The sequence below is a fragment of the Anolis carolinensis genome, chromosome 1 (genome assembly GCF_035594765.1).
Source record: "Anolis carolinensis isolate JA03-04 chromosome 1, rAnoCar3.1.pri, whole genome shotgun sequence".
NCBI lineage: Eukaryota > Metazoa > Chordata > Lepidosauria > Squamata > Dactyloidae > Anolis > Anolis carolinensis.
Window position 1 is genome coordinate 60,928,451 of NC_085841.1, and position 72,089 is coordinate 61,000,539.

The following is a 72,089-nucleotide window of genomic DNA, read 5'->3' on the forward strand; positions in this document are numbered from 1 at the left end:
TCTTCCAACATTTTTGGGTTAAATGTTTTCCTTTTCCTTTGAGCAGAAACATTTTTTTCAGATTATGTTTTTTATTTGTGATTTAATTTAATTTTTTTCTCCTTCTCCATATGGAGCATAGTTAAATTAAAGAGGGGGAACACACTTGAAAGAAGAAAGACTTGGAAAGAGTTTAGCTTTTTTCCAAGAGTCTGGTACAGCTGTTAATTTGTGGAAAACCTCAGTGGAAAGTAAGCAAGATGGCAGCATCATTTTACATGAGAATTCGGAAATGGCCCAAGTCCAGCTATTGGCTGACTCTATGACTTGGGTTTCAGTGCCAAAACTTCAAGTACCGTCATGTCGTTTTTATAGATAATGTTGATGCAGCTGTGGGGCGACTCTGATGTTCTTCTTTAATGTGGAATTTTTGCTGTTCACTCAAAGCGAAGCCTCATTGATTCGTGATGTTTGTCTTTGCTCAATAGATTATGGTGAATACGTCTGAGAAAAACTGAAAATAGGCTTTCTTTTTCTTGTTTATAGAAACATGTCCTATCCAAACCTCAAAAAGTCATGAACTCTGTCAAAGATTTAAGCTGAATTTCTACTTGGTGGCCTGGGGAAATTCACAGCATGACATTAGCATGCACTTTAAAAAACTGCACCCAGTTTTTGGCCTGTGTGCACAGCCACATTACTTCTTTACTTAATAAAGCTATGTCCAAACCAAACACATGGAAAAAAGAATAACAAAGAGCTCATCTACACTACTTAAAAAAAAAAAGACTCACCATGCATTGACCATTGGTTGTGCTCACAATGCCGAATAACTTCTGGTGAGTACCCATTTTTGTTGTTTTTGGGGGGACAAAGTTGGGAAATGCTATGGAGTTTTCTGGAAACTCTGGAATACTCCAGGTCTTCAGATTAGTCTGGAAAGTGGAATCAGGTAGATTTGGCCTGATACACTATTCAGATAGATGCACTCAGCAGTGCAGAGCAGGGGAGTGAACAGTGCTCACAACACTGCTAACACTTCTCCTAGCCAGTGGCGGAGCTCCATCTAAACCAGTGGTTCTCAACCTGGGATCCCCGGGTGTTTTTGGTCTTCAACTCCCAGAAATCCTAACAGCTGGTAAATTGGCTGGGATTTTTGGGAGTTGTAGGCCCAAAACATCTGGGGACCCCAAGTTGAGAACCAGTGATCTAGACTCATGGCCATCATAGGTGTCCCTGCTGATTTCAGAATGGGACACCTGAACAACCAGCAAAGAAAGAGGGGAAATTGCTCCCTAAACATGCTGGATCCAGGGCTGTCTGAAACAGATTTACACTAGGCTAAACTGCCTGTTGGAGATGAGCACAAAAACAATGTCTCTGAGGACTGGGAACTTTGTAAAATCCTATGTAATTACCAAGTAGGTTTAGTCAACTAATTGATGGCATTAATCAAAGACCTTTAATTAATTAAAAAGTACTTGCAAACTCATGGAAAGTAACTTCTTAGAAGAAACCCATTTGCAATGGATGAAAGGCATCTTCTAAGAAGATGCTGTGATCTATATGCATCATTTAAGTTGGGCAAGAGAACATTTTGTCCTTATGTTTTTGAGCTACAACTCTCTTGATCCTTAGTTAGAGCAATGAGTGGTTGCCAACAAGATCTAAAAGGCTACATATTCCTTATCCTTGACCTGAAAACAATGATTTTTGTTTTACTTATACCCAAATTTCAATCAACCAGCTAAAGTTCACATGATTAATTAGCTGCAGTTTTTCTTTTTCTTTTTTTAAAAAATAAATTTTTATTGAAAACATTTATCGAAGAATGTGAATCACAAAGACAATTACCTATGGGGGATGTGATGAGTGCCAGAGGGGTAAGATGGGGAAACAAGGAAAGGTAGACAGCAAGTAGCGGTTGACATAAACACGGGCATATAATAAAAAAAAGAAAAAAAGAAAAAAAAAGAAAAGAAAAACACAACATAATTACATACATATATTATCGATAACTAAAACTGATTTCCATCTATTGTGTATTGCTTTGTATAACATTCCCTTGGTACATATAGTACCCTTATATCTACTTTCTTACTTAACCACTATAATATTTCTTCTTCCTTTAAGGCTTAATCTGAGACAGTTGTTTGGCCCCACACCCTTATCTAATATATCGTTATATTATCATTTTACATTTTACATTTTTAAGATAATTTTTGTTTCCCAATCTGTTTGGTTTTTTGGCTTGCCTTGGGTATTTGATAATAAATATGTTAGTTTATCCATATTGATAATTTCCAAAATTTTATTGAACCATATTTTTATGTCTGGTCTATTTTTTCCCTTCCACTCTTTAGCGTATGTCATTCTTGCAGCCATTACCAAATAGTTAAATAAGATTTCTTTGTTTTTATCTTCTTCTATGTCACACACAGGCCTGTAGCGAGGGGGGGGGGGTTAGGGGTTCAACCCCCCCCCCCCCCCGAAATTTTTCAAGTTATAAAAATAATCTCGTTTACTCATGAATTTTAACTGGTTAACCAAATCCCCATGCTAAGTCTATGAGATGCAAAACATTAAGAGTCCCTCCAGGCACTATCTCAAGCAGATATTGATAGGTTTGTAGCAAGGAGGGGTATGTGCTAGGGGTTCAACCCCCCCCCCCCGAAATTTTCAAAACCCCTCCCGAAATTTTTTTCTGGCTACGGCCCTGGTCACACATACCTAGAAGAAAAAAATTGGGCTTCAAATGAATCTTGATTAATAACATTTTTTGTATTCTTTGATGTATTTCTTTCCAAAATTCCCTACCCTTTTCACATGTCTACCAACAGTGGAAATAGGTATCTTCCTTTTCACCACATTTCTAGAATTTGTTGGAGGTCATTTTATAATATTTTGATAATTTTTGAGGGGTCAAAAACCATCTATAAAAAGTTTTTAACCAATTTTCCTTGAGGTCAGCAGAATATGTAATGTTTAATCTGTGGTTGCAGGCTTTCTCCCATTTTTAAATTCTTATTAGTTTCCCTATATTTTCTGCCCATTTAACCATGCATTCTTAGATAAATTCCTGTTTGGTTGCCCACTCTAGTAATTTAAAAAAAATAAATTTTAGTTATAATTTTGGTTTCTGACTGCATTATTTTATCCCAAAATGTTTCCTTGTCTTCAAATCCTACCTTCTTATCTGTATTGAAGTAGTCCTTTATTTGTATGTATTGGAACCATCCTATGTTTTTGAATTCTTGGTTTATATTTTCCTGTGTTTTTAATTTGTAGATTCCTTTTTCCTTAATCAAGATATCTTTATATTTTGGCCATTTCGTCCCCCCCCCCCCCCCCCCGTTTCTCTTCTATGACAGGCTTCTAAGAGAGATACCCATAGCGGAGTTCTTATAAATAATTTTCCTTTATGTTTTTCCCTTATTTTTATTAATGAGGAGCGGATAAAATGATCTCCGAAATTCTTTTCTACACTCCTTTTCTCATACCACGTATAGGTGTGCCATCCTGCTTTAAGGTCGACCCCCGCTAATGTCAACATTTTAGTTTTTTGGAGCATTGTCCAGTTTCGAGCCCACATTAGGCAGCAGGCTTCATGTAAGCTGTAGTTTTTCTGATGCAAAAATATCTATTAGTATCATTATTGGCATCCACTTCAAATTCTTTACAAGTTTCAGCACCAGTGTGAAAATAATGTTTTATTTTTAGTGTTTGTGCAAAGGTGCCAGGAAGCAATTGCACAAACATCTGCAACTTCTTAAGTTTAATTTTTTCTTTTCAGCTGATCATAATTATGTAAAATGAACCACTAAAGGAAAAGGAGATGAAGAGAAGGACATGATTCCTAGTGTGAAAGCTTTGACACATGCAAACATTTTCCTTCCTTGTGAAATGGCTAAAAATACATGGAAATGGTTATCTGGGAAGAGGAGGAGAAAATAGAAGAGATGAACACACAGAGACTGGAAACTCATAGGAAAAAGAGTTGGAATTGAAAGGTTTGACGTGAAACTCTTGAAGGTCCAACCCCTACATCACCACTCAGCTTAGGAGAGATAGGAATATATCTGCTTAAGCTCTAGTAACTAGTAACTAGACTCACATTGGATGTGTAGATCATATGGAAGTGCTGTGATCTACCTATGACAATAACCTTTAAAGCCCTATGTGGCTCACATTCAGTTTCTCATACAGTGGCACAGTGGGTTAAACCACTGAGCTGCTAAATTTGCTGACTGAAAGGTTGCCAGTTTGAATCTGGGGAGCGGGGTAAGCTCCAGCTGTTAGCCCCAGCTTCTGCCAACCTAGCAATTTGGAAATATGCATATTTGAGTAGATCAATGGGTACTGCTCCAGCGGGAAGGTAACGACACTTCATGCAGTCATGCCGGCCATATGACCTTGGAGGCATCTACAGACAACGCTGGCTCTTCAGCTTAGAAATGGAGATGAGCACAAACCCCCAGAGTCCAACACGACTAGATTTAATGTCAGGGGAAAACCTTTACCTTTACCTCAGTTTATTCTAAGGGCTGTACCCTCCCCTATGAGGCTACCTATGTTTTGGGAAAAAACCCTGCAATGTAGTAAGATGTTGATATGGGAACATCTGCTATGGTCAGTGCATTCTGCGTAATTCTATTTAACTGTTACTGGAGCAGTGAGAGACTGGGTCACAGGGGATTAGAACAATTATGAAATTAGATGTTTTTACATTCCCCCCTCTCACTGTTTACTTGCCCTATGATATCAAGCTAAGCAGTGGCACAGCTTCCCATCTTTTGCACAATTACTGCTTTACCTAGGGGGGAAAAATCAAGCAAATTTCAAAATAATATGTCTTGAAAATATTCCTAGATGGTGATTTCAAAAATGAGCTCTGTGCATTCAGACTGGTAGATAACCCTTAGCGGCAGCAGTCCAAAGATATGTAGATATTTCACAGTTCCCTCTTTTACAAGGTCTACTTTTATGGTGTGGGTTTGTGTGTACATGTTGTGGAATGAAAAAGAGTTTTAAAAAAGCAATAAAACACAGGATGGTTGGTTACAAATAAAAGAGCGCAGTGCCTGGATCCCTAAATAACTCTCATGAATGGTAGATGACAACTATACAGTAAAACGTTTTGCTGGAGATGCCCTTCTTTTAAAGCCAATGATCTGGCTACCAGAATAATTTGGGCTATGGTAGCTAATATGTGGTGGTGGTGATGATGATGATGATGATGATGATGATGATGATGATGATGATGATGATGATGAAAGTAATGAATGGCTTCAGATTGAATTCTCAGATTTTGTTCATGTTGTTTAACCTGTTGTTTTATTACTGAATTTTGTATTATATTACAATTGGTTGTATACAGCTGTCATAACCCAAACAGGGCAATGTAGATATGTTTTAAACCACACTTATTAATTTGTATTTATTTGAATGCATTAAAAATTTTACACACATATACGCACTTTGATTGATTGATAACCTGTCCCTGAATTTACACATTAATGTGACTTCTTACTTTCCAATACTGTAAGATCCTGTGTCAATTTACCAATAATAATAAGATGAATGTAAAAGAACAAGAATTGTTCAAAATGATGATTCAAGCAGGACAAGCTATCATCATCATCATCATCATCATCATCATCATCATGATAATATTGCGCCCATCTCCAAGCTCAGTAATGTACAATAAAATACAACAACATAAAATACATTCCAATTATGATAGAATTGCATAAAAAGATATAAAATCGTAACACACTTGACAACAACCTAACCAATAGCCAATGGCTGACAAAATGGTGTGTTCAATATTAGAGGCAAGGGAATACATGATACTTGTGCAATATATTGCGACACTAATAAGATGGGCCAGTGGTAAAGTGCAGCAGCTGAGTTTAGGTGAAGGTAGGGACTCCGTCAGTTGTGCTGACCCAGTTGAAAGCACATTGAAATAGATTGGGGATAGAAAAACAAAAAAGGACTATAGAAAACTGGAATAACTATATTTATATAATCCTTTTTTAAAATAAGGAGTCCCTGGTGGCGCAATGGGTTACATCCTTGTGCCGGCAGGACTGCTGAGTAAAAAGTCAGTGGTTCGAATCCGGTGAGGGGGTGAGCTCCTATCTGTCAGCTTCAGTTTCCCATGTGGGGACATGAAAGAAGCCTTCCACAGAATGGTAAAACACCTGTGCGTCCCCAGGAAAATGTCCTTGAAGGCAGCCAATTCTCTCACACCAGAAGCGACTTGCCATTTCTCAAGTCGCTCCTGACACACTCACAAAAAAACAAACAAACTATATTTATGATCAAGTCCAATCCAAAATCATATGTTATTTGGGAGAATACACAGGAGGATAAAACTGAAGAAATTAAAAATAAATTGAAGACATTTATAGAATGGATAGAAAGAGGCAAAGCCAATGTAAATATTGTACAGAAACTGAGGAAATTGTGCACATGGTTAAATATAAAGATATACGGTAAATATGTGTTCAGAGGGAAGGGTGATGCGGGGTATGGTTAAGGGGTGTTAACAAAAAAAGGTCATTAAAGAAAAGGAAGTATAAAAAGAGAAGATGCAGACAAAAGAAATGTTACATGAAAACAAAGTGTGTATAAGTATGAGCACTAACGGAAACTAAGTGTAATGCTGAAACAATACAGATCTAATTTTAAAAATTCACCAAAACCTTGGGCTTGTTTGTTACACTGCTAGCCTAATGCAATGTTATGTACATTATGGTTTCTTTTTCCATATTGTGCAATATTTTGCTTAAAGGTTCAGATAGAACATGAAACTTGAGTGACCAGAGATTTCTGAGTAAGTTTGCATGCAGTTGATGATTTGGTGGGGAGAGTAAAAGTGGGAGATACCATGAGGTGGGGTGAGGACAGTGAGAACCAGGGTTGGAGTTTGAGGAACATTAAGGATTTGAGTGGGAGTGGACTGAATATTCAATTAAATTAAAATAGTATAGTTATTAAAATGCAAGTAATCATAGTTAGTAAACTAAAATTACAGGAAAAGGAAAATATATGTACCATGTACTATGTTATATCTTTTTGAGGTCAGGGGAGCTTCCACAATGAACTTCATATGTTCTTTTCCTACAGGAAGAATCTCATTAGGTATAGAAAAATGACTGAGATCATGCAATAGTCATAAATCACAATTTTAATCCATAAATGCTGGATTTAATCACAGGAATGCTGGACCTGTGCTGTGACATGTGTAGGTAGACTCCCATATTACATTGCATACAGATGTAATTATAAATTAATCATTTCTTTGTGTGACTCTGGGGGAATGCCCCTATGTTGTGTCCCTATTCCCATTGCTTTATTAATCCCACCATTAGACTAAAGTTTGTATCCCGTTGAATCAGCAGCAGATTTTGGGAATACATTCAAAACTGAGTTTATAAAGTTCATATTCCGTATGCAGAGCTTAGTAGTGCTGTTGACCATTAACTGTTATTGGCACTGTGTGCAGTTGAACAGAGCACTGGATCAAAACGACAATCCTATCTGCTTTTCAGTGTATTATGTCATCCTCTATGGAACAGATTGTACAATGTACTCATATCCTTTCCAATAGTTCTCCATGGGAATAACCTAATCTTTAATGTTGCACATCTGTTGGTGTGACTGCATGAAGCTCACAAACTTGAATCCTGTTTTTGGTTCTCATACCTCAGTACTACTTGTTTTTGTATTTTAAGATGCTTTGGGTAATAAAACATTGAAAGAGAAACATCTCCCCACTCTTGTTATTAGTCAGTGATAAGTTCAAAACACATGAGTGATGGAGTCATCAAAGTGTGTACAATGGCTGTGTGAATAGCAAGCTGAAATTTTAATAACTGAAGAGATCTGGCTCTTCAGAGTATGGCAGAAATCTCAGGTTGGGCAATGGTGGCACTCCCCTGGCTGTTGTTTGTTATCAGTTCCTTGGTCCTTTGCATTGTCTTGTCCCATCCCTTTGGAAGTGGTTCGTGCCTGGCTGGTCATTGGTAATGTATTATTTGGACAGGCCTAGCTGACATTGTCCATCATGCCTCAGATAGCTCCACTTGAAAAGAATCTTAAGTGAGTAAGCAGGATGAGAGACAACCCAGAATTTAGAAACATTACATTTTGGGTTTCTTTGAGAGTTGTAGTCAGAAAAAGTAACTTTCCTATATCTGGTCAACAAAGGCCACACGCTCAAGTATACACCATACTTGCAAATGTGTTGCTCTGAAGGTGTTTTGCAATGTTTATTGGAGAGGGCAAGCTGAAACAGTGAGGTGTTGGAGGACATAACTATGTATGCCATATTTGGAATACCCTGAAGTTGCTTAAGCTAGCCTGCTCTCCACAGGTATGTCACTGATGTTAAAGAAACTAAGCAGGGTCAGCCATGGTTAGAACTTGGACAGTATACCTCCAGTGAATGGCAGGTACTGTAGGTTATATTCCAGAGGAAGAAACGGGCAAAACCACCTCTGAGGGCTCATCCAGACAGGGCCCAAAATATGCGAGCTCTCGTGCTTTTACCAGAGGTGTCGAAATGACGCTTTTGGTGAAAGAAGAATAATTTGTAACTAAGCAGGGGAACCCTGCTTTGTCACAAATTATTTAGATACTGATTTTCCTGAAAGATCCTATTGGAGTCTAATGGAGTATGGGCTCTGTGGGGACTGACTCCTGGGTAGTCCTGGGACTACTGAGGGGTCAGTCCACACAACCCAATTCTCTTCTTCAGGCCCCTTGAGCCCAGATAAGTGAAGAGGAAACCTCCCTCCCCAACCCCCCTAAAATCTTTAAAATAAAATAAAAACTTTCTGGGTCACCATGATGCCTCTCTGGAAACTTCCTGGCACATACCAATGTCGCACTAGGAGCCTCCCCCCCTTCCTAGCACATTATTATGCACCAAGAAGTGTCCAGAGACGCATAATGTTAGGTCTTTATTTTTTGGGGGGAGCGTGGGGTGGATTTGGATTGTCCCCATTCCATTGTGGTAGTTATTGCACTGCAATGGGGATAAACGATGGGAAAGCCCTCTTATTTTGGGCACCCATGCAGACAGCAACGTGGGCGAAAACAGGTTACTTTAACCCATTTTCACCTGCAATAAATTGCTGTCTGGAAGTGCCCTGAGTATTTCTTGCCTAAGAAAACCCCATGAAATTCATGTAGTCACCATATGGCAACAAGTAACTTGAAGGCACATACTCCCATAATAGATAACTGCTTGCCAGATCAAATTTTATACATGAAATGTGACGGTAGAGAGAAGGCATTATCTGCTCCTTACTTCAGACAGGAAAATACCCAAAAGTCATCCTGTGAGCTAGGCTTAAATATGGCCACATCTTATCTCTAAACATGAACTGTTAATCTATAGGACATGAATTATTGGAAGATACCTCCTAGAATTACTGCAAAGGCAAGCAACATACAAACATTCTCTTTATGTGTTTGCTTTTTTAATCATGCCAGAAGCGACTTGAGAACATACTGCAAGTCATTTCTCGTGTGAGAGAATTGGCTGTCTACAGAGATGTTCCCCAGGGGACCAGATGTGTTACCATCCTGCTGGGAGGCTTCTCTCATGTCCCCACAAACTAGAGCTGACAGATGGGAGCTCACTCTGCCTTGCGGATTTGCACCAGCAACCTTCAGATCAGCAACCTGACCTTCAGTTCAGCAGTCCAGCTGCTGGTTTCTGGAAATCTAATAATAAAAAATAAAGTAACAAAAATAACCCCACATTCTTTGGGGGTAGAGGCACATGACGACAGTAAAAATGAGAAACTGTAAATAAATACTATTTTCCTGCTTCCCTAGGAATCTCTAGGACATCCAGCCTGACACTATGGTCAAACTTTGGCAGACGATGACCATACCATTGCACTGAAAGACCTAGAAATTCCTAGAGATAACTTTTAAATCAAATCCATGAATAATCAAACCTGCAAAAGTCAAACCTGCACATAATAATAGTAGTAGTAGTAGTAGTAGTAGTAGTAGTAATGATAAATTTGTTTTGAGAAAATGAAACGCAAATGCTTAACTAGAGTTAACTTGTCTCTTTTATGAAGTAAATATGAATGCAGGTCTGAATAATCATCTGGCACATTGGTAAGTCAGGGCTGCAGGATTCTAGCCATCAGCAATGAAGCAAGCACATTTTCCAAAATCCTTCTTTAAACCATTGGAATTGGAAAGACACCAAACCAAAAACAGCCCTGCCCCAAGATATTCCTTTCACAGAGCGCCTGTTAAAGCTGTTGGGAAACTGGATCTTTTGGAAAGAAATTGCCTTTTCTTCCTTCAGTGGTTTTATTCCCCCTTGAAGGCTGCAGTAGAGGAAGGAGTGAATTATTTCCTGAGGCAGCTGCTGTGAAACATCGGGTATTTTATTCTATACAGCTTATAAAACAAACAAATCAAGGCGAAAAGGGAGCAGGTTTTTCGGAATTATTGAGCATTGAATCACACTTGGGATTTCTTCCTTCCTTTGTTGACATCTGCCAGAATTGCCCATCTCCTCTATCAGTTTCAGTGGGTCTCCTCCTTGCCAATTCTCACAATCCTCCTCCTCCTTGACCTCCTCTTTCGTTCTAAAGCCAGACAAAATAAACCTGGATATTAGGCCTCCAGGAGGTCTGGAGAAAGGAGATAAATTGGAAGAAAATCTGTAGCCTTCCAAGGAAGGATGGAACTGTTAGATAAAAAAATATATAGAAAGAAAATACACAGCAAAATAGAAAGCAGGTCTACACCATGAATCTAGTAGAACTCAAAATAATGTTTCCAGATTGCTTCTTTTTATGCTTGTCAAGCTTTGCTTGTGTGGTTCATGATGCCACGGGTGGAAAGATTCTTCAGTCAGTTCTGTTTCTCTGTGACAGCCTTCAATAGTTCAAATGAAAATAGGGACTTTTGTGTTAATTGCATAATTTGTGAAACATGTGGCTATATACTATATAGCTATAGTATTTGTAGAGGGATTTCTGGATATATGTGGCAAATGTAGAAGAAAGGAAACACCCACAATCAATAAGCATGTGTTTTGTATGTATCTGTGTGAGTAGTAATAGGGGCCACCTCTCGTCAAACTCATTTTTGACAGGTGCCACGCCCCCTTGAAGCAGGAAGTCCTGCCCCTTGAAGCAGGAAGTGCCACCTCCTAAAAGAGGAACTCCCTCCTCCTAAAAACAGGAAATGCAATCCCGGGAGACCCTTCCCCCTGAGGTGAAGCCCTCCCACAGCCCACAGCCCACCCCCCCCCCCACCCCTACCATAAGCCGCCCATGTGATGGGTATGTCTATGGTGCATGTTCCCTACTCCTACTGCAGGAGCTTACCACGTGGTGGGGCAAGCACAGACATGTTTCAATGAGGCATTCATGGTGATGCGTATGGGCTGAAAGGCCCCTTGCCTAGACTGACCCCTCTGCTTGAGGAAATGGGGCAGCCAGGACCGTGTGCTAGGTCTTAGTGGTGAGCTCTGTGCTCTGTGTCCAACAGCCAATGGATTTAGGCCCATAAGGTCATCATGTGATACTGGGAGGGCCCATTAGGGCGGAGCTTTTAGGAATAAATACTCCATGTGAGTTTTAGTGCATCCCTTGACTGCTTTCAGAGGAATGGAAAATATGGAATCACCAGATGGCCCTTCAAGCTCAGCGTGCCTTTCAGTACCGGAAGTGCCTAGAAAGAAACAAACTGCTATGAAAAGAAGAGCTGAAAGCGGCTATAGGTATTGGGCCTATCCAAACATGTCAGGAACAACAGGACTTTCCCTACCTGTGACACCAATGAATAGTCCTAAAAAGCCGCGAGAATCCTCGAATGCTAAACCTCCGACAAGGCTTAACTTATTACCAGGTCTTTATGCTGTGAAAAATAAATTCACAGAGGTTAAGCCTGATTTAAATGATCAGGGCACAGACAGGATCGATTTGAAAAAGCTTTTCCCTGAAATGCCGAGAATGTATCATGCTGATGCTACTGCTGTTCTTGAAGAGGCGGATGAAGAGATGCTTTGTAAAACAGACTATAAGGATATTGAGAGAACGGGAGAAGAACCAACCTCAGGCAGATGCGTCCATCGGTCACTCCTAGAGGAGCTGTTGAAGGATGGAGCGGCGGAAAAGGAAGTCATGGCTGTTGATGAAAACACAACTGATGGTTTCGAGAATATTACGGTACGTGCTAGAATACTTGTTTGGGGAGTTGGTGGGGATTGGTCTGGTATGGGGAAGGGAGATGTGTGAGCAATATGAGATATCTTTAGGAATGATGAAATGAGTGTTGTAGACTCAATGCTATTTGTTTGATCTCCGTAGGGCTGTATCCAGTTTTCTGGTGATGTGGAGGATCTTCAGATTGGCGACTCTCAGACCATGGAGCTTTTCAGCATGCCGCGTGTTTAAAGCCTGTTCTGCAGAGCAGAGCTGCTATGTGTGTCTCACAATAAAATTGGTTTGTTTTGTACCCCTGTGTTCATACTTGCATTCGGTGACATAATGTCAGAGTCCGATGAAATCCTAAAGAAAATATATTTTACGCCGGGTAAGGTAGGAAGCCTCGGAGGTGTTTGGCCGCTTTTTCAAGAGGCCAAAAAACAATGCAAAACTGTAAGGAAGGGGGATGTTACTCAATGGCTATCCAAACAAGACAGTTACACGTTACACAGGCCAGCAAGGATCCATTTTAAAAGAAACAAGACTATTGTATCTCATGTGGATTCTCAATGGCAGGCTGATTTAGTGGATATGCAGCGACTTTCCAAGTTTAACAGGGGTTACAAGTACATTTTAACAGTGATAGATATCCTGTCTAAATACGCATGGGGGTTGCCTCTGAAGGATAAGTCAGGTAGAGAGGTGTCGGAGGCCTTTAACACTATCTTCACTCAAGATGGTCGAAAACCTGAAAAATTACAGACAGACCGGGGTCGGGAGTTTCTAAACAAGGCGGTAAGCACTCTGTTGAAACATCATGGGGTTCACCACTTTGTCACCAACAATGAAGTTAAAGCAGGAGTTGTGGAGCGGTTTAACAGAACTTTAAAAACAAAAATGTGGAGATATTTCACAGCTCATAACACTTTTACATATATTGATGTATTGCCTATGTTCCTCAAAAGTTATAACCACAGTTTTCACCATACTATCAAAACAAGGCCCGTAGATGTTAACGATTCCAACGCTCTAGACGTGTGGAGGAAAGTTTATGGGCCACATGTGAAAAGAAAAGAGGAGTTATCGCAATTCAGAAAAGGAGACCATGTGAGGATTTCCAAAAGCAAGGGTAAATTTGCTAAGGGGTACGAACAGAATTTTACCAGTGAGATATTCATCGTGGACCAGGTTCTTCAAAAAACATCCAGGCCTGTATTTCTATTGAAAGATTATGCGGGTGAAGATGTCATTGGCACCTTTTATCCTGAAGAACTGCAAAAGATTAATACTGACAAAGACCGCATCTACAGGATTGAAAAAATTCTAGCCACAAAAGGTCGGGGTGCGAGAAAGCAATGCCTAGTGAAATGGTTAGGCTGGCCTAGCAAGTTCAACAGTTGGGTTCTGGCTTCCGAAGTAACAGAACCTGAGTAGCGGCAGTGTTTTTTATACGCCTAGGAAAATGGGGGGAGGTAGTTTTTATCTCACACTACCTAGCAACGCGAGTGCTAGAGCCTTCCCTAGGAACAGCATTTCAAGCTTTACTATATCTTTAGCAAAACCTCTAGAGCTCTCAGGGGCATGGGAAGTAGGACTAGTTGAGATACAGTACCCCCACACCTGGAATAACGTGACCACCGACCCACGCTTTGAAATTGCACAGGGGGAAAAGAAGTGGTCCTTCCAGCTGCAGAATGGATATTATTCCAGCATCCCCGAGCTGTTGGAATACATGAACGAGCGCATATCATCACGCAAGAGACCGCCCGATGCGATTCTTAAGTATGACCCCGCAACCAGAAAGGTCCTAATTAAACCCGAGAATCAGTGTACAATCGAAGCTGACGTGGAATTACAGCGTATATTAGGACTGTCTCCCAACATTCCTCTCAGAGCGTCAGCTTTCTCAGCAGACATCACAGGAGGTTTCAACACATTATATGTTTACACTAATATAGTGGAGCACCAGCTCGTTGGTGATTTCTACGTGCCTCTGCTGCGCTGCGTACCTGTGAAGGGAAAGAATAACGAGTGTGTCAACATTTGTTACGATAAACCTCACTACATTCCGGTGAGCAAACACCACATCGACACTCTCACTGTTGAGATAAAGTCAGACCAGAACAAAAAGATACCATTTCGCTTTGGAAAGGTGATTGTGAAGCTACACTTCCGTCCCAGGAGGACATTGGATCTTTAAAAAAGAAAATGGTCATCCTGAAATCCTATGGGGATCCCGGTCTTTATAAAAACTATTACAGAGCACAAGCTGGAAATGGACTTCCGGGTTATCATGGTATCCCCCAAATGTACGGCTCAGGACTGGGTGGGATTTTCAGGAGCCTTTTCCGAAAAGCTGTACCGCTTTTGAGAAGAGGCCTGGACATCATTAAACCCCACGCAAAAACAGCTGCGCGTAATATAGCCAAAGACATGGTCGGTCATTTTACACAGGCAGTTCTAAACAGAACAACCCATGAAAACCCACAAGAGGGATCAGGGCTGATGTATATTAGAAGGAGAAGAGGCTTAAAAAGAAAAGCATCACAAGTGAGGTTGAAAGGCCCGCCCCGCCCTGTTAAAAGGAAAGCGCAGCGTAGAAAGAAACCACAGAAGCGTCGTGGAGCGAGAAAGAGGCAGAGGATACAGTCTATGAGCGATATATTCTAAAACAGCATCATGGCTTTTATTCACGGATGTTCTGAAGAGTGCACTAAATCTGAACTAGATTTGTTTCACATTGGGCCTACACAAACTAGTATCGAGAGAAGCCTTTATATCGAAGTACCCCCACTAACGGCTCTTACAGAAGCCGCACCCTTGGATTTTTTTATTGCTGGAAATGGTGAAGACTACATGGATCTCAACAACACACTTCTATATTTGACGTGCAAAGTGGTGAATGAAGACGGAACAAACCTCCCCAACGATGCTGCGGTAGGCCTCGTGAATTACCCGATAGCCTCCATTTTCAGTCAGTTAGATGTGACTTTAGGGGACCGTCTCATCAGTCAAAGTAACAACTGCTATCCTTACAGAGCATACATTGAATCCGTGCTGAACTATTGCGAAGACACACTAGCCACGCAATTTACAGCGGGGCTTTTTTATAAAGATGATGCTGGGGAGCATGAGTCTACCGAGCTGGATGGAGAAAATGATGGTTTTATCAAAAGAGCAACCCTGGGAGCCGGTAGTAGAAAAATAGACTTGATGGGACATCTCCATGCTGACCTGTTTTTTCAAGAAAAACTGCTGCTGAACGGTGTCGATGTGAAAATTAAACTTACCCGCAATAAAAATGCCTTCTGCTTAATGAGCAATGATGCAAACAAGCGTTACAAATTACATATTTTATCAGCCTCCCTCTTTGTCAAAAAAGTGAAATTGACACCCGGTGTCCGCCTTGGACATGCTGAAGCCCTCTTGACATCTAATGCCAAATACCCAGTGGACCGTGTAAGCATGAAAGTATTCAGCATACCGGTAGGGAGCCGTGTCTCCAATCAAGAGAACCTGTTTTTGGGTCAACTTCCTAAACAGGTGGTGATAGGGTTGGTCGATAACGATTCTTTCAGTGGTGCATACAATAAAAACCCTTTCAACTTTAAGCATTATGACATCAATTTTGCAGCTCTCTACTTGGATGGAGAACAGTATCCCATGAAACCATTTCAGCCCAATTTTGAAGAGGATAATTGTGTGAGAGAATATATGAGTTTGGTTCAGACTGCTGGCAAACACATGAAAGACAGCGCACTTTTAATTAACCGTGAGGAGTATGCAAAAGGCTACACGCTCTTTGCGTTTGACTTGACTCCAGATCAAGAATGTGCCGACCACTACTCCCTGATTAAAACTGGAAACCTGAGGGCAGAGCTGCGTTTCGCCAAGCCTCTACCAACAACCGTCAATATGCTGGTTTACGGTGTTTTTGACAACGTGATAGAAATAAATCACAGGAGAAATGTCTTGTTTGATTATATGTGAGATGGATAGCCTTCAGTTAACTCATCTACTAAGCTCAAATCCCTATACTCAAAAGAGTTTCTATGGGGTGTTACCATGTGACATGCTTCCGAGAAAGCATCTGCAGCAAAGGCCGCTCGCGTTGATTATCAACACTCATCCCCATAACCTCCCCGGGGAACACTGGTTAGCTGTTTACCTGCCGAATGAAAGAACTGCAGAATTTTTTGACTCATATGGACACCCTCCTGACTATGCCTTGTTTCCCAAAACCATCGTGAACTTTTTAAAAAGAAACGCCGACAAAACTGTGTATCAATGCAGGCCTGTACAGGCCTCAGACTCTGTTGTTTGCAGACATCACTGCATATTTTTCCTTCATCAACGCTGCAAGGGACTGGACTTTAAAAATATTCACGCATTATATTCCGACGATTTGGATAAAAATGACAAAATGGTTCTTCAATTTGTAAAGAAAATGAACACAAGACCACGTGCCTCGGATATGTTCCAAACGATACAACAATGTATGTCCTGTAGTGCATTTCATAATCGTGTTTAATAAAAAGCTCCTCCTAGAGCTGCTTTTGGAATATGATACGTGTCTGTCGTTTTTAAAAGAACATTCACAAACAACAAAATAGGTTTTAAGAATATAAGTATTTTATTCATTGAAAATAAAATGTATTATAAGCTGAGCCATGCAGGGGTGCTGGCCTGGCGTTGCTTTTTAGAAGATCTGCGTGACAGAGACGGAGTTTGAGTTGGGGGTGAACCCTTAGGGTTCTTTAGATAGTCCAGAAGTTCTCTATTGGACGTATTACCAACCACAGATGTCGGGGTGTTTATTTCGGCCAAGGCCCTCATAAAGGCATCCCACCCTTTAGGGAGACGTGTGACAGGTAAGGCGTGAGTTTGGATCGCAGCTTTGACCAGGTCCAAGATGTTAGATCCGGGAATCACCGCTCCTTTATACACAAAGGATCCTTTATCATCCCATGTAGAAATATTCTTGTTTTGGCTTATTTTGCTGAGCATCAATCTCGCATGATTCTTGTATCTAGCAGGCAGGCCGTCCACCACTTCACGAAACACGGTGTCAGAAGGGGGCTGTGGTGTTTCTTCAGCAGGTGGTTCAGATAGAAACAGATTTAAACTTTGCTTCTCAGCATCCCTCTGTTTTACATGAGTTAAATATTTTTGAAGTAAGGTATCGTAGAGTCGTGCTTTTTCATGTTCGGATAAATCAGACCTTCGTAGAATCTCTTGCATTTCTCTATCTAGGGATGAGATGGCTGTAGTTCGGATGTTTTCATCCTTGGGAGGTGCGCCTCTTAATTGATCCAGTTGACGGCTGGGAACCAGATACATTTTTTCAGCATATTCCATCACTGTTTGGTTAGAAAACTGGTTAACAGAGGAACGGCAAAACTTAGCAGAGGTCCCAAAAACCCTCCAGACTGTTTCACAAGGCACTTCTTTTTTCGAAGAGACACTTTGCTGTTTCCCAGAATTCTAATAAGGCGGCGCCTTTTTCTCAACGCCCGTAGCTGGTGCGGGGCCAAGGGGATGTTTCCCTTTAAAGTATTGAGTGCTATTTCTGAGATAGTAGCAATTAAATCATTGGAGCCCGTGCACAAAATGGCTTTTCTCTGGCGTGGAGGTACCTTAATAAGTAGTTTTAAAAGTTCCAGGTTTCTCTTTACACGATTGGACATATTATCCAGGAGGAGCAGGCAGCCGCAGGTCCTACGCCGTTTTAAAACAGTTGCCTTTTGTAACTCCGGGATTTTTTCTTCATCAAATATACCACAGGCCAATCTGGTGGGAAGATTCCAGTTCTTAATCTGTATGTTTCGGGTGTAGTACCATTCAAATCTATCATTAAATAACCGTGAGGTTTGCTTGTTGCGTCTGCGTAGGATTCCATGAAAAAACTCACATTTCCTGGATACATCTGTCGTGCCAAAGTAGCAATTTGTAGTTTATCCCGGGGGTTTTTAAACAGTACCATATATTTTGCATTAAGACTGATGGTTCTGTTGCTTTTTCCTTTGCAAAAAATATTTTGTGTGATGAGGAAAACACTTATATTCCGGTGATGGACATACTGGGTGAAACACATCTCCAAACCACGGTTATCGCAAGCAGGCTGCATCAAATCATCGATTACTATAAAATTGACTTTATTGGGTGGTAACAATTCATCATCATCAAATTTTTCAGGTAAACCCTGCACAAACTGGATAAAGGGGTATTTACATTGGAGTTCATTGTACAGGGGTTGCCAGCAACTGTAAAACCACACAATATTTTGAGGTAGTACAGAGAACACATGATCGGCATTATCCAGCATATTTTTTATAAAAAAGGTTTTACCACAGCCGCTCGGACCTGCTAGAATAGCAGAGAAGGGATGCTGCCATCGGGTCTGCAAATCAGTATCCATAAGGGAGCGTTGTAAATCCGTCTTTAATTACTCTTTTATCAAAAACAACCTTCTGTGTTTTTTTGAGGGTTTTCGTATGAAGCGTCCACTGACGCTTATTTCGAACAATACCCGGCTGATGTATCACAATTTCACGAGGCTGGCAGCCTTTCTTGTCCGAGACGTAAGCGAATGCCAAGTCTTTTAGACTGCTGAAATTAATTTTCTCACAGTTAGCACTATTCAGGGTGATTCCCTTAACTTTCAAACAAGCTGTGCCATCAGTCAATTTATATCCATAGGATTTTGGACCTACACTGACAAATTCTGTGATAGACCGGCCTGATGAAATTTCGTCAGTAAGATCCCCTAAATAATCTCCTAGAGGCGGTTCCCATTCCCCTTCCCGACTCACAAAAATGACACTGTCCGTGTCGTGATACAAAACACGTCTACCTAATTTATCTAGCAACTTGTAGAGTTCAAGTCTAGCATAAGCAGTGGTAAAACATGCTATGAATTCATTTTTACGCCCAGCGGTTGTCACACGGTCCTCTGAATATTTCCATGAGAGACAGACAGCCTCATCATCCAGACATTCAGACATGGACACCTTATAAGCATCAGAAAATAGAATCTGAAAGAAATCCTCAGGATCTCTCAGTACTTGTGTGACAGGTAAATTTGTTCTCTGTCCAAACTTGCCCCACAATGAGTTTAAAAACAGTTTGGCAATTTGACGTTTTGCAGGATTCACTGCAATCTTGTTTCTGCGTAAACGCACCCCCTCCCGTGCATGATAATCCCTTATATATTTAGATTTATCTTGTTTACTCACACACCACTGTGGGTAACCTGAAGCCTCCTGCTTTTGACGAAGATGCATCTTTATATACCCTGAAAACAGATCTGCAGAACGATGCTCAAAATGCCACACCTCATAAATTTCAACAACTTTGTAGCCCTTCTCTATAGCTACATTCAACTCGATTGTACACCATGTTCCAATTAACGCTCTTTCCTCATCTGTGTGGTCACAAGGGTCCAGATGTCGTGCTTCTGCACAGGTTGAGCACAGTACGAACATGAGTTTTCCAGAGATTCTGGAAGGCAAAACTGGAAAATAGAGATTTCTAGGGGGAAAAACCTTGGCCTTAACTAGTCCAAAATAATTTGAAAGGGGCTTGAAATCCTTGTAAATGATTTCAGGATGCCCCAAGGGGTACTCTTTTGTTTTGTTTACATAGGGGTACAGACTAGTAAAGTCATAATATTTCACAGATTCCCCATCTTTAGGTTTATAATAGAGGCATATTGCATTTGTACGACCCCCAAAAAGCGCATCGCGAGGTTTTAGGGGTTCAGGAAAACTGGCTTTTGCAAGATAAGCCTGGACTTCCAAATCTGTTTTTACCATATTTCTCCACTCGTGCTCCCAAATGGAACGCACTTCAAACCCTAGGCTTTGGAGCTCCGCGGTCCTTTTCTGTGTCGCGTTAAAAAGAAACTCGTAAGATTTCCCCACCACGGGGTTGTCCTCCTCTGGAGAATAACAAATCAAACAACCATGAAAAAAACAACCGAAATACTCATAGGCAACTTTCTTATCATCCACAACTGCAAAACCATCCAGAAAATAATTTCCAACTTTAACCTCCCCACCATTCAATGCGTGACGTATTTCAACTTTTTCCTTATGACTGACAAAAGAGAGCCACTGTATAGAGGCGGATGAGAATCGCTTGTACTGATTATGGTAATCATTACAACTTGGAATCGCTATAGTATTTACCCTAAGAAATTTGAACCTATACATGGCGAGAGCCACACCTGCAATGGTAGGGTATTGAAAAGGATCAATAGCGACCCTGTACCTCTTGACTTTGTCTTTTTTCTTGCCTACCATGACTTCTCTTATACCCATTGTGAGCTGCACTATTTCATGTCTGTACTTGGTACAGGCCTGCTCCAAAATCTCAACATCCTTCTGACAATAGAATGCAAGCTCTTTCTGCATATCAAAGGTTTTTGACTGGTTCTCTGCATACCAGGCTGTAAAGGCTGCCTTTTCAGCAGGCATCATGTATTCTACGCCATAGCATTCGGGCTGTGGCATTGGCCCTACATAATCCCAATTCTCAGGCTTGTTAAAATAATGTGGAAAATACCCCTTGGCATCCTCAAATCCCAAAGCCTTTGGTAATTTAGAGAGTGCCATGGGTAGGTGACTGAGTGAGTCAATGAATTTTATGGAGAGTCCTACCACAGTAACACAGATCAACTTCCCACCCTGTGCTATAATTTCAACATCCAGTTTTTCTTTCACCAACTGTCGGAGTATAAAATAACAGTCATATCCCTTTGAATTGTGAGCTATGAATGTTGCATCTTTAAAGGCTCCATCTTTTGTAAACGTTTTAATAAATTGTTCAATACAGTTTTCGCCCTTAAATTCCCAGGTTTTGCCTGCAAACTTCCATGGCTCCCTTTCCCCTTCCACCTCAATTTCACCATCACTGTCTTCAGACCCACTATTCTCCTCCACAAAATCTGGTTTAAAACACTCCACAGTCTCCCCAGAATAAGCTTTTACAAAGCAAAAATTCGGCACGTGAGCCCCCGTACTCTGGTGACATTCAAAATCGTAAAATAAATATTTCACAGAAAGCTTTGGCTGTTTAAGCGGTTGCATGTAACACAAATGACCCTCATCTTCAACAATGTAACCCCAGCAGACCGTACACTGTCTCCCTTTACACTTTTCATCATCGTGATCCAGCTCCTGATAATATCGACACTTTGTACAATACATTCTCGCTAGACATTTGACTTTCTTCTCTAAACCCAGCTGTTGGTGTAATTTTAAGCAAGCCTCAGACCTACAATGAAACTTACATCGGGGGCATCGAACCTGTTTCCCTATCACATTATCACACCCCTTTCTCAAACACATTCTGCAATAAAATAGACATGAATGATGGTCATGATTATAGAGTTTGCGACAAAATTGACAGTAGTTTCGGATGCCAAATAGCGCTTTTACATTCAGAACCCCATAGAAATGCTCATCATGTAAGAGTAGAGTATAGGCTTGAGGATAAATGGGGCCCTGTGTTTTAAACAGAGCCCACTCTGACTTTTTTGAGTAATAAGCAACATCGATATTGACTCTTAAATGTTGTTCAACAGTAGAAATATCATTAAGGGTTACCTTTTTTTGATCAGACCATCCGAGTTCCATATGCAGTTTTTGAGCAGCTGTCAACATTTCTGAATCTGTGGGTTTATGTAAACTCATAACACCAAATAAAGCTCCAGCAAAACACATATTGCCACCTGCATAATTCAGGTCTATCAGATACTGTCTCTTCCTAGCAATTATTTCACTGGCTGGAATGGAACTCAGTTTTCGACGTGCTCCACCTTGTGGCGGTTTTGTTATAGTGACCACGAGCTCAAAATCACCATGAGCGCAGATTTCCATATTGCTCTGTAATAGACGACTCAGCTGGACTAGAAACTCCTCAGCATTAAAGAGATCCCTACTTCTTTTAAAAGAGAAGAGTGGATTTCGTAACCCTGAGGCTTCTAATCTCACCTGAACAAAATCTTCGGGATCAATTCTCTGGTTCAGATTGTCTAAGATGCCCTGGATCGCTGTGTATAATGCATTTATAACCTGTGCATATGACCTCACGGTTTCTAAATTTCTGAAACGGTATACCTCCCCGATCCGCAATGTGTTATAACTAGGAAAGGTAAATTGCCACCTGTGCACGCATTCTGCAAGCACAGGGGGTGACCCATCATCCTCCTCACCAGAGGTGTCTTCCTGTTGAGGTCGGTACTCAACCTCGTTAGATGGGGATTCTACCTGTTGAGGTTCAGGAGAATGTCCATCCCTCTGGGTGTCTGTACTGGAAGAAGAAGCCGGGTCTGACCTCATTGAGTCTCTATTGCTTTTATGTTTTTGTTTACTTCTGGACCTGGCAAGAGTTTTTCTCGCCTTTGTTATCAATCTACGTCTCCTTTTCCAGTACAGTTCTCTAGGTGTGAGCTTCTTTTGCTTTCTTCTACCCCGCTTGTGCAACCCTCTACCTATCTGATAGTGAGTTGAGTTTGTAAGAGGGTTATAATTTTTACATGCTTTAATTGCTTTGAGAAGTTTTGGAATTTCATGACCGACGATTTGATCCAATCTCATTTTTAAAGCAATAGACTGTTTATAATTGTCGTCCGCTTCATCGTTCAATCTACGAATTTCAGCAAAGCATTCCCCCGCAGTGCTCATAATTTCACAGTCATGATCATCTTCCGAATTCAGCACAATGTCATTGTTGCCTTTCTTCTTCTTTTGAGGTCTAGCTGATTCCTGAGTTTCTGGCCTGGCTCGCTTCAAGCGGGTTCCTAAAAGATATAATAAATATAATAAAATACCTAAACACAATCACGTGTGGCTATTTCTCATATTTACAGAGAGATGTTCTGTGGGGCATACAATTACCTCGAGTTTTTGAAGTTGATAGATTGGTAGTCTTTGGAGTGGGCATGTTGGTCTCCTTATCTGGAAATGCAAATACATACACCTGAGTAGCTGTTTCTCATATTTACAGAGTGGTGTTCTGTTGATTTCTGTAAGATTGTTATTTTGTGTGATTGCGACTTTGTTAATTTTTGTTGTAGTATTTATGTTCTGTGTTTTACTACCATTCATCATTACCTGCATGCTTGGAAGTTGGTGGAATAGCCTTTGGTTTCTCCACAGTCTTGAAATCAGCATCCTCATGACGAAGTGCTTGTTCTGTGGAAAACAGACAATCATTTCAGAAAAGACACACACACACTGGGTGGGCGTTCATTTTATTATTAAATAACCTTTGGAGTATAAGGACAAACCCATCATTTGAGCATCATCCACTTCCAGCTGAGAAATTTGCACATCCTCATAAGTAATTTCATCTGGTAACGGCATATTTTCTATGATGGCTGGGTACTGGATATGAACGTTAGGATAGAAATGTTGGTTGATGTTGCTCATTTCTGATGGTTTGAGTTGTTGAATCTAAGAAGGTGGAGAGGGTTAAGAGGCAAGCATTAAACAGGTTGTGCAATCATTGCTGAGACACATTTCCATACAAGACCCAAACCGCGCCAGACACCATGGATTGGACCCACCCTGACAGATTACCAGAAATTGAAAAACAAACGTTCAGGATTATTCAATCTTACCTGAATTTGGCAGCTGGAAAAGCCCCCAAAACATCATTAGATACTGAGATATGTATCTCTTTACAAAAAATGAATGAGTTGGATGCCAGGATCTTTCCTATAATATCACCTCTGCAATTGGACACTCCCACACAGAGCTGTGAAATCCTTCAACATGTGATGCAGCAAACATTTTCCGATGGCAAGATTAACTGGGGCAGAATTTTTTCTATAATATTATTTGGATGCATTTTAGTCAGAAAAATGCCCTACACAGAAGTTCATGTCGATAATGTAGCTGAATGCATCGCAGCATTCTTGCTAGATCATGAATCTAAATGGCTTTGCCGTCATGGAGGCTTGGTAAGTAAAATAAACTCTTAAAACTTTATAATATTCAATTTAATATACATTATTGTGTATACATATAATATTGATAATAATATTATATATAATATACAGTATTGTATGTACATATAATTTATTGTATGTACATATAATATTGGTAATAATATTATGATGTGGTACAATATAATACTAATATTAATATTACAATATAATACCGGTAATATTATACACATACACACACACACACATATATAAATAATATTACCGTATAGTGTCATAGTACAATATGGTAATATATGATGTTAATATTGTACTATGGTAATAATATAATATATTGTATGTACGTATAATTTGTGAGCCAAATTGCCCCCCCCCCCACTTTTCTGGTAAGAAGGCCAATATATAAATATAGTAATTAGATTAATTAATTAAAACTAGCATAACAGAATCTTATTTCTCATTTTTTCTAGGAACATGGGGTGAAATACATGAATGCTCTAATGGATGGTAAAACAAAATTGTCGATTGTTGAATTTATGTTATATGTTTATAATCTAAAGTGGTTGATATTCCCTGTATAAATAAATAAAATAAAAATCTACATCCTTTTTGTTATTATTTATATAAAGCAAACAAACAAAATAATGTACCCTATTTTCTGTTGTAAAAATAAGCCGTAGCTTCCAATGAAACAGATTAAATTATAGGGTTGTTGTATGTCTTTCGGGCTGAATGGCCATGTTCCAAAAGTATTCTCTCCTGACGTTTCGCCCACATAATAATAATAATAATAATAATAATAATAATAATACTTTATTTATACCCCGCCACCATCTCCCCAATGGGGACATCTATGGCAGGCATCCTCAGAGGTTAAATTATATATAAAAATCTATTAAATGACAATTGGGTGTCTGACCTCAAATGAAGCCAGCCTAGAGGTATAGGATTGTGTATTAGGTTAGAGTACCAGGCACAAGTAATTCATTAGCCCTGATTTTCATAAGTACCCATTTGCCTAGGATGGTTTGAATGTGTATTACCTATTTCCAGAGGAGCATTCTTTTGTTACAGTAATTAGGTCAATACAGTAGATAAGCATATACAGATAATCTGCAGGGGCCTTTCATGTTCCTTGACTTTTTTTGAATGGGCCTTTCTCCCACCTAACCAAACAAGACACGGCTATGGAAATATATATAGCTATGGAAATTAGCTATATATATTTTATATGTAAAATATATAAAACTCTATTAATAACAATTTAATAATAACAATTTAATAACAAATAAATAACATTTTAATTTAATGTTAAGTGAAATAGGTACAGTTTTACCACCAAGGGTCACCCATCATAGCCTTTTAAAGGACAGGATTCAGCCATAGAGACTTTTTAAAAAAAACATCCCATAAGAGGTTGACCCACATGTTAAATTATTTTAAAATCTTAAACTATATATATATATATATATATATATATATATATATATATATATAGAGAGAGAGAGAGAGAGAGAGAGAGAGAGAGAGAGAGAGGAGGTTGGGAGAAAGGTTTGGACTTACCAATTCAGCCAGAAATGTTGCATGGGCCAGAGGATTGAACCCAGGATGTCCCAGGGTTTTTAAAGCGTAAGGGGGTCCTCTTTTCTGGTTGGGGCCGCCTTTCCATCCGCTTTTAAACTGAGAATTCCCATTGGCTGATGAGACAAACACCCTCCTTTTGAGGTGTGGTCATATTTGCAGTTAGGCATACATGTTGTACAGAAACATTTATATAAATCTCTATTAAATAAATGGGTATCATACTTTTTTTTATTTTGAGGGAAGGGGTTGGGGAAAGGTATATTGAAGAAAATTAGCAATATACGCCTTAAAGAGTAGTTGAAATGTATTTCCAAAAGGGAAACCCTCAAATAAAAGCACATTGTGCATTATGTTTTTTTTAAAATCCATTTTTATTTTACCCCATTTTAAAATAATCTGCTAAATGGGGCATGATGGGCTATAAGGACTTGTATTTTCTAAAGGACTGTAACACTCTCCCTTCCCTATAGACATTGGGTTGTTCTGTTGGACCCTTATTTTATTATTTATTTTATTTTTGGTTGTAAAAATAAACCATGTTTCCAATGATGCATTTTAATATATATATATTAATACATGGTTAAAGAAAGGGGCCCACACTTCGCCTTGTGTATTCAGTTAAAGATCCAGGCACAGAGATGCTTATTATCTCTGTTTTTCAGAAGTCTTAAGCATCCGGCCCCACGCCACTGAAAATATGCATATCCTGATTGTCAGAAGGATCAATAAACAGGCACATATTTTCACTTTTCTATTTAGTTAGATATATATATATCATTAGAAATCTTATGAGTGTTCATTAAATGTACTTCTAAAGGTAAGCCCCTCAAATAAAAAACACAATGAGCATTATGTTGTTTTTAAATCCATTTTATTTTACCCATTTTAAAATAATCTTCTGGTAAATGGGGCATGTTGGGTTATAAGGTCGTATTTCTAAAGGAATGTAACACTTAAAGATCCAGGCACAGAGATGGTTATTATCTCTGTTTTTCAGAAGTCATCAGCATCTGTCCATGGCATGACCACTGAAATATGCATTTCCTGTTTTGTCAGAAGGATCAATAAACAGGCACGCATTTTCACTTTTCTATTTAGTTAGATATATATATATACATTAGAAAACTTATGAGTGTTCATTAAATGTACTTCTAAAGGGAAGCCCTCAAATAAAAAACACATTGAGCATTATGTTGTTTTTAAATCCATTTTATTTTATCCCATTATTGAAAGTACCATATATTTTATTTCAATGTAACACACTTTTTTGAATTTTTAAAAACAGTCATCAATAGCTGCAAGTTTTACTCTTTCTTAAAATTAGTTATAATAGGCCAAAATTTGACATAATGTTTGTATGGACGGTTTTTTAGCACAGTTTTGACTTGCTGCAGAATCTCCTGGTTGCAACTCTTCAATCCAGCATTTAGAACTTTAATAGCCTTATCAGTTTGGCCAATATATGTTACCAAATTCATAATGTAGTCCAATATTTCAGAGGTCATATACAGAGAGTTTTGACAGTAACCTATCAAAAGTAAAATATGAAGGGTATTTATGAAGCATAAATTTCCACAAATATCCTTCAATTTTTTGCTTAGGAATTTGTTGTTCCATAACACACATTCATGACTCATCTGATTCCCTGCAAAAATCTGACAACCCGGACACGCCTCAAATAATATTTCGTTTAAACAGTGATCTAATATCCCGTAAACGGTTGCTTTGGCGGTCTCCAACATGACCGTCTTCTGCTCTACATTCCCTGTTTCAGTCTTGACATCCAATCCAAGAATGCTTGACATAATCACATGGCCTGGGCGTTGAATAGCACTCATTTCAGGGGTCTCCTATAAATAATAAAATTAATCAGATTTTAAAACACGCACATTCAGTGACTACCACCCCACCCATACATAAAACACATCTCTTCAAAACTCATACTTACTTGTAGCTGGCTTGATGCTACGCAGCATAGCTTCCAAATAGCAGCGATAGATGGTGACTTCACTTCTTCTTCTTTAGCTGCCCCTGATGAATTTTCTGTAACCCCCTAAAATGATTTAAAAGATAAGTGTAAGTGCTTTCAGTTCACAATTTTGCTCCTTGAAATAGACCCTTTCAACCCTAAGAGGGATCAGAATAATAGTTTTATGTTTTTTACCTGCTCAGAGGATGGTATTGATGGTTCTGATGAAAGTGTTTCCAAAAGCCTGTTAGCTGATTCGGAAACCACCCGGTCTTCCTCACATTTTCTTTTAGCTAAATCACAGTCATCATCCTCATCAGAACTTGAACTTATGAAGCGTTTCCTGCTTTGGGATTCATCAACTGTTGAATCAGGTAGCTCTGAGGAAGAAACACTGGCATCTGATAATTCCATATTTTCCATTCCTCTGAAAGCAGTCAAGGGATGCACTAAAACTCACATGGAGTATTTATTCCTAAAAGCTCCGCCCTAATGGGCCCTCCCAGTATCACATGATGACCTTATGGGCCTAAATCCATTGGCTGTTGGACACAGAGCACAGAGCTCACCACTAAGACCTAGCACACGGTCCTGGCTGCCCCATTTCCTCAAGCAGAGGGGTCAGTCTAGGCAAGGGGCCTTTCAGCCCATACGCATCACCATGAATGCCTCATTGAAACATGTCTGTGCTTGCCCCACCACGTGGTAAGCTCCTGCAGTAGGAGTAGGGAACATGCACCATAGACATACCCATCACATGGGCGGCTTATGGTAGGGGTGGGGGGGGGGGTGGGCTGTGGGCTGTGGGAGGGCTTCACCTCAGGGGGAAGGGTCTCCCGGGATTGCATTTCCTGTTTTTAGGAGGAGGGAGTTCCTCTTTTAGGAGGTGGCACTTCCTGCTTCAAGGGGCAGGACTTCCTGCTTCAAGGGGGCGTGGCACCTGTCAAAAATGAGTTTGACGAGAGGTGGCCCCTATTACTACTTGTGTGAAGCATGATTATAAATATTGGCCATAATCTTGGTATTGCCCACTTAATGAACCTAAGGTGCATTTATTAGACTGTCGAATTAATGCAGTTTGATACCACTTTAATTGCTATGGCTCAGTGCCATGGAATCCTATGATTTTTAGTTTGGTGGGATACCAGCACTCTTTGGAGAAAAGGCTAAAGGCTTTGTAAAACTACATCTCCCATGATTCCATAGCATTGATCCAAGGCAGTTGAAGTGGTGTCAAGTTGTATTAATTCTTTAGCAGGCATGGGCAAACTTCAGTACTCCAGGTATTTTGGACATCAACTCCCACAATTCCTAACAGTCAGTAGGCTGTTAGGAATTGTGGAAGTCCAAAACACCAGGAGGGCTAAAGCTTGCCAATGCCTGTTCTATAGTGTAGATAAGTGGTTCCCAACCTTTTTTTGACCAGGGCCCACTTGATCGGGGCCCACTTTGCCCAGGGACCACTCTCCAACATTAGTACCAAAAGGGTTACAAATCAGTTTTTGGTCAACTTTAGGTTCCGTTTGGTTATTTGGGATGCTGATTCAGAAAATTGCACTGGATAGACCACAGCAGCTATAGTTTCTGATACAGAACATATACCATCCAGTAGTCGCCATCTGCTTGCCCAAAGAAAAGCATATTTAATCATCTAGAGCTGATGTGGTCTATCCAGTGCAATGGTCAGCTCCGCAGAAAGGAGCAGAAATAAATAAAACAAAACAAAATAAAATAAATAAAGAGGAAACAGGTTTGCGGACCAGATTTTTGTTCTCGTGGGCCACTGCTGGGCCACGGCTCACAGGTTGAGAACCACTAATGTAGCTTAATTCTAAATAATCTTTCCTGCCCGTGCCCCAAACCTGACGGAAGAATGGACCTCATCCTCCCCAACAGTCTGAGGCCACATCTACACTGACATATAAAGTCCAGATTACCTGCTTTGAAGTGGATGAGTCTAGACTACCATAGGAGTGGCACAGCAAGTTAGCAGTTAAAATCTGGGAGTATGGTGAGCTCCTGCTGTTAGCCCCAGCTTCTGCCAATCTAGCAGTTTGAAAACATGCCAATGTGAGTAGATCAATAGGTACCACTCTGGCAGGAAGGTAACAGCGCTCTATGCAGTCATGCCATCCACATGATCTTGGAGGTGTCTACAGACAACGCCGGCTCTTCAGCTCAGAAATGGAGATGAGCACCAACACCCAGACTCAGACATGACTAGTCTTAATGTCAGAGGAAAACCTTTACTTTTGCAGTGGTTCTCAACCTGGGGTCCCCAGATGCTTACAGCGGTTAAATTGCCTGGGATTTCTGGGAGTTATAGGCCTAAAATCTCTGGGGATCCCAGGTTGAGAACCACTGACCTACTCTACCATACAACCCAGTAGATAATCTGACGGGGCCTGAGGGACTGTGAACTTCTGCTTTAAAAGTTTGAGTATGATCTGTGCTGTGTGTTCTAAAGGAATTATCCATATCCTTTTGGTCTTCTTTTCTGATGATGCATTCTGCCTGTCGATCTGTCTCTGTGGCCCCATCTATGCTGACTATATGATGCTATTTCAAACTCCATTATTTAGCAGTACAGATGGGACCTCTCTCTTTGCAGTAGTGACTGCAGAGTTGTCAGATCTTTTGAAACTCAAAGTGTGCCTATTTCCTTTCACTCCTGGACCAATTATATGGGTTTTTCAAAACACTGCAAGACCTTTTCTGGCAAGTGTGAGTCATGATACATGTCATGATGTATTTCAGGCCAATAGAAATAAAGCAGTACAATCAGATGCCTCCCTTCTTGGGTCCCTTTTGTCTATACACAAGAAATAACTGCAGGAAATACAGGAGCTCTGTGAACTGTTGCTCCTAGGGGAGCAGATCACATGCTAAGGAAAAAACTATAACTACAAATCCTAGCATTGTCTGTACAACTTCTCAGTCTTTGCCTTTACATTCCAGACAAGTCGGGTAAAATTAGTTTGCATAAATATCCTGAAGCATTGTCTACATCAGAGCCTCATGTTTGTCCCTTGTGGTAATGGCTTGCTGCTTGAGCTTGGGTGATGTGTGCCTGTTTTATTTGCTATGCTTAGCCTATGGTTAAGACTCACAATTGTGCTAGAGATTTTATTTTTCAGCTCACTTTCATTCAATGGATGATACACATAAAAGGATGGAATATTGGACCTGCCACAGATGCAGATCCTTTCATATAGCAGCTTCAATCTTCCAAACATGATTAATTATTACCTAAAGTTCTTTTGCTAACAAGATCCTAGTGGGTGCAATTATATAGAATGATCCAGCAGAGTGCCTTAATTAAAACCACACAACAGAACAACGGGAAAAAGGATGTCCAAAATGGTATGAGAAGCTGCATACAGGAAATTAAAAAGCACATGCAGTTTCAAGAAGAGTATGTTCCTCTTTATATCATGGTCCTCAAGGGAAGCAGGAATTCTCAGGATCCACCATTAGAAAGACCAAATGACTTCTAAAACCAGTTGGTTAATGCTTTCCATGTTGAACTAAAATCCTCTGCCGATTTAATTAATCAATGGCTTCATTCCTCTCTTTTACAACTTGTTTATTAAATCAGTGGCTTGTCCTAAACTTTGGACCCAAATGGAGAGTTGACAGCATTGGCTGAAAGCCTATGGCATTTCATATGGTTCAGTGCATTGCCCCCAGAAAACACACTGATGACGTGAATTGGTGTGTGACCTCTGCAGACACTGTGGCATATTTACAATGGAAAGCTTCACCAAGGCAAACTGGCATGCTTCCCTTCTTGTCAGTGGAGTGACATGATTTATGTCTGACCTACTATCTTAATCTTGCCAGCTCAGCTCTGAAGGTAAAGTTGTCATGAGACCTTTGGACATCCATTAGTCATCAGTAGATATGTGGAACAAAGACAACTAATTTCCTCTCAAACAATATTTAGAATTAAATTTATCCCAATGACCCCCAAAGAGGAAGTATCTGTTGGATATGAAAACAACCACCGCAGGTTCTTCAATTTTGGTAGTTTCAAAACTGCATTCTGCAATTGTGGCTCTGTTAGATAAATTACATTTGCAATGAACAATGAATTCTGACCCCATGTACTGCCACAGGACTTTTTAAAAGTGTAATTATCATTAATAGCAATTTTGCACTTGAATTGGCTTTCACATCACTATCCACAACCCATGCCCAAACATTAGGTAGTGTATATTTACTCTCAAGTAATATACTTCTTGTGTCTGAGGGAGTCTGTATGTCAATCAAGGTTTGTGTTATAATAAATCTGTTAGTCTTGACACTGCCAAAGGTCTCTGCAGTTATATATCTTAATACATATTTAGCTCCTGTGCCTATAGACTCAGCAAGGCTACTTATTTATTAAGAATATTTATACCCTGCTCTTTAGCCACAAATCTCTTAGAGCAGCTTACAAATGGTTGGTTTGACAGTTCCCTGACCTCAGGCTGACAATCTAAATAAGACAGGACACACAAGGGAAAGAGAATGACAGTGGGGAATGGATTAAGTCTAGTAGATGTTCAATGTGTTGTTGAAGGCTTTCATGGCTGGAATCACTGGGTTGCTGCGAGTTTTTTGGGCTGTATGACCATGTTCCAGAAGCATTATCTCCTGAAAGGCACTGCAGACTAACTCAAGCAGAGAAGTCAGCCATAGCAGAGCACTTGCTGAACCAACCTGGACACAGTATATTATTTGAGAACACAGAAATGCTGGACCACTCTAACAACCACCATGTCAGACTACATAGAGAAGCCATTGAAATCCACAAGCATGTGGACAATTTCAACAGAAAGAAGGATACCATGAAAATGAAAAAAATCTGGCTACCTCTCTGTGCCTTGAAGCATCCACCGTTGATCTATCAACACTGCTAGTCACAGAATTTCCCAGATAAAATGTTAAAAGTTTCAACATAGATTCCCATGCGTACATATAAACTAGCATTTGTGCAATTTAATCTCTTTGTTTGCGCCTAGCAGGAGCACAAATATTTCTTTTATTTTGTTTCTATGTGCAAGAATAAATGATCTCAGCTGTTTTCTTTCTGCTCTGCATTCCTGGAGACTGGGGCAATTTTTGAGCACCATCTGTACTTCAGGACACACCAAGGGAAAATTTATTGAAGTGCAAAACATTCTTATGCAGATTTCCTATGTCAGTTTCCTGTGTAAAAACAGTATTTCCATTCAGAAATTAGCATATTTTGTCCAAAAAAAATACACGTTTTCTGGCTCAAAATGCAATTTTTAGCACATGAAAGCCATGTGAGTTTTCTCTTAAATAAATTCCCACCACTATTAATTTCCAAAATTCAAAGAAAATTGTGGATGCTTTTCCTTGGCAGAGTGTCTCAAGTGTTGCGATGGTCTTTCTTCATTGGAGATGCAAATATTAATACATATTTTTCACTTCTCTATTGTGTAGCTGCTCCACATCCTCTTTTTTGATGATGCATTAATGGTCAATCTGGGAACATTAATGGGTTGTTTTATGAGTTGTGACAAAATGACGCATGTGAAGCTGTCTGAATACTTCAAAGTGGGACTCATACAAACTAAGAACTATTATTAGCTACCTGGGATTGCCTTTCTGCTTGGAAAACCCCAGTCGATATTCATGTGGGAAAATCCATCTAGGCAAACTGGAGATCAATTATACCTTTCCTTTAAGGCCTAAGTTCAAATTTCTCCTTGAGTCAGTGTATGTGGTGCATCTGGCTTTTCAATCTATACTGAAATTCAACAAACGGTATGCCCCAAAGTACTAGCAATAACTGTCATCTCTGTTTATTCACACTTCAAATGCTTGACAGTGATAGCTCAGCAGAAACAAGCTGTATGTATTCATGACTTTATGACAGACAAATATTTTTTCTGTTAACTCAGACATTTCAGAAAGCAGGGTATTTATCTAGTTATTAAATGAGTCCAAAGTCCAACAAATACAAGTGTGCCAGCCTACCCTTTCTTTCCCATCTCCTCACACAATCAGCATAAACACCAGCCATCAGCCATATTATGTGGGGTGTTTGGGTATGGCCTAGACCTTTGCCCCAACATTGCCAAGTAGTACCTAGAGAGGCCATGATTATACATTTATTGACTGCCATTGATAAACTGCAGGTGCAATCTTTGTGTAGCAGAAAGATTATCAGTTCTGGGGGTTGTTGTATGTCTTTCGGGCTGTGTGGCCATGTTCCAGAAGCATTCTCTCCTGACATTTCACCCACAATGCTTCTGGAACATGGCCACTCAGGAGAGAATGCTTCTGGAACATGGCCACACAGCCCGAAAGACATACAACAACCCTGTGATCCCGGCCATGAAAGCCTTCGACAACACATTATCAGTTCTGTTTGCACTGAGATAGTATGTGGAGCTACATATTGCAGAAGACAGGAGCCAGCCTTTGAAAGTATTGGCCTAGTATGTTTTCTTCTTGTGTTGTCGAAGGCTTTCATGGCCGGGATCACAGGGTTGTTGTATGTCTTTCGGGCTGTGTGGCCATGTTCCACACAGCTACACAGCCCAAAAGACATACAACAACCCTGTTTTCTTCTTCTTTTTCTTCCCTGTAATATCTAGTTTAGTCAAGCCTGCCGAAGACAGTTGGTTGCTTGAGGCAAAAGACAAAATGGTGTTATTGCACAACAACAATATTAGATCACAGTGCAATAATGTCCTAAAAGTATTGTATTGAAGTTAATTGGCCTGATGTGTTGTCGAAGGCTGTCATGGCTGGAACCACTGGGTTGTTGTGAGTTTTCCAGGCTGTATGGCCATGTTCCAGAAGCATTCTTTCCTGACGTTTCACCCACATCTATGGCAGGCATCATCAGAGGTTGTGAGGTATATTGAAAATTAAGCAAGGGAGGTTTATATATCTGTGGAAGGTCCAGGGTGGAAGAAAAACCTCTTGTCTGTTGGAGGCCAGTGTGAATTTTGTAATTCATCACCTTGTTTAGCATTAATGGCCTTGCCAGCTTCAAGGTCCTGCTTCTTTCTGCCTGGGGAATCCTTTGTTCTGAGGTGCTAGCTGGCCCTGATTGATTCATGTCTGGAATTCTTCTGTTTTCAGAGTGTTGTTCTTTATTTACTGTCCTGATTTCAGAGGTTTTTTAATACTGGTAGCCGTATTTTGTTCATTTTCGTGGTATCCTCTTTTCTGTTAAATTGTCCACATGCTTGTGGATTTCAGTGGCTTCTCTGTGTAGTTGGACATGATCATTGTTAGAGTGGTCCAACTGGACTGACATTTGAATCTTAGGTCAACACAGCAGTGTCGTCCACCACACTTGAGAGATGCAGGCTAACTTAGGGGCCAGATTTGTCTTCTAACATTTTGCTGCTTTTCTTCAAGCCGCACTCACCATTCCAACATTTGTTGCCAGAGCAGGTTTACATTAAGCATGGCAGGGCCAGCCCTGAGTTTGGCTTCATTGACTTCCTGGTAGGCATATGATCCAAAATCAAAGCATTCCTCTCCCAAATGAAATTTCCTTTCAGTTCTCAAATTTCTAGCATTACATTAAAACTTAGAAATATTGTTTAGGCATCCTAAGAAAATGGGCAGTAAAGTTACTGAGTAAATATGAACATAAAACACTAGCTGTGCCCGGCCACGTGTTGCTGTGGCAAAGTGGTGGTGGTATTGCTTAAAAATTGTTGTGGAATTTTTATGTGACGTTATTTGCATTTTTTAAATTAATTTTATTGTAAGTTATCTTTTTATTTATTATATTTTATTACTTTCTTGTATTATTTTTAGTTTTTTTCTGTTATTATAGTATTTATTGTATTAATTTTGTAGTGTTTTTAATTTTTTTAGTGTTTTTTATTATTTTTTATTGGGTTGCTAGGAGACCAAGTTGGAGGAGTTTAGCCTTCTAACTGGCAGCAATTGGATAAAAGCAATTATTCCTCTCTCTCTAATTAGGACTTTATTTTTCTTTTCTTTTTGTTGTATCAACCTAGAGGCGTGGATGATGTTGTGTTGTCAAATTTCGAGGTTGGGGGGCCTGTACTTTTGTTGTTTTGTGGGTCGCCGTGATGCCATGACTCTTTTATATATATAGATAAAGGTTTTCCCCCGTTTATTAAGTCTAGTCGTGTCCGACTCTGGGGGTTGGTGCTCATCTCCATTTCTAAGCCGAAGAGCCGGCGTTGTCCGTAGACGCCTCCAAGTTCATGTGGCCAGCATGACTGTATAGGAAATATGTATTCCATTCTGCTTTGTCAGAGCTTACCTGGAATACTGTGTCCATTTCTGGGCACCACAATTCAAGAAGGACATTGGCCAGCTGGACTGTGTCCAGAAAAGGGTGACCAAAATGATCAAAGTTCTGGAAATCAAGTCCTATGAGGAATGGCTGAGGGAGCTGGGTATGTTTAGCTTGGAGAAAAGAAGGCTGAGAGGGGACATGATAAACATTTAAATATTTGAAAGGATGTCCCATAGAAGAGGGGGCAAGCTTGTTTCCTGCTGCTCTGGGGAATAGGACCCGGAGCAATGGATTCATATTGAGGGAAAAGGATTCCATCTAAAGATTAGGAAGAACTTCCTGACAATAAGAGCTGTTCAGCAGTGGAATATGTTGCCTTGAAGTGTGGTGGAGTCTCCTTCTCTAGAAGTTTTTAAGCAGAGGCTGATTGGTAATTTTTAGGGGTGCTTTGATCCTATGTTTCTGCATGGCAGAAAGTTGGACTTAATGGTTCTCTTTTCCAAATCTATGATTCCAAATGGGACAATTTTACCACTTACTGCAGTGCTAGAAGTCAGAAGCACCCAACAAGCCACTATTTTCCACTTTCTTCTTAGACTCTTGAGTTTTGATAGCTTGGCTATATATTTAAAAACCAGAGCAGCTTTTGTTGCTGTCTGCCTTCAAGTCATTTCTGATATATGGAGACTTGAAAATGAACCTATCAAGATTGTCTTGGCAAGATTTGTCCAGAGGGGTTTGTCTTTGCTTTCCTGGTGATGAGTGTGTTGTGCCTAAGATCATACAGTGGGTGAATGAGAATCTATCTCAGGTCTCCATAGTTGTAGTCTAATCAATATACCATGTTGGCTCTTTACATAGTGAGTAATGAGCATGCAGTCACCTTGATTTACACTTGAACTGCTGGAAAACGGGTTGTTGTTTCAAGGCTTCCGTTAAATGTTGTTAATAAGTACCCACATAATTTTGAATTGAAAGGAGGGTGTGTAGGAATTCAACCCTTGATAGCATCTGGCTTTTGAGAAGATTATGTCCAGAAGAAAGAGAAATTATCACTTTCCTTGAATGACTGTACTGGTCACACTAAGAAGACAGCGTTTCAAGGGGCTTCCTGACTGGAATTGTTGAGAACTTTGTGATTGTTTTTTAACAAAGGAGTACCTTGCATTCCTGACAGCCAGGTGGTTGTATTGCTTCATACTCCTCCATTACTTACTTGGCAGCATTCCAAGGCAATTTTTTTTAAAATTGCACAAGCTCTACATTGAATGCTGGTTTTGAAAGTCCTTGATAGAGATCAGTGGAGATACTGGCAGTTAACCCATGGGGCTCAGAGGCTTACGGGTGTCAGTTCTTGACCAGAAGCCAGTGTGGACCTCAGTATCTTTTTCCACCTGAACCTGTATAACTGGTTTTGCAATGCTGGCAAGAAAAAGAAGCAAGGAAACTAAAATGACATCTTGTATTGTTAAAAAAGAGCATTCAGTTCTGTTTCAACTGCCAACGTCTAGCATGATCGAGCATATTTTTAGAGTTCTAAAGATTTCATATAATTTATCTTGCATCCAAATTATTGATTATATCAAAGGACTTGCAATTTATCACTTAATGGATCTCTCTCTCCCTAGGGCAAAAAACAAAATACTCTCCCCACAAAAAAAAAATAATCTGTGGAAAAGTTGCTGGGCAAACTTTTCATCCTTGTATCACCCTTCTCCCTAGCCCCTCCCCTTTCCAATTTTAAAATATTGTCCTCTCCCAATCTTCCTGTTTGCCTGTGTGAGGAATATAAAGATGTCTGTGTCAGACTTGTATTTTCCCTTCATAGAGCAGCAAACAAGCAATGTGGAGATGATTTGGAAAAAGAGGCTGCATCCACTGCATCCACTGACACAAAAGAGGAAATGCATCACTAACAACCTCATCAGATGGGCTAAAATCAGCGGCATATGCTGGTTCCTCTACATTTACCCGATACCAGCTTCCATGCCACGACATAAAACTACTTCCGGCGGAGTTCTGTGGTGCAAATGGAAAGGAACAGATGCATGCCATTGCTGCAGCAAAGTGAGAGGCATAAAAAGTGAGGGACATAAAAAACAACAAAAAAGGCTTTTTTGCTTACGTTGGTAGAAAAAGGAAGAAAAAGGAGGCGATAGGGCCATTGCAAGGAGAAGATGGGGTGATGGCGACAGGGGACAGGGAAAAGGCAGAACTACTTAATGCCTTCTTTGCCTCGGTCTTCTCAGAAAAAGAAAGCCATCTTCAACCTCAGCAACACGGAATGGACGAAGGATTGGGGGAAATCCAACCCCAAATAGGGAAACAAGTTGTCCAGGAACACTTGGCCTCTCTAAACGAATTCAAGTCCCCAGGGCCAGATCAGCTACACCCAAGAGTACTGAAGGAACTAGCGGAAGTTATTTCAGAACCACTGGCAATTATCTTCGAGAGTTCTTGGAGAACGGGAGAAGTCCCAGCAGATTGGAGGAGGGCGAATGTGGTCCCTATCTTCAAGAAGGGAAAAAGAACGACCCAAACAATTACCGTCCGGTCAGCCTCACATCAATACCAGGCAAAATTCTGGAAAAGATCATTAAGGAAGTGGTCTGCGAACACTTAGAAACAAATGCGGTCATTGCTAATAGTCAACACGGATTTACCAAAAACAAGTCATGCCAGACTAATCTGATCTCTTTTTTCGATAGAGTTACGAGTTGGGTCGATACAGGGAATGCCGTGGATGTAGCGTACCTGGATTTCAGTAAGGCCTTCGACAAAGTCCCCCACGACCTTCTGGCAAACAAACTAGTAAAATGTGGGCTAGACAAAACTACGGTTAGGTGGATCTGTAATTGGCTAAGCGAACGAACCCAAAGGGTGCTCACCAATGCGTCGTCTTCATCATGGAAAGAAGTGACAAGTGGAGTGCCGCAGGGCTCCGTCCTGGGCCCGGTTCTGTTCAACATCTTTATTAACGACTTAGACGAAGGGTTAGAAGGCACGATCATCAAGTTTGCAGACGACACAAAACTGGGAGGGATAGCTAACACTCCAGAAGACAGGAGCAGAATTCAAAACGATCTTGACAGACTAGAGAGATGGGCCAAAACTAACAAAATGAAGTTCAACAGGGACAAATGCAAGATACTTCACTTCGGCAGAAAAAATGGAAATCAAAGATACAGAATGGGGGACGCCTGGCTTGACAGCAGTGTGTGCGAAAAAGACCTTGGAGTCCTCGTGGACAACAAGTTAAACATGAGCCAACAATGTGATGCGGCTGCTAAAAAAGCCAATGGGATTCTGGCCTGCATCAATAGGGGAATAGCATCTAGATCCAGGGAAGTTATGCTCCCCCTCTATTCTGCCTTGGTCAGACCACACCTGGAATACTGTGTCCAATTTTGGGCACCACAGTTGAAGGGAGATGTTGACAAGCTGGAAAGCGTCCAGAGGAGGGTGACTAAAATGATTAAGGGTCTGGAGAACAAGCCCTATGAGGAGCGGCTTAAAGAGCTGGGCATGTTTAGCCTGCAGAAGAGAAGGCTGAGAGGAGACATGATAGCCATGTACAAATATGTGAAAGGAAGTCATAGGGAAGAGGGAGCAAGCTTGTTTTCTGCTGCCCTGCAGACTAGGACACGGAACAATGGCTTCAAACTACAGGAAAGGAGATTCCACCTGAACATCAGGAAGAACTTCCTCACTGTGAGAGCTGTTCGACAGTGGAACTCTCTCCCCGGGGCCGTGGTGGAGGCTCCTTCCTTGGAGGCTTTTAAACAGAGGCTGGATGGCCATCTGTCGGGGGTGCTTTGAATGCGATTTCCTGCTTCTTAGCAGGGGGTTGGACTAGATGGCCCATGTGGTCTCTTCCAACTCTACTATTCTATGATTCTATGATTCTATGATTCTAGGCTTCCCAAGGTCACCCAGTGGGTTTACATGGCTAAGCAGGGATATGATCCCTTGCCTCCAGAACTTCAGTACAGTGATAAGCCACTACAGTATATATTTTTTCGTGTCAGGAGCAACTTGAGAAACTGCCAGTTGCTTCTGGTGTAAGAGAATTGGCCATCTGCAAGGACGTTGCTTAGGGAATGCCTGGATGTTTGATGTTTTACCACCCTTGTGGGAGGCTTCTCTCATGTCCCTGCATAGAGCTGGAGCTGACAGAGAGAGCTCATCCATACTCTCACCAGGTTGGGTTCGAACCGGCAACCTTCAGGTCAGCAACCCAACATTCAAGTCAACAGTCCTGTTGGCACAAGGCGTTTAACCCATTGAGCCACTACAGTTATATAATATGCCATCTCTCTGATTTGGTATATGCTAATTTAAGTCTGGCATATGTTGATTTAAATGTATAGAAGCACATTTAGACACACTGAACATCATTGAAATAAAAATACTTTCCATCTCACCTTTGTGACCACTTCACCTGTGATGCCCACTCAATTTGGAGAGTGCAGGCTGTCTATGAGCAGCAGTTAGTAATTCTGATTAAGGAGTAAAGATATCAATCTGTAAAGACACTATGTTAACCTTGAACTAAGCTAATTTCATTTCCAGTATAAGTGAGAGAATTAAGGGGTAGGAAGAGAAAAGGTGGAGAGATCCTTAAGCGTATCAAGTTTATATGTCAAAGAGGTTAGGCTAAGTGATAAGAGATAAAAAACGGAACATTAGAAACTATTTAACTCTATCAGTATAACTCTTTCTTAGAGATCTTTAATTTTTAAAGCATGGTTGCATTTCCAACACTGTAAACCAGAGCTGGGTTGTTTTGCACAATGCCCAGAATTTCTCTTAGCAGCAATTCCTTCCTCGTTTAATTGGGCTGAACAACATATCAGTTAGATATCAATTTAAATCACATCCTTAGCACAGGATGAATCCATTGTATTCCTAGTTAGATTATTACCCCAACTGCTAATTGTTAAACACCTTTTTGTCTAGCATGCATTTGTTTTTTCTGGCTTCTCTCCACTGCATCTAGTTATATATTAGTTAGCTAAATTGAAGAAACATCTGCTATCAGACATCGCCCTTTCATGAGAATAATTCATAGCTATTTATTAAGCCCTGCCATTAGCTTTCTTTAGCAAAAAAAAGAAAATAAGGGTGGCACTCTGTATCCATGGGTTCTATGTCGACAGATTCAATCATCCATGGCTTGAATTTATTTTTTTAAAAATCTTAAAAACAAAACTTGATTTTGGTATTTTTTTTATGAGAAACACATTTTACTACACCATTGTATATAATGAGACTTGAGCATCCATGAGACTTGATTTTAGTATCCACAGGAAGTTTTGGAACCAAACCTAAGTGGATATCAAGGGCCCATTGTATGTATTTTCTATTTCACTACAGCAATAGTTTTCTATAGCACAAAATATTCTTATGGCTTGGTTGCTGTGAGTTTTTCAGATTGTATGGCCATGTTCTTATGACTTTGTGTTAAACATCTTAAATGATGACATAATTTCATTTTACGAATATGTGTATAAGTAATGACAAAAATGTTTTTGCCGTTTTGGTTTGTGATAGGAAATACTACAGGCTAATGGTAGAGAAAGATTTTCCATCATTCAAGGGAAACTGGACTATAATGCAAACTCTATATTCCTCTAATAGCTAGGTAATAATATTAATTTAGGTTTAACTTATTGTTTTTGCCTAGTTTGTCCTCTAAGTGAATATCCAGCTGTTCTGGGTAGGTCATATGCTTCATATTAAAGCAATGGACAATTGTGTGGGTAACGCTGTTACTGTATTTGTTCAGTCAGATGGAGAGAACCAGTTGGTTTTTTCCCATCATTTGGCCAAATCTCAAGCTAATTCTTCTAGTTTACAGACTCCTTTGAACTTCTGTCCAGCCTATTAGCTATGCTAATTTTAGGGCTTTTCTGTCACTCCCATGGCCAACTATGGAAGTAAAGTCTTAAAAGTTTCAGTCTTTTATGGAAATCATGGCAGTAACTGCCAAAACATTTTCAAGAGGAGTTTGGAATGATAATGTTAATTTATTTAGCAATTATGAATTGACATACCGTAGAGTCTCACTTATCTTATTTAGCAATTATGAATTGACATACCGTAGAGTCTCACTTATCCAAAACTCACTTATCCAACGTTCTGGATTATCCAATGCATTTTTGTCAGCAATGTCTTCAATACATTGTGATATTTTGGTGCTAAATTCGTAAATACAGTAATTACTACATAGCATTACTGCGTATTGAACTACTTTTTCTGTCAAATTTGTTGTATAACATGATGTTTTGGTGCTTAATTTGTGAAATCATAACCTAATTTGATGTTTAATAGGTTTTTCCTTAATCCCTCCTTATTATCCAACATATTCGCTTATCCAACATTCTGCTGGCCCGTTTATGCTGGATAAGTGAGACTCTACTGTACTTATAAAGCCTGAAAGCCTATATGTTAATTGTACTCAGAGTCGGCCCTAGGTATTTTTCATGTGTAGGTGAACAGAATTTTGGCGCCCCCCCCCCCAAACCAATCACTGAAAAATAAAAGCGTTGGATAAGCGAAAATGTTTGATAATAAGGAGGGATTAAGGAAAAGCCTATTAAACATCAAATTACATTAAGATTTTACAAATTAAGCACTAAAACACCATGTTTAACACAAATCAACAGAAAATGCAGTTCAATACCTTGCGGAAGCAGGCCGCAGGAGACAGGAGTTGCCTCGATGGCGCCCCCAACAAGATGGCGCCACAGGCAACTGCCTAGTTGGCCTGGTGGTTGAACCGCCTCTGATTGTACCTATACTTCCAGGAGAAATGTGGAGTTCATTGCAACCTTACGGTATCAAATAAAATGAGAAACTTAGGTGAGAGAAAAATAGGAGAACCAATGGAATATAACATTGCTGACAAAGCAGTGTTAGACATAAAGAAAGCACATGCAGAGAGGAGAATGATGAGAGTAGCAAACATGTTGCACAACTGTGATTTTGCATTTACTTCTCAAATGGATTCACAAAGGACTCTCACAGTGTTTTGCACCTGGATTAGCAGATGTTGTGTAAAAGGGTTTGATTTCTTATTTGTCTGCTCACTTTCAACTACAGATTTTGTGTCTGCATACTGGTTGCGCCAACAACAGAAACTAGTTGACACTGCTCCTATTTTCTCTTAAGTTGGGGTTGTCTTGATGGATACGTCATGAGTTCAAAAATGCCTTATTGTTAAGTTTATGGATGCAGGAGAACCATACTCTTATGCTTTTTCAGCAAAGCAGATCATATCTAACCTTCAAAGAAGAACAGCTGGTGACCTGACCTTTATATGCATCCACATGCGGTATTTATTGTGTAGTGGCCTTCCTTATGAATGGAATTTTATGGGAGTCCAGATGTCAATGTCCCAAATACATAAGCCTCCCATATTTTCACACTGCTGGTTCCATCTTTTTGTAACTATAGAAAATCCACTAAGGTTTCCTCTGAACCTCCTTCCTTTATTTTTGGAAAGAATGCTTTCATGTATTGATTTTGTTCCATCTTTTTTTTAAACCATTGCATGATTCTACTTAATAGAATAGAGTTAAAATTGAACATTTAAACTTGCTTTTTGCATATTCTAGGTGGACAGTACAAAAAGAATTCAGATTGAGCAGAATGTATATATTAATTTTAAAAAGTGTTCTACTTTCTTTTCCAATATTAGAAACAGATTGCAGGAGCAAATACAGTAGAGTCTCACTTATCCAACACTTGCTTATACAACATTCTGGATTATCCAACGCATTTTTGTAGTCAGTGTTTTCAATACATCGTGATATTTTGGTGCTAAATTCGTAAATACAGTAATTACTACATAGCATTACTGTGTATTGAATTACTTTTTCTGTCAAATTTGTTGTGTAACATAATGTTTTGGTGCTTAATTTGTAAAATCATAACCTAATTTGATGTTTAATAGGCTTTTCCTTAATCTCTCTTTATTATCCAACATATTCACTTATCCAACGTTCTGCCGGCCCGTTTACGTTGGATAAGTGAGACTCTACTGTACTAGGAAAATACTTGTGTTTTTCTTTAAAAATCCACCCTAGAGTTCACCGGGACTTGGATTTATCCCAGTGGACCCTTGTACCATGTCTGTATCTAAACATTTTGTCTCAGCCGACTACCATTTCAGGGGCTAATTCATGGAACTGTGGGGGCGTTGATTGATTTGTTCTATGTGGCACAACAAGCAAAGGCAAAAGCTGCCTTCTGGTTGGTTCCCTCAGATTAGATAAATTCTCACATCTGAGCACAGAGAGAAGTAAACAGAAGAGTGCTTCATTATTTGCTCAGCCATAGCATGGCCTAAATCAGCCCACACCTTGTTTTGCTGAAAGCTCATGTGAATCAGTATAAGCAAACATTATCTTTATGTAACGCCTGGCTTAATGTGTGCCAAAAAAGATGTGCCAAGCTATTATAACTGTTGTTTTATTTAAAAAACTATGTCTTTTGTCAAATGATAGATGTAAAAATGACTAAAGGCAGAATATATTTGAGGATCAATATCGTCAAATATATTCTGTCTTTAGTCTTTTTTCTGTGCCCTGTCCATGCTAGAATTGCTGACCTCTAAATAGCCTCCTTACAGTTAGCTGGTGGCAGGTGGAGTGGGGACATGAAGGTGCAGGTGGCAGTTTAGCTTCAACATTTGTCCTCCAGATTATCACCACATTTATACCAGTTGGGGCATCTGGATGAAGAGAAAAGGATTACCCAGACCAAACCAGGGAAAAGATTCCCTTCTAGTCCGTAAGCAGGTGAGGAGTTCCATCCCTAGCCCCACATTCTCATTGTCTTACCTTTGCCTAGTTCTTCCTTATCTTACTGTATCACCTAACCACCCTGAAAGCATATTATCTGACTTGGTTACAGAGGTTAACATAGCTGAGCCTGAGCCTAGGAAACACTTGAACAGGAGATGGCTAGGGAACACCAGGGATACTGTTTGATAAGTATGGGATTTTTTAAATGAAAAATTTCCATAGTAAATAGTACAGTTGACCCTCCACACCCATGGATTCTGCATTTATGAATTACACCAACTACCGTTTGAAAATATTTCCGCCCCCCCTCCCCCCAGTTCTAAAAAGCAAAGCTTGATTTTGCATTTTATGTAAGGGACACAATTTTGCTATGCTATTTTATATCATGAGACTGGAACACCCACAGATTTTGGTATCCATAAAAGGTGCTGGAACCAAATCCTAGCAGATATTATTCTTTCTTATATTTTCTGCATTGCTACAATTATCTTATTGTTTGTTATTATGTACTATCACAGCTGGACTGATGGTTAGTGGTGTTATTTCAAGGCGTATTCAGGGCCAATTCACTTGCACATCCTTAAAGAGGCTTCACTGGTGAGCCCAATGTTACTATCCAAAAAGTATTTTCAAGCTGATATAGTTGTGATCAATGACTATTATTTACAGTATTTATATTTGCCCTTCTCACCCCGAAGGGGACTCAGGGCAGATCACATTACACATATAAGGCAAACATTCAATGCCTTAACATAGAACAAAGACAGAAGACAAACGCAGGCTCCGAGCTGGCCTCGAACTCATGACCTCTTGGTCAGAGTGATTTGTTGCAGCTGGCTGCAGCTGGCTGCTCACCAGCCTGCGCCACAGCCCAGGCTAGTCATTATGCTTACATATATTACTTCTTGTATCAGTGCCTATATGCCCCTGGATGCCAGTAGCTGGGGAACACAAATGAAAGCAACTAATGTGCTTGTATCCAATTTGTGAGTTTCCCAGCCATCTAGTTGGTTAATAGAACAGAGAGGAGAGGAAGAAGTCTTATAATGGAAGATGTTTGATTGCCCAATCGACCTTTACAAATGTCACAAAAGCATATAGAATGGTATCAGGGAAGTAACAACATCATAAGCACAACCTGACACTAGCCTGTCCTGTACAAAATGTACACATTATTAAAATGTAAGGATATAGGCATCTAATTTGTGGCAAATCTTTGGCTGAGAAGGGTGGATGTACTTTAAACAAAATTTGGGTGGTAAGCGAATGCTGTCATCCAAAAATAAACCTTCATTTCTCGGTGTTCCTTGTCGTCTTTCTTATTTCATCTGGAACATAATTTATTGAATTTCCATATACTGTACTATGTATTTCAATTTTTGTGCATTCTTCACAATTAACATTAAATAAACATTTCTTCCCCACCTCCTCTCTTATTGCAACTGGGTGCTTTGAATAACTATTAACTTCATGGTTAAAAACAGTTAATCATCAACAAGCTGTGTTGCATGAAAACTGTTCTCTGTTGTCTTGTGGGAAAGACCATTTTCCATAACGGTGACCTTCAGTAACACCTGGTACCTGAAGCTTGCAAACATCCCGGCTTGAAATCACAGTGGCTTATCAGATATCCAAGGTCATAAGCTATGTGAATAAGTGAAGAATATCTTATGTTTCAGAGAGAGCTGGTATTGTTCCAACATTTGGTTCCCTTTCCAATGAAGATACGGTTCTCTGAGTCTTTCAAAACATTACTAATATGTATGTTTCCTCCTTCTCTCCATGTTTGCAAGTTAAAGCTAATCTATGGTGTGTTCTGTGTTGCTGGGAAACATGATGTGGCAGCACAGCCTGTTCTGTATTCAATAGTCATCTGAACAGTGTTCTGAACAACGTTTTTGCAAGATTATATTCCCTTTGTATTGGAGCAGAGACACTGAAATGTCCATGTGGTCCAACCGGATCTCAATCTGACCTATGATGGACACACAAGAGATAAAATGCAATTATTAGATAGAAGACTTGGTGAACCCCTTTTAAACCTGGTAGAACACTAATCTTTCTGCAAGTAGAATTTCTGATTCTTAGGCTATAATCTACAGCTAAACTGGAGAAAGGCTCATAGAAATAAGTAGGCCTTGCATCCAATTAACATGTGTAGGAGCCAGCTATACTTTGATTTAGTACCCCGACAGTCTTATTGGCTTCATTAGAGCAATTAACATCCTATTGTAGGAGGGATTTGCCTGACAAGTGGTTCTAAAATGAAAAAGAAATATGACTCATACAAAGAACCAGTAATTCTTTATATTATAATTTCTGCATCAGCAGGGATCCAGCAAGGACTGATTTAAAAATGAAATTAATCAAACTGTTGGCTATGAAACGAAACATACAGGTGGCCCTCTGGATCCATGGATTCTCCATCTGCAGATTAAGTCATCCAGGGCTTGAAAATATTTTCCCCCCACAAAAAACACAGACAGAAAATCTAGGTATTGCCATGTTATATGAGAGACACCATTTTAATGTGCTATTGTGTATAATTGCACTTTAGCATCCACAGAGGTTTGGTATCCATGGGAGCCCTGGAACCAAACCCCAGTGAGTGAAGTCCATGCTGGATTTAGTAGCAAAGATATTCTTGAACGTAGGCACACATTCAGCAGATGTTCCTTGGAAAATCTGGTCATTTTCAAGGGATGAGTTAACAGCTTCAGGATTTTGTGTTACAATAGACAGTTCTTGCCACTTCTAGAAAAAGCAAAAGCAGTCCTAAATACAAACATGTGTCCTGCTTGTATTTGCAATGTAGAGATCATTTGCCACTTCCTTTGCTGTTGCAGATCAGCAGAGGGAGGGATAACACATGTGTATGACATAAATATTTGGCATCTTAACCACAGTGAACCCCCTCCGCTTGATTTTTTTTTAGTCATGTGGTCAATGCAGGATCATCTGGCCAACCCAGTTTACTACCCAGCTGTCACATTTTACAACAAATGAAGCTAAGAAATGATGCTTATTCAATAGATCAGGAACTTGAAAAGCTTTGCTAAGCCTTGTCTTTTTCCAAAGCATTACATACAAATAAATGTTTGTGAAAATTGCAGTCAATGTCTGGTTCAGGGACCAAAGCCAAGATGCACTATATGATCAGTGTAGACAGTGGTTCTCAACCTGTGGGTCCCCAGGTGTTTTGCCCTCCAGCTCCCAGAAATCCTAGCCAGTTTACCAACTGTTAGGATTTCTGGGAGTTGAAGGCCAAAACATCTGGGGACCCACAGGATGAGAACCTCTGGTGTAGACCCATATGGTGTAGTTCAAGGCAGTTCTAATGGCATGATATGGGTTTACACTGACTGTATAATTCAGTTCAAGCTGTTATTTGGCACTATAGATCCAGCCTATATTCCAGAATATTTTGACCACTGAATCTGACATTGTAGAAGCCCGCTTTTGAAAACAACTCTTCAGTTTAGAACAGATGGCTACTGTGGCCTCTAGGAAAAGGCTTGCCCCATCCATAATTTGGCAAAAGCCTACTGTTCAATCAGTACATATCCCTTAGGAATACACAACATGTGGTTTTGGCAGTGGCGGCACTTTCCTTTCCTGATGCAAGAACCAACTGTTCCACAATAACAACAACACAAATATTTCATGTAAACCCTTCCAAGTCTGTTTGCTCCATCAAAAGAGAAACTGTGGCAATAATCCATCCCAGATTCTCAAATTCAAGACACAGCAGCTGCAAATATGGACACCAATTAAATGTATCCCAATGAATTATGTGTTGATCTGTTTGCATAAGCTCTCCAGCTTCTCGTCGCCCAAACTACTTTTTTGCTGCAGAAAAGAAAAACAAAACCCAACGACCTGATTTCACAGCTTGGCAGATTTCAAGTTGGATCAGCTGTCTGGCTACTTGTGCATTCAATTTCCAAAGCCACTTTGGAGCTGAGAACAATTTTGGAAAAAAATAAGAGCTCTTTGCCTTCTAAGTAAAAGTCATTTATTTCTCAGATGGAAAAGCGTTGGCACTGGTGGTAATAGGGAACAAAAAACTTCAGAAAAACTCTTTGAGAATGTTGTAGATACTTCCTGCTACTAAATTCACTGTTCTATTATCGGTAGATGTAGAGATATCACTCTGTGGTTATTTCATTCTTGAAGGAAGCAACTAGTAATTTGAGAAAAAAATTTCCTGCTACAAGTCTTTGAAGATTGCATAGCTTTTGAAGACTGTTTGCAGTTCAAGGCAAAATCTGCATGTGATTTCTTTGCACAAAATATTTTTTCTGTGCAGAAAATGTTTTCTGCGTGGAAACTCCATGTGCTAATTTTTTTACAGAGTAAGTCTGAATTGTGACATTTTTGTTAGACCAGAATTCTTCTTTTCATGGGTTCTTGACCCTTGGAAAACACCTTTTGACCACTGTTTGTATATACCGTAATTTAATATCTTCCAATTTATCTATTTAAGACCCCATCTTTCACTCAAAACAGAATGATGGGACTTACAAGGGTAGCATCCCTATGCTAGGATCACATGACCACTAAGGTGACTTAAACTGCATGGAGAGATGGTTGTTGACAGTTGCCCATCTAGTTAACAGAGCACTACCACACTTCAACTTCTCAGGTTGAGAAAGGAACATTGTTATTTACAAGTCAACAAAAGTTATACTGGCTGCTGTCACCCAACAAGATTCTGATTTGCTATCACATCAATCCCACATCATCCCAGACTACAAGGGTGAAGTAGCTGGGGAAGGGGGGGGGGCGATATGTGTGGCCCATGTTTCACATGCATTTCTTTGGGGGCACCCCTTCACCTTTGAGATCTCTAATATTGTTCCCACATATTTTCCATCAAAACCACTGTAAGTGACAATGCTCAGCTGTACAGTGGTTTTTGGAGGGTCCTCACCCTTAAATAAATAAATAAATAAATAAATATCTTTATTCTTATATCCCGCCCCATCTCCCCAAAGGGACTTGGGGTGGCTTATATGAGGACCAAGCCTGGTAATACAGCAATAAAATATATTAACACAAAATACATTTCAATGAATTAATACATAAAAGCAGTCAGGTTGTGACCGAATTAGTCAAAAGCACATTGAAATAACCAAGTTTTCAGGTCTTTCTGGAAGGTGGCCAAGGTGGGGGCTAATCTAATTTCTCTCGGGAGGGAGTTCCAGAGCTGGCTTGCCACCACTGAGAAGGCCCTCTCCCGCATCCACACCAACCATGTTTGAGATGGCGGTAGGAGCGAGAGAAGAGCCTCCCCAACAGATCTTAAAGTTTGTGCAGGTTCATAGAAGAAAATGCGATTGTAAAGATAGGCTGGACCGAACCGTTTAGGGCTTTATTGGTGATAACCAGCACCTTGAATTGGGACTGGAAACTTATCAGCAACCCAAAACAGCCAATTACCCACCAAATGGCCTGAAAGTAATGTAATATCATTTCTGCTGACCCCAAGTCATGATTACATGTTGTAGCCTCCAAATGCACTGGATGGAGTAGCTGAAATGGGGAGGTATGGACTTAAAAATGTTCCAATCCCCAGAGTGTGCCCAACCCTGCTATAGCTGGATGTTCTACACTATCAATGCACACCCAGTGGAAAGCTTTAATGCAAAAGTTTGGCTTTCCTAAACTTCACTAAAGCCTTATCTACATTTGCCATTTAATGCTGTTCAAACTGAATTGATCTGCATTATATAAGCCTACACTGACCATATAATGCAATTCAAACTGCATTAAATAGTCAGTGTAGATGGAGCCTATATTTCTGAATGTGATAATTTCTGTCTTTTCTTCCTGCCACATTGAAAACATTTCCACATTTATAAAATAACACTATCTCAATCTTCTTCCTTTTCTACACCTGTTATGTAAAGGACGTTACTGCATCTTCTCAAGTTGTGAGCCACTTTGGGTCCTGTTTAGGGAGAAAAGCTGGATATAAATAAAGATTTATTATTGTATGACCACATACAAGTAGTGCTTGAGTGGAGCAGATGGCATCCCATTTTAGAGAAAGTTCTAGATCAGAGACATTTACAAACCTAGTGGGAGATGACTATTTCAAATACCTTCTCCAAAGGTTGCTTTGAAAAGGTTTGCTGTGAAGAAAATCACTGCATACTGCTAATCCTGCCTCTAAGAATTAAATCTCAGATCCTAGGGCCCTTTTAAAAATAGCACACAGCAAAAAGATACCAAACATCAATGTTTCATTCCCCATTTGTGGTAAAAAATAATAATCACCAGCAGCAAAAGAAGACTAATCTGCCCACTTAAGCTGAGCCTTAAGAGTGTCTGATGAGCTTCCAAACAGCAAGCCACAGAGAGAATGCTATAAGAGGAAGAAAAAAAATCAGGGAACCGGATTCTCAAAAAGGTGATAATTGGGCTCATTTCTTTTCAAAACCTAAAGCTGAGAAACTGTCTGATGGCCCCTGGCCACAAGATTCCAATTGAACAGATACCTGAATTTTGTTCTGGTGTCATATAGAAGAACATCTGATGTCGAACACACAAGCCCCCGCACTCACACTGCTTTGACACTCAGCTGATCACGGCCAAGGGTTCCACAGACATAGAAACCCTGTATTTCCACTCCACATTAGCTTCAGTCACTCAGAAACATTGTATCCCCTCTTCAAATCAGCTACAGCAGCTGAAAACCGCAGGCAGCCACTCTCAATCAAGGCTCCATTGTCCTTCGCTATATTTTAACCAAGAGTAATAAATTGTATCTGCTTTCTGCTTTCACTTCCAGCCTGCAAAAGAGCTCCCTTTTTGCACTCTTCTGTTGCAACCTAAAAACTGACAATAAACCCCTTTCCAGGCCACGGATCCACGCCGGCTTGACTGAGGTGGCTCAAAGCGGCCTAGGGGAACAAGGGGATGCTGTTTTCCCAACTGCGGATACGGAAACCTGCAAAACCTCCTTATTGCGGTTCACAGATTTGCTCTGGACCAACTCAATTTTTCACCACAAAACACTTTAAAAAACAAATTGCTATCTTGCTTTTTGCTGCAACAGCCCTGGTCCCTCTCTGCCAGGATGAATTGGTTCCCTTTCAATGAATGAATTCCCCTTTATAGATTTTTTTTTTTCGTGTCAGGAGCAACCGGAGTTGCTTCTGGAGTGAGAGAATTGGCCGTCTGCAAGGACGTTGCCCAGGGGACGCCCGGATGTTTTGATGTTTTTACCATCCTTGTGGGAGGCTTCTCTCATGTCCCCGCATGGAGCTGGAGCTGATAGAGGGAGCTCATCCACACTCTCCCCAGGTGGGATTCGAACCTGGCAGCTTTCAGGTCAGCAACCCAACCTTCAAGTCATTTAGTCCACTACACCATCTGGGGGCTCCTTTATAGATGAGCATGGGCAACACGATCCAAACTGCCCTTTTGCACCTTCTTATGCATTCCCAAGATATCAAGGACCCCCTTTTCCCCTCTTGCATGAACCCCTTGTATTCCTTGCGTCGTCTCCCAGTTCTAGGGGAATCCCAAAAGCTTCTCACCTGCTGGGCTGCGGGGAACTTCTAAGATCCCTTGCTTTGTCCCCCATAGAAAACACAGGGGAGATCGAAGCCCCATGAAAGCCCCATGGATGAAACTTGTGTATGTCTCCCAACACAACGGGGATGCTGAATCTCCTTTCTCCCCCATTGTGAGTCCCATATGTGTCATCTATCGATTTTATTATAATTTTTTTTATTATTGGAAAGCTTGGCATTGGATGAACTTCCATACAACTCAGAGTAGCTGCAGGAGGAATCATAGGAAAATCATTACAGTGGACTTAGGAGCCCTGGTGGCAAGGTGCATTAAAGCACTGAGCTGCAGACTGAAAGGTCCCAGGTTCAAGCCCCGGGAGCAGGGTGAGCGGCTGCTGTTAGCTCCAGCTCCTGCCAACCTAGCAGTTCGAAAACATGCCAATGTGAGTAGATCAATAGGTACCACTCTGGCGGGAAGGTAACGGCGCTCCATGCAGTCATGCCGGCCACATGACCTTGGAGGTGTCTATGGACAACGCCGGCTCTTTGGCTTAGAAATGGAGATGAGCACCACACCCCAGAGTCAGACATGACTGGACTTAACATCAGGGGAATACCTTTTTACAGTGGACTTACCAATTTCTCCCTAAAGAAAAAGCATGTGACTAGTAGGAGCTTTGTCAGTGAATCTCTCCTTCTTTCTCATCCTTGGATAGGAGACAGAGAAAATGTGGAGTTGTCCCTGCTAGCAGAGCAAAAGACACTGGTGAAATATCTCTGGATAGTATCAATGAACAATGCTTCCTGATGTAGAATTCAGCTTCCTATGGTCCAAGAAAATGAGGACTATAAAAAAGAAACTATGTCCCTCTTTGTTGCTTTGGCTGCAGTGGACTAGTATGGCTGGACATTTGGAAATTTCCACCTGACAGAGGTATATCAATCTCTTGGCTCAAAGGGCAGCATGGGAAGACTTGACATGCCAAGTGCCAACTTTGGCACAATGTGAGCATTTTCCCTGCTGCTGTGCTGTCCCTAGTATGCAGACAAAAAAGAAAGAAAGAAATGGTTATGAAGTCAACACAGATTTACTAAAAACAAGTCATGCCAGACTAATCTGATCTCTTTTTTCGATAGAATTACAAGTTGGGTCGATACAGGGAATGCCGTGGATGTAGCATACCTGGATTTCAGTAAGGCCTTCGACAAAGTCCCCCACGACTTTCTGGCAAACAAACTAGTAAAATGTGGGCTAGACAAAACTACAGTTAGATGGATCTGTAATTGGCTAAGCGATTGAACCCAAAGGGTACTCACCAATGCGTCTTCATCTTGGAAAAAATGATGAATGGAGTGCTGCAGGGTTCTGTCCTGGGCCCGGTTCTGTTCAACATCTTTATTAACGACTTAGATGAAGGGTTAGAAGGCACGATCATCAAGTTTGCAGATGACACCAAACTGGGAGGGATAGCCAACACTCCAGAAGACAGGAGCAGAATTCAAAACGATCTTGACAGACTAGAGAGATGGGCCGAAACTAACAAAATGAAGTTCAACAGGGACAAATGCAAAATACCTCTGGCAGAAAAAAATGAAATGCAAAGATACAGAATAGGGGACGCCTGACTCGACAGCAGTACGTGTGAAAAAGATCTTGGAGTCCTCATGGACGACAAGTTAAACATGAGCCAACAATGCTGCTAAAAATGCCAATGGGATTTTGGCTTGCATCAATAAGAGTATAGTGTCTAGATCCAGGTAAGTCATGCTACCCCTCTATTCTGCTTTGGTCAGACCACACCTGGAATACTGTGTCCAATTCTGGGCACCGCAATTGAAGGGAGATGTTAACAAGCTGGAATGTGTCCAGAGGAGGGCAACTAAAATGATCAAGGGTCTGGAGAACAAGCCCTATGAGGAGCGGCTTAAAGAACTGGGCATGTTTAGTCTGCCGAAGAGAAGGTAGAGAGGAGACATGATATCCATGTATAAATATGTGAGGGGAAGTCATAGGAAGGAGGGATCAAGCTTGTTTTCTGCTGCCCTGGAGACTAGGACGCGGAACAATGGCTTCAAACTACAGGAAAGGAGATTCCACCTGAACATCAGGAAGAACTTCCTCACTGTGAGAGCTGTTCAGCAGTGGAACTCTCTTCCCCGGATTGTGGTGGAGGCTCCTTCTTTGGAGGCTTTTAAGCAGAAGCTGGATGGCCATCTGTCGGGGGTGCTTTGAATGCGATTTCCTACTTCTTGGCAGGAGGTTGGACTGGATAGCCCATGAGGTCTCTTCCAACTCTACTATTCTACGATTCTATGATTCTAAGTGGCCTATGGGGAAACTTCTGCTGCTAAAGAGTAGCAAAATTACAGTAGTTTGAAAACAATATAATTAATGCTGTTGGAAATCAGGATATAATGAGCTACTTTGTCTCATATTATTAACATTACATAACAGAATCATTGACCAATTCATGAAGTGTTGCTTTTTAGAAAAACATTTCCAAGTTCTTAGGAGGGAACCTATGGAGGAGAATATTTTGCTGAGGGCTATTTCCAACTTAGAGTTGGCCCCTGAATCCATCTATCTCAATATGGGCTGCTGTGAGTTGCAGCAGTTTCCTAAAATGGTAGGCAGTCCTATTGACCACAATTCTTTGAGAATAGGTGATGAACTTAGGGTCTTTCATGCAAATAATGCACTCAGGAGCGTTCCTCTAGCTGTTAAGATAGCTTGGAATGGCTTTATTTTAAATGTATAGCCAATGGAAATGATTGCCTGCATTAATTCTGCATTGATCATTGTACTTCATATTGAGTTTAAATTGAATTTCTTCCTCACAAAAATCAAACCATTGCACCTAAGCAACTTGGTGCTGCATTATAATTGTTCATTTATTCCTCTGTCCCTACTGCCGTCATTGATTTTATTTGGGGGAAGGAAGCCATCTCAAAACGAATGAAAAGAAAGCTATTTTAGGTGACACATTTACTAAAGCAACTATGTTTATCCCCTCTTTTTTTGGTGCACAGTAGCTTCAGTCTTGTAACTGGCATCAATATTGGCCTTGGGTTTGTTATTGGAACTGCCACTGGTGATTTGCCTTAAATAGAAACCAAGTAAACCCGCTCTGTTTGTTTTTCTTGACATAGTATCGAGTGGTGCTTTCCAAGAAACTGGATTTACAGTGTGACTTTGACTCCATTTGGTAAGAGCAAAGGATGGTCTACTAAACAAGAAGTACAAGCATGAAGTAAATGGGCCATTCCAAGAAGCAGTGTTTTCTTTTATAACCCACTGGTCTGCAAATAATGAAACCTTACAAAAAGAGCTAATAAGACTATCCATGTACTCCCCCCTCCGCCTCCAATCTCCATTACACCCATCCTGAATGCTTGTGTCCAAGTGTTTCCCAGAAGACTTTCATTTCTTAGATAAATAATAATATTGAAACTGCAATCTGGGATTAGGTCCCATTGCACCTCTGAGGAGGCTTCTTTAGAATGCACCTTTCAAACATCATTATTACAGTGATAACGTGCTAACAGCTGACATCTGTTTATATATCAGTATTAGAGATGGAAAACAACAATCTATATATTGTGGCTTGCCTAAGACCATATCCCATCCACAACCACTACCCTTGCGACTGTTTACTTCACTTGTAAAGTTCATAGCAAGTTACAGTATAAAAATATATTATAGTAAAGCCTACCTTGAAACTGACTGTCTGCCGAGAGTTTAAACCCACCTGCTAAAAGCGATGTTGAAGCAGGGGAAAAACAACATTTAAAAATCCCTTGAAAAGGTTTCCAAGTTTCCAAATCTAGATTTTGGTCTAGAATTTAGACAAGAGCATATATTTCTAGGTGAGGTCACTTGCCAGACATTACTATGTTACATAAGAGAATATGGAAAGTTGATGTATTTCATAGAGGAGAACTTTTACATGGAACCATTTCTGGATGAGGCTTTATTAATTTCATCTGGCTCTAATTTATTTGTGTTCATGTGTTCAGGTCAAATAATGTAAAAACAATTGAACAAATGCTCACCAACAGTAAAGATGTCGGAGGCATTACATTTGTTATAGCCCATGTCCTCTTTCTCTTGATTCTTTGTATATCTATGGTGTGATCCAACCTCAGTATTATCCGAGAGTCTGCTAGTATCGTCTGGGTCACTTGGCTGAGCTGAAAAACAATCATTATTTGCAGACACAGTGAAGTCTTGTAATGTTGATGCCAATGGCAGTAACCCCTGGAAAATCCATATAGGATCTGTTTCAGTACTCAGCAAATTGACAGCCTTTCTCATTACTGCTAGGCTGAGAATGATTCCAATTTTCAGAGCTGAAGCAAAATGACTTTATCAGAATTAAGACTTTGTTATATGAACAAGGTGTGTGGGATGGGGAGGGAGGGGAGAGCATTTAAACTGACTATCTTTTTCATTCTTCCAAGCAGGTATTTAAAGTGGATGATGTTCAAAGATTTGCTGTGGAAATTTAACAGGAAAGTAGCATGCAATTTTTAGTGTAATTTAGGAAAATAGCACTGCAAAATCCTGTTTCTTTGATTTGATAATATGCTTTGCAGTTCAGCGTAATTAAGAACAATCTAACCAAATAAAGCACTTTCAAAATATTCTTTAGTTTAAAAATGCATTTTAATTCAGTCACAGAAGAGTACAATAGAGGAGAAACAAACAATAAACAACATTTAAGTCAAGCTTCGTTGTTTTTTGTAGTTTTGTGTATATGTTGACAATGTGTAGTTTTTAGTAGTAGAGAAATTATCTAGAGTTTATCACAACAAGATAAACTCTAGATTTTAAATTTCACTACCATTTTTGATGAAACAAGAACTAGTTAAGCTGCCATTTCCCCCAAAGCTATACCTGCTGGAGATTTAGAGCAGCCATGTTAGTTCTTTGTACTACCTTTTGTCCTCTCAGCCAGGTAACATGCCACAGGAACTTCTTCCACCATTCTTCCCCATTAGCCAATAAATGGTTGTCACAGACAACTGGAGGATGGAAGGGATGAGAAACTGCCCACTTTTATAACATAGAATCATGGCATCTATATATCTCATATCACAATTTTAAGACTCTGTCTTTTTTAATGGTAAGATATTGTATTTGGTTCACATAATTTTACTCTGCCGTTTTATCTGGGCTTTCGATGCCCATGCTAGTGGAATGAAGTTCTACCAGGTTCTACCAAGCTGGTGAATATTCAAGTTCAGTCCTGGCAGAGGACTGCATATTTGTCGTCTGACTGTGCATGTGTCCAGCATAGCTATGGCATTTGAAGAGGCCCATCACCTGAAAACTGAGCAGCAGCCATGGCCTGCTGGAATACAGTGATGAAATACTTGCAACCAGCATTAGTTATATGACTGCCTACACAAATTACCCTATTTCTTCAGTTCTGAGTCCCCTTGTATAAAATCCACATTGAACTGGATTATATGGCAGCAGGGACTCAGATATTCCAGCTCAAAGCAGATATTGTGCATTATCTGCCTTGATATTATGGGCTATATGCAGGACCGGCCCGAGGAAATTTAAAGGGGTATGCAAAAAAAATTTTTGCACCCCCCCTGTGCCATGGGAGGCATGGCCGTGCGCTGCGGGAGGCGAGGCCAAGTCTGGCCCCGCCTCCCGCACCCTGATCCCGCCTGCCGCGCCGGGCGGCAGGAGTCCTTCCGGGCTGCTGCTTAAGCCCAGCCTGGCTGGGTCTTCGCTGCCTCCTGCAAGGACTCCCATCGCAGCGGGGGCGCGCTGTGGGAGGCGTGGCCAGTCCCGCCTCCCGTGGCGCGCGTCCTGACCCAGCCAGGCTGCGTGCGGCGGGAGTCCTTCCAGGCTGCGGTGAAGACCCAGCCTGGAAGGACTGCTGCCACACGCAGCCTGGCTGTACCAGGGTGCGCCCCACGGGAAGTGGAGTCAGACCTAGCCACGCCTCCCATGACGCGCAACCACGCCTCCTAGGGGCTCAATAGCGCCCCTGGGAAGATGGCACCCAACGCGGGGGCGTGGTCAGCGTGCCGTGTTGGGCCGGGCCTGGCTATATGGCTGTGTGGAAGGACCCTAAGACACCATCAATTGTAAGACACAGGAGATTAGGTAAAAGTAAAGGTTTTCCCCTAACATTAAGTCTCGTCATGTCCAACTCTGGAGGTGGGTGCTCATCTCCATTTCTAAGCTGAAGAGCCAGCGTTGTCCATAGACGTCTTCAAGGCCATGTAGCTGGCATGACTGCATGGAGCATCGTTACCTTACACTGGAGCAGTACCTGTTGATCTACTCACATTTGCATGTTTTCGAACTGCTAGGTTGGCAAATGCTGAGGCTAACAGTGGGAGCTCACCCTGCTCCCCGGATTCGAACCGCTGACCTTTTGGTCAATAAGTTTAGCAGCTCAGCGGTTTAATCTGCTGTGCCACTGGGGGCTCCTCACAGGAGATTATAAATACACACACACACTTTTACGATTCTAAGACATATCCCATTTTATAGATGTTTATATGAGGGGAAAAGGTGCTTCTTAGAATCTAATAAATACAGTAATTACAACTATTCAAATCCATGTTACATATTTGTAATAGATTTTTACACGGATAACCACTGATAGAGTCTCTGTGAGGTTGAGTGTTGGACTAGGACTTTGGAAGACCACAGTTTGTATGTCTACTTGGCAATGGCAACTCAGTGGGTGACCTTAGAAAATTACACTCTCTTGGTCTAACAGGAAGGCAATGACAAATTTTGCCAAGAAAACTCCATGATAGGTTCTCCTTCAAATTGCCATAAGTCAGAAACAACTTTGAAGGCATACAACAACTATCAGAGGGTGGAGGGTGTGTTATCATCCCTCCTATATGAGCAACTGGATGTAACTTGTTCCTTCCCGTTGTCTCCCTGGCTATTGCAGAAGGTACTGTACCTGAAGCTTCCTGGGGTAACATGGAATAGCTCTAAAGGTTTTTGTTTTTGTTTAAAAAAATGAACTATACATGTGGATTTCCATTAAAAATACATTTTCAGCTTCTCTCCCATAAAGGAAGTATCAGACCTTTTGGAGGGATTGGGTGCAAGGAGCTGCATATAGCCCATGAGTCACATTATTCCCCTTCATGCTCTAGAATTTTAGCTGTATTTGTATACATTGCTATAGTGGTATCTGCTATTCCTCAGTGTAAAAACACGTGATATTATCCACATTGACCCCCTCGACTTATGGGTTTTTTGCAATACCTTCTCCGAACAGCCACTCTGTGACTGATGGAGATTGTGGGCAAATAAGGGAAGCATTTGGCTATACTCCATAGCCAGATATAGACTGATGACATCATCTGCCAAGATCCCAGGGGTCCCTGAAAAAGACAGCTTTGGCTATTGTCCTAAGCAAGATATTTTTCTAGTCCCCTCCTCTACCAGTCATGGAATGGCTGATAAGGGGGATTACTGGAGCAAAACCATGATTTCTGAGGATATTGAGCACGGAGTAGTAGCAAAATTCCATGTGTGGAGCCTTTTGTGACTCTCTAATTAATGTAGCATCTCAACCTCTCTGATTCTAACATATTAGATCAGTGGTTCTCAACCTGTGGATCCCCAAGCATTTTGACCCACAACTCCTAGAAATCCCAGCCAGTTTGCCAGCTGTTAGGATTTCTGGGTGTTGAAGGCTAAAACTCCTGGGGACCCACAGGTTGAGAACCACTGTATTAGAGGAACCCAGCACACATGAGTTTGAGAGAGATAGATCTTGCCAAAGAAAAACAAAGTGAGCTCTCTGTGACAGTTTATAGCCATAACATTAACATTCTAAAGAGATGAAAAAAGACTTATAAATATTAAAATATAATTTAAAAATTATAAGTAGCAAGGAAGCGTCACATCTAGATGAGAGGGCCATATTCACATCTCACCTCACAACCCAAATCGTAAGCGAGATGCCTGCAAATGAAACAAGATGTGACAACTCTTAATGGAGGCTTTTTAGATAAAAGTATTTAGGACAGAAGCACCAAGAGGATTCAAGAAGTGACATTACTGCAAATGGTACAGCACTATGGAGCACCGACTGCCAGTCTGGAGGAGCCCAAAACGGAAAAGTGGAATAATGACAAGAAAAATGGATAGAGAATTAAATTAATCATGAATGGATTTTTTCAAAAAGAATTAAGGACAAAGGCATGATCTGGAAAATACACTGTTGTGATAACATCATCTTTTGGGAGATTGACTCATCTGATTACATGCTTATTGACCAATCTTTTGGTAACGGGGAGATAACCTCAACCAGCTCTTCCATTCCATTCCATTCCATTCCCATTCATGTTATAGTTTTATGCTTCTTCTTTTTCTTTTTTTTAACATGGAAAGATTTCTAACACCCCATTCTTTTCTTTGGCATAAACTTCAGACACCAGGACTACAACAGAACATTCCTTCTTCTCATTATAACCAAACAAGGATAAGTGGATTTATCCACTCCTTGGCTGATCATATCTGGGTTGCTTCACTAACCTTGCAACCCACTTTTAGTTGTGAATTCTTGAGTTTCAAAATATCTTCTTCCTTATTTGTCAGAGGCCCTGGTAATAATATTATTTCCTTTTGTATAAATATCAACTAATAATTGTCTTCAAAAACAGAAGGCCTTGCAGTAGCAACAAACTCCTTGTTCCCACAGAGCCCTGGGTTTCTGCTCTGTATTAACTCAAGCAATTCTGACCAACAGCTTGTCACATTGGGTTTGCTTGTTCTGTCTCTCTGTGTGTGGTTGGGTTTTCATTTTTTTATAGAAGAGTCATGTCTCTTTGTGTGCAAGGAAATCCTAAGTAACTAGGAAAAACAAGATATTTTTGCTGCAAGCCAGCCAAAAGGTTCTTAGGCACGTAACTCAGGACTCACATATGCTGCTCTCCGTACCATAATTAGAATGGGATGTGGTATGCTGGGTGTGGAGAGGGGGTGGAGAAGGGGACTGCCATTTGCACATACTTGAAAAACCTTTTGCCTGAGGCTTTTATATATATACATGACACATGCCCACACTTCCTGCTGTTGTGGGGTGGTGGTGAGTATGCACAGAATTAAAGTGACTTGCTCAGGATGTTAGTTTTTTTAAAAAAAAATCCTGTCCATCACAGAAGTAGGATCAAAGCTTATCTTGTTTCAGATGTTATTTTTCTTCCAACTGTTAGGCATGCACTGCTTATAGTAGTCAAATTCTTAATCTGACTGTTTGCTTTCACTACGGAAAGAAAAGGACAAATTAATTCTCCTTGTACAAGTAAAAACAGAATGGCTTCTTCCCCAAGTGCAAACAATGTGATTGAGTTTCCAAACCTTTGTTTTTGTGGAGTTTAATTATACTTCAACTGAAGCCAAACTGTCAAAACAGGGTAGCCAACTATTTCTTTTGAGAATGCATTACCTTTCGTATATATAAAAGCCTGTAATTGAGACTGGAAGTGAAACTACAGCTTTGAACGGAGAGAACAAGGCAGTAGCTTCTTGCCAAAAAGCCAAACAAACCAAATCCCCATGTTCAAACTTCTGAATAAGGGTAACAGAAGCTAGTTAAAAGAATGAAAAATGGGACACCAATTGAATAGCTTTGTTACTAAACATTATCAGTAGCAGGCAGTAAAAGATCTCAAGATCAAAACAGTTACCTCAGGTAGCAGGTGTGTGTGTGTATGTGTATGTGTATGTAAGTGGCAATAAAATGTTGAGAGGACAGTGCTCTCTGTATTACAAGGCCTACTCTGTGCTTGCTAGACTGCTACCCTCATATATAATGGTAGATGCTATCCTGTTGCAACTGTTGAATAACATGTAATTGCTACTGTGCTTGGCTTCTGAAACATAGATGGGATGAATTTATTTTTTAAACATTGAACCACCCAGAAAGACAGCTAAACCCATGAAAACATGTGAAAAACACCCCATAAGTACTCCAGAACTCTGTGCTACCTCCAAATGTCTCCATTTTCTTCTGCATTTTTTCTCAAAACATCAACAAAATTGTGATTTTTCTGTTTCCATTTTGAGAGCTTTTATACAGAAAAACCTACTCTATGTGTATTTCTTTGTGTATTTCTTTGCTCGGAGAAGTTTCACCAAAAGGGAGGGAGCAAGAATTGTCCTCCTATCCCCCACACATTTGCCAATCTCTGCTTTAAAGTTCTGGTTACATCTAGAATGAACCCACAGTGCTATGTGTGTGTGCATCATTGAGGATGAACAGTGGCTCAAAAAAAGAGGACAGTTAGAAGATGGGTCTACAAATAAGTGCAAATTAGGTATGTCACAGAATAGAAACATTTGGTGATGAAATGTCATCAAATACTTGATCATGTATCTTCAAAGTAAATGTGTCTCCCATTCTTAGGAAGCCAGTGCCTGAGAAGGTCAGACAAATATCTCACATATAGGGCAGTGTTACACTGACAAATAATGTAAGATGAAACAACATTTCCAGGCCATACTGTGGCTTGACAGGGCATCTTGAGTTGCCTTGATGGCAAGAGGGCAACCCTACTGCCAAGCCAAAGCCAGTTTGGTGCCCAAATGTCATCCCCTCTGCCACTGTGCCAGCTACAGCGAGTACAATGGGAGCTCCCTTTTGCTGGTCCTTGGTTCCTTTGCCAGCCACATGGCATGGGATCAAGAAGGGAGACTGCCGAGCGGGATGTATGTGGTCCTGTTGCTTTTGTAGCAGGGAGGACAATGCAGGAGGGAACATGTCCCCGAGCCGTCTGAGTCTGGGAAGCAAAGAATGGCTGTTGAGGCACCCACAGTGGGGGTCTGCACTGCTAGAATTAGGGGAAAGCCCAAATCTTGGTACAGGGTTGGAGCTTTTTCTTGGTTGCAGCTGTATTAAGCAGCTTTTCCCAAGTTGATTTGGCTCATCCCACTGGCATTTTGTAGCCACCCTCAGCTTGATCTGGCCCCACATTGTAGATGGGGCCACAGATATCTTGCATTACAAATGCTGCCTTCTAAAGCTCTTGGTAAAATGTGGAAAAAACTTGATGACCATAGTCACGCCTAAAATCTCACTTTCTTACACATACCAGATCTGAATAAAGAATGAAACAACTTTCTGAGAGTTTATATGCAAATAAGCTGTGGTCAACAAGTTCAGTTCTTGAATAACCAGAGATTCCACTGTGACCAAATCCATCTTTCAGCTCTGACAACAATACCTGTGAGAAGATAAACAGACACGTTTGCCTGCAAAGAGACTGAGGTTAGTTAACAGCTAGAGAGATAAAAATGACAGTGAGTTCTCTCTCAGTGCCATCTGACCTATGCAAATAAACTGTTTGCATGTGGAAACCATGGTAGTGTTTTATGCCTACAAAGAAACATCTTTCAATTATATTTCCTTGATTCTTCTAGCTCATTCCAAAGGGCATAGCTACTTACATTGGAATAGCATATTTGACATATCTAACTGAAAACAGGAACATCTTCAAACTTCTGACATACTGTTCTGTTTTGGCAATATGCTTTGTTTCCTTGGATTTCTTCTACTTGCTAACAGCAATGCAATTGTATATGTAAAATATGCCAACTCAGTACAGTTGAAACTCACAAGTTTCTCAGTTTGAAACAAAAAGAAAAGAAAAAGGAAGCTGCAATAGGACCCCAGGGAGAGTTCATAAGAACACCGGATGTAGACATCTCTCACTTTGAATGAATTACATATGTGATATTTTACCAACATAACTTTTTTTTAAGTGACTCAAGTATCCAGAGAGAGATTGAGAGTGTGTGTGTGTGTGTGTGTTCAGAATCCACCAAAGTTCAGGAAATGTGTATTTACCTAAACAACAGCTCAGCAAAAGCTTGGCTTAGATATTGACAGCCCACCCACACAGTCTCAGTAATACAGCAGAGGCCCATCCATTCCTAACATTGCACAAAACAATAACGTAAGTTGATAGTTTTGCAATATTTTGTAGTTTGCTGTCTCACCAAAGCTAGGCTTTCCTCAGATCTAAGGCAATCCCAAACATACAACTTGGAAGAGATTTGATTTATCAATCTAAGGCAACATGTATCCAAACTTTACAATATTGTAGGTTTTGGAGTGTAATTCCAGAATGTTGTGAAATTAGGTGTGGGGGAAATACAGTACCACATCCACATGTTACCTCAAGATACTTTTGAGGCCCCCAAGGGCCCTCATATACCAAATATATTTTGGAGGGAAAGTTTTACTTTTTTAATTACCATTTTCTTGCACAACCTCTGTGGGAGCAATTTCACCATGGGGGATCAGGCTGTTTTAGGCCCAGGAAGGGTATTCATTTATTAAGGAGATAAATCAGAGCTTGAATTATAGAATCACAGAGTTGGAAGAAACCATAATGGCCATCCAGTTCAACCTCCTGCTAAGCAGAAATACACAATTAAAACACTCTTTGGAGATGAGCATCCAGCCTCTGCTTAAATACTTCCAGACAAGGAGAATCCACCATATTCCCAGGAAGCATTCTACTGCAACCAGCAGTTTTTCCTAATGTTCATGTGACCCCCCCCCCCCCCCAATTAAATCCATTGCTTTGTGTCCTGGACTCCTGAGCAACAGAATACAAGTTTGCCTCCTCCTCAATATGACATCCTTTAAAATATTTAAACATGGCTATAATGTCCTTCTTAACCTTTCTTCTCCAAGCTAAACATACCTAGCTGCCTAAGCTGCTCATCATAGGACATGGTTTCCAGATCTTTTCCCAATTTGGCCACCCTCCTCTGGACACATGCCAGCCTGTCAATATCTTTACCAAATTGTGGTGTCCAGAACTGGGACATAGTATTCCAGGAGACATCTGGGTTAAAACAGCTCACCAGACTAAGTATGGTGAAATTGCCCTGTGTACATGCCACATAGGGAGGGAGCAGGGGTAGATGTCCAGTTTTTTAAAGTTTAATTTTAAACACTTTCAAAGGCCGTGGCTCCCAAAAGCCAATGTAGCCCATCAGCCTTGACAGTCGCCCACACTCAACCAAGGTCCTGCATCAGGAGAGAAAGCTATGTCTTATAATGTAGTCTCCCCACACCAAACTCTCTTTTAAGCAATTCATTCTCCAAACATGGCCATTCCTGAATTGTTGTAAAGTGTCATACAGCTGCCTGTCACAGTGTACACAACTAAATGAAGAGGTTCAGACATATGATTCATTTCACTGCGACTCCAACTCACTGAGAACTTGGCAATACCCATGTTGTGTGGGACTGGACAGCTTAAGAGGTATTTATTTATCGTGTCAGAAGCAAATTGAGAATACAATTATAAAAGGTAGTTTTGGGGGAGAACTCAGAAGCTAGCAACCTATACAAGGGAACTGTGGTATACTACACAAGCACCTCTGTGTATTTGTTGTTCAAGAAAATCCTTTGATATTCATGGGGTTGCATAAGTCAATAGTTCTATGAATTTGATTTCTTTTAATTGACAGATATAAGATTTATTTCATAACATAGGGCCACACTATTCTTATATTCCCCTTTATTAAAATATTTAATTAATCTCTCCCCCCCCCCCTCACAATTATTATTTAAGTTGCTGGAATCTGTTGTTACAGGATCAATGGGGCATTTTTCTTTTCAACCAAAGAATCAGAATTGTATGTTGGCAGCAGTGGCAGCTGCAGCATTTATATTATATTGCAAATAATTTATTAGTATTTGATCTTAATGTTTATTGGCATTTTATATCTCATAAATCCATTTTATGAGACTGAAAGCAACATGTGACCAGATGTCAGAGTTCTACTACACTTCCGCGATACAGTACAAATACTGTTTGATTCATCTGCATGAATATCTTCTTCAGGGATGGGGGAAATCTAACTAAAATAAAATAAATAATAATTTAGAAACTTAAAGTGCCAGTGCACACACAGAGAGTTGAGTATATATCCCTGCATAATTCCAGGTATGCAGGCACAAAGTCAAAACCACTTGAAAACTAATTCATTTTACATTTGTCTTGCTTCCTTATTCCTCTTCTATCTTTACCGGAAGAAACGGGATAGATGAGCAAAGAAGATATAAATGATGCTCATTGCTCAGCTAACCTAAATTTCAGGAAAACAGGGCAACCCATCCTTTTAGGTAGATCACCTTTTCTTGGCCTTCCAGTTGCATTGCAGGATCCTCCACCTATAAACTGTATGCTGTTTCAACACCGTCGGAACTGGTTGACTGTAATAATGACCATGTTCCTTGTGTTGTTGAAGGCTTTCATGGCCAGAATCACTGGGTTGCTGTGTGTTTTCCGGGCTATAAGGCCATGTTTTTGTCTGTTGGAGGCAAGTGTGAATGTTGCAGTTGGCCACCTTGATTAGCTGAAAGGCCATTCAATGCTAATCAAGGTGGCCAGTTGCAACATTCACACCTGCTTCCAACAGACAAGAGTTCTTTCTCCCACCCTGGACATTCCAGATATATAAACCCTACTTGCCAAGCTTCCAACAGATCTCATAACCTCTGATGATGCCTGCCATAGATGTGGGTGAAACGTCAGGAAAGAATGCTTCTGGAACATTTCTATACGACCTGGAAAACTTACAGCAACCCAGATCATGTTTCTGTTTCATTTTAAAATTCTATTTGTTTCTATTTTGTCAATGTGACTTGCTTTGAGATTCCATGAATAAATAAGTGAAAATAATGCTTGCAATCAATATTGTCACACTATAGTGTACACATCTATGCTATACTAGAGTTATGCAGCCTCTATAAAGAATAGCAACATTGCGCAATACATGCTCAAGAATGGGCATATCTGCATATCCATTTGACAATGCTCCATGCACTATGACAGCACATATGAATACAGATACAACCACAGGACACATGGTCAAAGGAGAATGAAATAACTGCAGAACTATCCTGTGTGCACAATCCCACTTTCATCTGTGTCAGCTGAATACACCACTTTACAATTTTAATATGACCTCTATGTATATGTTGTGCAGAGTGTAAGTTACTAACAGGATGCCAGCCATATTGTTTTTCAGAGTCTGCTTAAGCCATAATTCAGTTGAGAAGTACTGTTTTTTGTTTTTTTTATTAATTTATATCACAAACAATCTAATTTGCAATCAAAGTAATATGCATTAAAATGATTGAAGAGAAAGAAAATAAGAGAGAGGGGAAGAAAAAAAGGAGAAAAGTGGAAAAAGAAAAGAAAGACTAACTAATTCACTATTTTTATTACTTGATTTTCTACTAACTTTCATGTTTACATAAATGTTGTCAATTCTCGTGTTTATATTGATTGTGTATGGATTGTTTACTGTTTACTCATATATCTGTTTATTGTGTAATTAATAAAAACGATTTAAAAATAAATATTGTAAATTCTGGTTCAATGCCATCACACATCAGGGAGAGCACCAATGTGTTTTCGTGTAATATCTTATTGGGGTTTTCTCTGTCACTTTCTACAATGCATTGCTTGGGTGCTTGTTATGCTAAAGTGTTGTGTTGGGTCATTCTGTTTGAAAATCACCTCTTCTGTATTCAGAAGGGTAGCAGAGTGGAAATACATTCTTTTCAATCATCACTGCATTTGCACTTCAGTGGTGTTATTTCCCATATTTTCTTTCTCACAATTGAAATATGACAATGCCATTTACTCCACTCTGTTTGCTCTCCCTCCTGCTCCTTGATGGGTGCTTTTTTGAAAGAGGAAGCTGAGTTGCCCAAGATTTATTTATTTATCATGTCAGAAGTGAATTGAGAATACAGTTATAATGTATAGAAAAACCACAAACAAAGGTTAAAACTTGGCATTATATTAAATGTCCTTTGACCAGAAGCTGGCCTCTTTGAGTGCCTCCGGTGTTGCTGTAGGAAGGTTTTCCATTGTGCATGTGGCAGGGCTCAGACTGCATTGTAGTACGTGGTCTGTGGTTTACTCTTCTCCACACTCGCATGTTGTGGACTCCACTTTGTAGCCCCATTTCTTAAAGTTAGCTCTGCACCTCGTGGTGCCAGAGTGCAGTCTGTTCAGTGCCTTCCAAGTTGCCCAGTCTTCTGTGTGCCCAGGAGGGAGTTTCGCATCTAGTATCAGCCACTGATTGAGGTTCCGGGTTTTAAGCTGCTACTTTTGGACTCTTGCCTGCTGAGGTGTTCCTGTGAGTATCTCTATAGATCTTAAGAAGATGATATTTCTTGATCTAAGGCATTGGCTTCCTGGCTGATATCTGAACAGGGGATGGGCCAGAGATGTCACTGCCTCTGTCCTTTCATTGTTGGCTGCTACTTCCCAGCGGATGTTAGGTGGTGCAATGCCGGCTAAGCAGTATAATTTCTCTAGTGGTGTGGGGCATAGACATCCTGAGATAATGCAACATTCTCATTAAGAGCCATTTCCAGTTTTAACGTGGTGAGATGTATTCCACATTGGGCATGCATATTCAGCAGCAGAGTAACAAAGCGCAAGGGCAGATGTCTTCACTGTGTCTGGTTGTGATCCTCGAGTTGTGCCAGTCAGCTTTTGTATGATATTATTTCTAGCAACCCCTTTTTGGACAATTACATAAAGATGTCATTACAGAAAGACACCCCCCCCCCCGACCAGGAAGATAAACACATATAATGCCACTTCCACCAATTTTTCCTATGCCTTCCTCTTTTAATCAATACTTGCCTGGTTAGGTTTTGGGCAATAATCGTCTTTATTTCCTCTTCAAACTTTTCATGAACCTCATGATTTCTGTAGACAATAAGCCTTAATAGAATTACATTAAAATGCACTATTGTGCTATTAGCCTTCCTTTAAAAAGACTTTTTAAAAAATGGCAGACAATAAAAATATGGCAGTTCTATTGGGAGCACTTTGAAATCCCAATATCTTCACGATCCAACCACTGAAATGGGTCAAATTTTCCTTGCTGGAAATATCTGGAGAATATCTAAGGAAGGAGAATGAAACCACATCCACATCACACTCGCTCCGTTCACAATATTGCAACAAAGCCAAATGAGATATTTGTATTCAAAAACATTTACTAAATCATAGTGGGACAGGAGCCTCTTAATGAATGATTTCAAGTGGAAAAATTGATTTCCAAGTTACTCAAAAGCAGGACAGCACAGTAAAGTAATGGGAGAAGCATGATCTTGTGTGAAGCTCCATGAAAAGATGGGGCTAATTCTGTGCAATTGTGGTATAACAATGTCACATGATGAACTACACAGTCATGAAAAATAACGCATGGTCTTGGGCAGATCAGGAAGAAACCTCTTTGGTGCCACCTTTCTGGTTCCTTATGCAGAGGAGCAGGAGAGCTTGGAATAAACCTTGAGATGCTGCATACAAATACCGGCAGTCCCCAAGTTACAAACAAGTAGGTTGTATGTATTTTCTTTTGCATTTGTAAGCTGCCCTGAGTATAAGAATAAAAGAAGAATAAAATTATTATTATTATTATTATTATTATTATTATTATTATTATTATTATTAAGTTTAATTTGCAGGCAAGTTGGAATAGGTACATTTTTAATTGTAACTCTAGCCAAAAATATTTTTTGTTTTTGATAGTACAGGGAAAGGTTAACAACCCTATAATGTTAGTTTTGCTGTCTGTGCCCTTCATTTTATGTCCGTGAAGACTGGATTTTGAAAATTTTGGGTTGTCATGGAAACAAGGATTGGTGATAAGGCTTCAGTGGAGACACCTTTTCCCCATGATAACTCTTACAGGAGTGAATTTCCTTTCCTAGGGGTAGATTTCTTCTCACTTCTTGGTTTCTCACCCTTGTAAGCATTTTATATAAGTCAGATGTTTGTAGCTTGTGGACTGCCTGTATTGTTTGTGAGGTTACCATGGTCTGCTGTATGCTCAAAATGCTGAACTAGGTAGGCATTTGGGCTATTAAAAGGTCTCTTCTCTTCTTATATGAGCATTGCTTCTTAGAATGGATAAGGCCCCATGGTTCCTTATATTTGTTTCTTATGTGTTGGCATCTATGGTCTGCTAGTGTTAAGCTGGTACCAATTGAATCCTAGGGTCATTTTACATTTATTTACTATGTGAAACTGGCCAGTCCCAAAGGGGAAGAAGTATACACTGCATTAGAAATGATGAGAAGTAAAAAGGTATTAAGGTTGATGCTATTATACTTGCTTTGATCATTCAATATTATAACACTGTACCTATCACACTACAATCTTTGTTTCTGTTACCATGATGGCTGGAACCTAGTGAGATTCTGAGGTACTGAACTACAATGAAGTGTTCAGATTGGGTTGCTGTGAGTTTTCCGGGCTGTATGGCCATGTTCCAGACGCATTCTCTTCTGACGTTCAGATTTCCAAAAGGCTTGAATACCATAGTTAATTGCATAATAGCTGCCATAGTCACACCCTTATTTTTTGAGGTCCCGGTTTTGTTATTTCTGTTTTCCTTGCATAGCAATCACATCATCAATTCACCAGTGTAAGTCTCCATCCGCTTGTCCATCCACCCTCCCACTCAAAGACCCACCAGCCTGCTTCACTCACTCACTATAATGCAATGAAATATGGTATTTTTAAAAAGTACGAAGACCTTCAAGACCCTTTAACATACAGAACTAGCTTTTGTTACTGCCTAGGTGTCAAATGGTGGCCCTCTAGATGTTTGGGGATTCAACTCCTTCAGCAGCTTGTTCATTGGCCAGGAATTCTGGAAGCTAAAGTCCAAAATACTCGGAGGACCACAAGTTTGACACCACTGGTACTGAGTGGGTATCATGGGGTGAAAGTCCATTCCCTAGACGAGTGGTTCTCAACCTGTGGGTCCCCAGGTGTTTTGGCCTACAGCTCCCAGAAATCCCAGCCAGTTTACCAGCTGTTAAGATTTCTGGGAGCTGAAAGCCAAAACATCTGGGGAACCACAGGTTGAAAACCACTGCCCTAATAAGGGAGAAAAGAAGAGGTTACCTGTGATAAAAGTACCCAAAGAGAAATTTAACATTAAATTTTAACCAAAGTAAGTTTAGGCTAATAAGAAATATTCATGACTTTCCAGAAGCTTGTTTTCATAATTTACAAGTCTTGGCAAATAAGAAATGTTTGTGATTTTCCAGAAGCTCATTCTCATAATTTACAGGTTGCATTATATTCTAGGATTTGTCATTGGAAGCTAGAGAACTGCACAAAATGTGAATAACAACCCTTCCTTTTTCCAGTCTCTCTCTCTGTTCCTCCTTCCTTCCCTCCTTCCCTCTCTGCAGCAGCCAGGCATCAAAGGCCTCCTGAGTATTCCTGCTCTGCAGTGTCACAGCATATGTGCAGCATACAAGATGGGGAGAACTCTGCGAACATTTGACTTCAAGAAAGGGCTCAGCCTCTGCGCAGCTCATTTACACTTTAGACAGCCAACACATTCTCCTTTGAAAATCTCCAACACTCACCCAGCCTAGAAGGGACTTTAACCACAGGAAAGCAAACATGCTGGAACAGAGTGGGGGACAAAGGCCAGCTCCTTGGTTTTTGTTCATAGAGGAGCCAGGATGATTACACAATGCTCCATCACCTGCTTCTGGGATTAAGCAGATCTGTTACATCCTTGTGTACTCTTTGCTTCAAAATAATCAAAAGGAGACAAAGAACAGGAGTGTTTGGAGTTGCTTTGATTAAATGGCCATGAAAGCACCCAGCCAAAAGCTGCCTTTGTTCTGCCCACTGCCAATCTTACTTGGCTAAGTAATGTCAGTACTTTCTGTGCTCTCTGACCACTGCCCTGGGAATGAATGGCCGCTCTGATTTGGCAGGACTGTCACTCACGTAAT

General features: G+C 40.4%; 2 protein-coding genes and 2 long non-coding RNA genes across 5 annotated transcripts in view; 2 read left to right on the forward strand and 2 right to left on the reverse strand.

Annotated features, from left to right (window-relative positions):
* Positions 1 to 14,858: 14,858 nt before the first annotated feature.
* On the forward strand, positions 14,859 to 16,169 carry LOC134299305 (uncharacterized protein F54H12.2-like). Its single transcript, XM_062981751.1, has one exon. It carries the CDS (start codon positions 14,859 to 14,861, stop codon positions 16,167 to 16,169), a length of 1,311 nt encoding a protein of 436 aa, XP_062837821.1.
* A 2,247-nt stretch (positions 16,170 to 18,416) lies between these two features.
* Positions 18,417 to 28,668, reverse strand: LOC134297547 (uncharacterized). Of its 2 annotated transcripts, XM_062975401.1 has the most exons (7): positions 27,881 to 28,668; positions 27,665 to 27,769; positions 25,696 to 27,566; positions 23,473 to 23,638; positions 23,297 to 23,377; positions 23,081 to 23,140; positions 18,417 to 22,983 (listed from the first exon to the last, which is right to left on the reverse strand). In XM_062975401.1, exons 4-7 carry the CDS (start codon positions 23,612 to 23,614, stop codon positions 18,587 to 18,589), a joined length of 4,680 nt encoding a protein of 1,559 aa, XP_062831471.1. In that variant the 5' UTR covers positions 23,615 to 23,638; positions 25,696 to 27,566; positions 27,665 to 27,769; positions 27,881 to 28,668; the 3' UTR covers positions 18,417 to 18,586. The 2 variants fall into 2 exon arrangements, with proteins under 2 accessions (XP_062831471.1, XP_062831473.1); XM_062975403.1 differs by lacking the exons at positions 25,696 to 27,566; positions 27,665 to 27,769; positions 27,881 to 28,668 and having other exon boundaries at positions 23,473 to 25,558.
* Positions 28,669 to 69,300: 40,632 nt separating this feature from the next.
* Positions 69,301 to 71,837, reverse strand: LOC134297550 (uncharacterized). The gene is made up of 2 exons (XR_010004341.1): positions 71,712 to 71,837; positions 69,301 to 69,700 (listed from the first exon to the last, which is right to left on the reverse strand). It is a non-coding gene; the product is annotated as an uncharacterized LOC134297550 (long non-coding RNA).
* The window catches only part of LOC134297554 (uncharacterized), a 4,988-nt gene continuing 2,449 nt past the window's right edge, over positions 69,551 to 72,089 (forward strand). The window contains exons 1-2 of the long non-coding RNA XR_010004345.1: positions 69,551 to 69,661; positions 71,487 to 72,089. The exon at positions 71,487 to 72,089 is cut by the window's right edge and continues 2,449 nt beyond it. This is a non-coding gene — a long non-coding RNA (uncharacterized LOC134297554). The remainder of the gene's footprint in view (positions 69,662 to 71,486) is intronic.

Coding starts and splice junctions, on each gene's coding strand:
- LOC134299305 (XM_062981751.1), top strand. CDS start 14,859: ATGGCTTTTATTCACGGATGTTCTGAAGAGTGCACTAAATCTGAACTA.
- LOC134297547 (XM_062975401.1), bottom strand. CDS start 23,614: ATGAGCAACATCAACCAACATTTCTATCCTAACGTTCATATCCAGTAC. Junction 23,378..23,472: donor GGATGATGCTCAAATGATGG/GTTTGTCCTTAT, acceptor TGTTTTCCACAG/AACAAGCACTTCGTCATGAG. Junction 22,984..23,080: donor ATCAACTTCAAAAACTCGAG/GTAATTGTATGC, acceptor TATATCTTTTAG/GAACCCGCTTGAAGCGAGCC.